Consider the following 72,089-nt stretch of genomic DNA (forward strand, 5'->3'; position numbering starts at 1 on the left):
TCGTTATTTGAAGCGGCAAAGCCAAGTCGCACAGATTTCCCAATCTTTTCTCCATCGGGTTTAACAAAAACGCATCCAATTCCAGACCCAAATTTACTATGGGAGCCATCTGAGTAAACAATCCATAGGTCAATGAGATTAGGAATTGCGTTTTCATGTTGGTCTTCGTCGCCCCCAGTTATTGGCCGCAGAATGTCTTCCATAGATTCTTCCTGGCGCAAGAAATCGTCAATAGGAGAATCATCAATCGGAAAATCAGCTATATCAAAAGCCGGAGCATGTCCTTTTTCGATGTACGACTTTCAAAGACAATGCTATATGCACTAAGATAACTTTCCCATTCGGCTAATCTACTTGATCCATGTGCATTACGAAAGATCTTGCGTAAGGGGTTTTCAGTATAAATTCTGACCAACCACCCCTGGAAGTATGGTTTCAATTGGCGAGCGACATGAACCAATGCAAGTGCAATTTTTTTCCATCTTTGACTAACGAGACTCAGCTCCGGTTAAAGTCTTACTGATAAAAAAGATGGGTCTACCATCATCAATGAAAAGAACAGCACTAACAACTTGAGTTGTAGCTGCCAGGTATATGCCACTAGGTTGACCCGTTGAAGGACTTGTCAATGTAGGAGGAGTGACCAAGTATTTCTTCAGTTGTTGCAATGCCATCTCACAATCAACGTTCCAAGTTGCCGCCCTCTTTAAAGTCTGGAAGAAGGGATGACAACGATCGGAATATTTAGAAATAAATCTATGCAGAGCGACAAGCCGACCCGATGAAATTCGTTGAATTTCCTTCTTATTTTTGGTGATGTCATATCAATAACGGCGTATCTCGATCGGGGATTAGCCTCAATACCTCTACGAGTCATGAGGTATCCCAGAAATTTTCCAGAAGAGAGGCCAAAAGAACATTTAGCGGGATTGAGTCTCATGTTATACTTGTTAAGCCTATCAAAAACAAGTTGAAGATCGAAAAGATGATCACCAGTATGCTTCGATTTAACGACTATATCATCGATATAAGCCTCTATTATTTTTCCCAGCAGATCGGAAAAAATTGTATTGAGAAGCTTTTGGTAGGTTGCACCGGCATTTTTCAAACCAAAAGGCATAACAGTGTAGCAGAAAATGTCTTGGTCGGTGATGAAGGCGGTGAACTCTTAGTCATCCACATTCAAAGATATCTGGTAGTACCCTGAAGAAGCATCCATGAAAGATAGGCGTTGGAAGCCCGAAGTGGCATCCACCAGTTCGGAAATTCGTGGCAACGGATACGGATGAATCGGACAAGTTTTGTTAAGGTTCGTTAAGGTTCAGATGAACTTTATGATGAGTGGGAAGTTACATCAAAGGGACTTCGTGTTAATTGGGGTGAAATCCATTTCATCCAGAAGATTTAAACAGACAGACGCCCCCGGTCGAGCCTATGTGGAAGATGACACTTGCCATTACCTCTTACAAGAGTTAGAGATTTTAGGCGGTACACACGTTCGGGTCCGACTGGAGATTGTCTTTTTCTTTGCGTGTAACCAGCCTATCTAGGTCGGTAGTTTGTCTGGGATTGTGGTCTTTCCTCTAGTTGCTTCTGTGATGCCTTCTTTCCCTGTCTGGTCGGACCTGTCTGGGATGACAATTTTTCTCAAATCTGCGAGGTCGGCCTTCCCTGTCAGGTTGGTCCGGTCTAGGATGAAGGTCTTCTCTATAATTTTTGATATTTTTTTTTTGTTAGGTCGGACCTGCCTGGGATGGCGATTTTCCTCAAATTAGCGAGGTCGGCCTCCCCGTCGAGTACTACTACATGCGGGATGTCGATCTTTCTGTCGAGTCAAACCGGTTCGGGATGATGTTTTTTCATAACTTATCAAGTACCCTTCCTTGACCATCAAATTTTAAATTTTGACATCCCTTGACTCTCTATCGTTAAGTTCTTCTGCAATCAAACTTCCATTGTCCCTTGTTGGAGTTAGAGATTTTTGGTGGCACGCACAATTAGCTTCGACCGGTGACTGTCTTTCTCTCTCCCCACAGACGGCGCCAATTATGTTTCGGCAGTAACATGTTTCAACACAACGAGAGCAATGGTGACGAACGCACTAAGAAACAGAGGATTTTGATGTTGGGGGAGATGAAACTGAACCAAATAATGGCTGCCTACGTACCCAAGATCTATTCTCTAGGGATCAAGTTTCCACGTAGTTCCTTATGAAAAATAGTTTGGTATTTATATAGGTAGAGTAGAGAGTCCTTGTAGCTCAAGTATTCTTGTATCTTAAGTAATTGTGATTGAATATAACTCTCAACTGATAATTATCTCTTTGATAATAAATGAATCTGTACATAAATCAATGTACATTAGTGGCAAGCCATGTGGCTAAGGTTCAGCCTTAGACATATGAGTTAATGGGCCTGTACATTGATCCATGGTATTGCAAATTGGGCTTTAGCCCTGTCGATTAAATGAATAAAATGGAGACCCCTACTAATGGTCGTTTGCCACGTAGGTGGGGGTCGAAACACTCATAAGTGTACTTCTTATGCAAAGAATCCATCTCGTCATGCGTGGCTTTCAACCACTTCTCCTTGTCTGTACCCTCAAGTGCCTCTTGATAGTACATAGGTTCTTCACCATCCGATAGTAGCACGTACGTATGTGGTGGATACCTGGTTGAAGCTAGTCTCTCTCCGTCTGACCTCCTTGCCCCATCTGCTGGTGCCTCAGGAGGATGCACTTCTGCTTGCTCTGATGGTGGTTCATGCATCTATTCTGCATCTTCTATACCAATAGGTTCTATCCCATTATGAGCAATAAGATTCTCATCATGAGCTTCAGGCTCATGGTTCTCTGCATTCTCAATGCCTTCTGCACGTTCCACAGTAGGAATTTCTGGTTCTGAATCAACAAGATCATTGGTGAAAGCCTGTAGCTTCTCACCCTTCTCAAAGTCTGCTATGGTTTGGTCTTCCAAGAACACAACATCTCGACTTCGGATTACCTTCTTGTTAATCGGATCATAAAGTTTGTAACCAAACTTTTCATCTCCATAAGAAAAATGCACTGCTTGGCTTTGTCATCAAGCTTGGATCTCTCATCCTTCGGAATATGCACAAATGCCCTGCACCCAAATACCCTCAAGTATCTATAATCAACATCTCTGCCTGACCATACTTTCTCTGGATAGTCACTATTCAGAGGCTTCGACGGCGATAGGTTGATCACATGCACAGCTGTACGCATTGCTTCTACCCAGTAGGTTCTAGGTAGCTTAGAGTGAGACAACATGCATCTCATCCTCTCTACAATGGTACGGTTCATTCTCTCTGCTATTTCATTATGTTGCGGTGTCTTGGGAACGGTCTGCTCATGACGAATCCCATAACTCTGGCAATACTCTTCAAACAACCCAATGTACTCACCCCCATTATCTGAGCGAATACACTTTAACAACTTTCCAGTCTCTCTTTCCACCATGCTGTGGAATTTCTCAAACACGCCAAGTACTTCATCCTTAGTCTTCAAACTATAGGCCCATATCTTTCTTGACGCATCATCAATGAAGGTCACAAAGTATGAAGCTCCCCCATGGGACTTCACTTTTATAGGACCACATAAGTCTGTGTGCGCTAGTTCAAGGACATTGTCTTTTCTGTGAGACGGGAATCTTTGGAAAGACACCTTGTGTTGCTTTCCTACCAAACAGTGAGTACATGTATTTAAATGTGTACCTTTGATGTCTGGCAAGGCCTTTTTCTTAGCAAGAACTTCCATCCCTTTTATGCCTATATGACACAGTCTCTTGTGCCATAGTTCGGAAGAAGCTTCTTCTTCTGCCGCATTCACTTCTGCTTTACACAAACTAGCCTATGTTTTGTAAAGAGAGCAAGTTTTCTTCCCTCTAGCTACTACAATGGAACCTCTGCTTAGTTTCCATGCCTCGTTACCAAACGAGTTTACAAAGCCATCGTCATTTAATTTTCCAACCGAATGTCAGGGACATGTTTTACATCCTTGAGTGTCAAGGTGTAGCTGACATTGGTTTCTACATGAACATCACCAATGCCTATAATCTTCGAGACGCCACTGTTACCCATCCTCACTTCACCATATTCACCACAGCTGTAGGTAGTGAAGAATCCCCTATGTGGTGTGATGTGATAGGATGCTCCTGTATCTATCACCCACTCTGTATCCTGACATGAGGTACTAAGACAGCACACACCACAATCTAACACAATTCCCACTAGGTCGTCGACTAGTGCGGTAGTATCTCTTCCTGTGTTTCCGTTCCTCTGCACCATGTCTTCATGTACACAATTATTCTTCTCATCCCTCTTCAGTGTTCTGCACTCATATCTGAAGTGGCCCTTGGTGGCACAATAGTAACATTGCCTCTCTACCTTAGGAGTTCTAGCTTCACCCCTAGATTTACTTCATCATCACCTCTAGAGTGAGATGGTTTTTTGCTTTTACCTCTCCCCCGTTTCTCTGTGAAAAGGATCTCTGAGTGAGAGGAGATCCCTTTTGAACTCCTTCTAGTATCCTCATTCAACAAAGATGTGGTAGCCATTTCCATGGTAACAATCCCATCTTTGGCTGCTCCGTGTAGAGAGACTGCTAATGTCTCCCAACTTTCGGGTAGAGAGCCTAATAGAAACAAAACCTCAACTTCGTCTCCCAAATTAATCTTCATCAAATGTATCTGATTGATGGTATTCTGTAATTCGTTAAGATGCTCAGACATTCAAGAACCTTCTTGGTACTTCATGTCGGCAAACTTCTTAACGACCAACACTTTGTTTCCACCTGACTTCCTTTTATAAAGGTCTTCGAGTTTCTTCCACAAACTGAAGGTTGTAGTCTCTTGGGACATGGTGAAAGACACTATCATTAATCCACTGTCGAATGTATCCAATCACTTTTCTGTCAAGCTTTTTCCACTCAGCCTTATCAGTTTTTTCTGGTTTTACTCCCCCATTCTCAATGGGTAGTGCCAAGTCCTTGGAGTATAGCAAGTCTTCCATCTTGGCTTTCCAGATGGTGTACTTCTTCCTATTCAGACTCGTCATGCGAGTGTTCACAGACTTGTCCATCTCTACAAGTTATTTAAACTAAAATCTTCTCTCGGAGTTTTGTCAAACACCTTCCAACCAAGATTTGGATAACACCCTAGGCTAATCTAACCTGGCTTTGATACGACTTGTTGAGGTTTATACCAATGCCAATCGATTCCCCCACTACACAGATAAATTATATTTGAACACAATCCAACTCCAGACAAATTCTAAATATCAACTAAAACCTATACTAACATGCCCAACTCGCTAAACAACTATTAACAACAGATAATAATGTAAAGCAGTAAAAGCAAACCACAACATAGACATTTACCGTGGTTTGGTCAATGATGCCTACTTCCACAAGAGCTAGTTCTTTATAAAGTGGGAAAGAAGATTACAATCTCTCCTTTCAGTCTCTCACCTTACTAGATCACTCTTATCTCTTTACAGGGTTATCTCTCTATAAAGGTTATCTCTCTCAATCTTGATAGCTTTCAAGATTGGGTTTTCTCTCTCTAGTTGCTTGCTTGCATTAGTCCTGGTTTTCCAAAACCTTGATTTTGTTTTTATAGGAAAAAACAAATTTCGCGGTTACTGTAGTGAAGCCCACGAAATTAGACTTGGGCGCGGGTCGCGCTCGGGTCAAGACCAATCTGAGCGCGGGTCGCGCTGAAAGTACTGGAGGTATTCTACGACATGGGTGTGGGTCACGCCTTGGTCAAGGCCAATCTGGGCGCAGGCCGCGCTCTGACATCTCAACGCAGAATGAATTCATTTCCTCCTCATGTGAGGGATAAAGCCAACATCACCTCCCTGTGTGTTACCAGTGCAGGCTTCTTACTCCTTTCCCTCCTGCACCGGCACTGAGAAAAGGTTGGTTGATTGCTATCCAGAGACTTTATAACCTTCTTCATCAGATAGCTTATCTTGTTGGGTTTGTGGAACCGCCGAGCTTTGCTCGTGTCCCCCACCTATTACTTCGGTTTTTCAGTTTGGAAGGAGAAGCCAGCGACCACTCCACGCCAACCATGCTTTACGACCGACACTCTATTTATTGGAAGTTGGCTATGAAGGGGGCGTGACCCGCACTCGACCATGCCTTGGCCAGGTGCACCCCGTGCTCATGCCTCCGAAATTTTCATTGATTTTTCAAAATTTCGGCCCAAAGCCCATTTTCTCACCTTTTTCTATGTGTACCTATATAAAGGAATTAGATTAGGGTTTTTGAGATAACTTTGAGAGATTCATTTCTATGGTATTGTGGGAGCTCTATTGAGCTAGGGTTTAAGTGAGGCCTCTTGTTATTGATTCTTGATATCTCTTGTAAACTCTCCAATCTCTGCTATAAAGGAAACTCAGCTCTTGTGTGGATGTAGGTAACATTTACTGAACCACCTTAAATCTTTGTGTCTCTTTGCATTATTTACTTCCATATTTATTGTTTGCTATGATTGTGATGATAAATTAGTGGCTTTACATGTTGAGTTTGTTGTGATAACTACCATAAGACTTGGGTGGGTGATTTCCTTGGTGTGATCTCCAAGTTGAAATCATTTGGGATAGAAAGTAGCTAGATTGAGGTGTGACTTTATAATGAAATCTCCCAACAAGTGGTATCAGAGCCACGATTTGAATTATTGGAACAAGGTGTGTGAGGAAAGACTCCACCTTTAGCAGAGAGGCTAGCCGTTTGTAGAAATTCCTCTGAGAAGTTCTCCACCGTTATTTTGGTTCAGTGGGAGTCATGACGACTAACAAAGAAAGCTACAAGATAGAGAAGTTTGACGGAACAAACTTCGGCTATTGGAAGATGCAAATCGAGGACGTACCCTATTAAAAGGATTTGATGGAAACATTGATAAGTGAGAATCCCGATGAGATTCCGCAAGGTATATGGGATTTGTAAGATAGAAAGGCCTTGGCCACAATCCGATTGAGTCTTTCGAAGTCGGTAGCCTTCAACATTAAGACTGAGAAGACAGCGAAGTCTCTCATGGAGGCACTTACTACAATGTATGAACAACCCTCGGCTGCGAACAAAGTCTATTTGATCACCAAGCTATTTAGTTTAAGAATGTCAGAGGGGACCTCCTTTAAGGATCACCTAAATGAATTCAACCAAACTAAAGACCAATTGGAGTTGGTTGAGATTACATTTAGTGATGAGGTGCTAGCTTTGGCGATACTTGGACAATTGCCTCCAAGTTGGAAGGCGACCATGGCGGCTATTGGTGGTTCTGCGGGAATGTCCAAGTTGAAGTTTGAGCACGTTGTTACTATGGTACTAATCAAGGAAATCCGGAGACAGGATTGTCCTTTATCTTCGGGGTCAACTTCTGGGTCGGCATTGAGCACTGAAAGTAGGGGAAGGAATTCAAACAGGAGTCGTGGTAAGAAAAATTGGAGGGGGAGATCAAAATCTCAAGCCCATCGATTGCAAAACGTTGAACACAAACCTCAAGATATAAGTGAAGTTGTATGCTACAACTATGGTAAGCCTGGCCACTATAGTCCCAATTGCCCAGCACCAAGAAACAACAACAACATTAATAAGAACAAGAAAAAGAATCAAGAAGCTAATGATGTTGAGATGGTAGATGATGCCTTAATATGTTCGATGGAGCAAAAGAAGGAGTCTTGGGTACTTGATTATGGCGCATCTTTCCATGCTACCTCACATCGAGAGTTCTTTGAGAACTACACCGAAGGTGACCTTGGAACGGTCTTTCTCGGTGATGACCAACCTTGTGACATTGTCGGCAAGGGTGACGTGCATGTCAAGATGAATGGCTCGTCATGGTCATTGAGGGAGGCCAGACACGTTCTGGATTTGAGGAAGAATTTGATTTATGTGGGGCAATTGGCAAGTGAAGGATTTGTTACAGTCTTCACTGGTAACACTTGGAAGGTCTCGAAGGGTTCAATGGTTGTTGCAAATGGCAAGAAAGATGGTATTCTCTACATGACTACACATGGGTGTGAGTCGATTGTCGTGGCTGACCAGCCTCTTTTTGTGTGTGAGATGTGGTATGGTCGTTGAACAAAAGAGAAGCGTATCAAAACCTAATTATCCCTCAATAAGTAAAGGATGAGTAGGGTATCGTTCCACTTTTAAGTGTATGTTTATATGAAGGACAGGACTGGAAAGGGGGTTTGAGGGATTAAAAACTATGATTATAGATATTGTAGATTCTAATGCTAAACTAAACTAAACTAACTAAACTTATACTAAAGCTAAGAATTGGAAATAAGGAGAAAGAATATGAGAGAGATAGATTCAAGAGATTCAAATCCACCAATGCTTTTGATTCAATGACCTTTTGCTTCATGTTGTTCTCCAAGTAGACTACAATCGGGCAATCAGCGAGTGTCGATGCCCTCTTGGATGAAACATCGTTAACAATTAACTCTACTTAAGGTTGTTCCTATGTTCATGTTACTAGTATCTTCTTTCCTTTTATGTGAGCTTGGGCAGCTATTCAATGAATTATCTAAGGCAAACACAAGGAATACTTCCCTTACTCTAAAACACTACACAATTAGAAGAAAAGTAGAGAATAATAGTATAATATTCAATTACAATAAATAAAACTCTATTCTAGCATTATATTCAATTGCAATAAATAAAAGCATGTTACTAGCAAATATTCAATTGCAATAAATAAAACCCTAAACTAGCATGATATTCAATTGTAATAAATAAAAACCTTAATCTATACTTCCATCCCCAAAAGGGCAATGGAACTAATAACTAAAAACATAAAGAACTAACCCGATTGAAGAACATCATGAACCAGAAGAATCATTAAACCTTAAGCACTGGCTTCATCTCCTCCCTTGAAGGAGAAGATTAGCCTTCCATAAAGAATGAAGAACACGAAAAACGAGAAGAAGAAGAGTTGAAGAACATAAGACTAGAAAGACTAATTTATTAAGACTCTGCAAGTTCAAGTTAAGACAAGAATATAAGTGAATTGGCCCCTTACATGAGGCACTTAGGTCCTCTATTTATAGGGGTTACAATGAGCTCTAGAAGCATTCCAAACCGTCATTTGTTTCCTAATACAAATAGGTTTCTTTCAGAGTCCAACTTCATGTCCAAAACTAAGAAGGAATTGGCTACAGTGTCGATTCATGCGTCTGGACGCATTATTCACGCATCCCAGACTTAATCAATGCATCTGGACACTCGATCTATGCATCCCAGATGCAATCAATGCGTCTGGACGCTCGATCCATGCGTCCCAGACGCATAAGCCGATTTTCTCTCTTCTGCTCTATCCTTCTATCCTCTTTTGCGGGCTTTGGTCCAAGCAACGAATCCTTTGGCCTTGGGCTTCCAAATAGACTTTAAAATAGGTCCAAGTTGCATCTTTAATAGCTCCAATTCCTTGGCCTTCTCCATGATTGCCCACGGACCTCCCATGTGATCATTAATGCTCTGAATTGCTTCGTTTTACCTCATTTTCTCTAATATTCTACAAAACTCTCTTTTTTACCTGTAGAATCTTAAAACACAACTTATAAACACTATTAGTCCACTAAGATGGCTAAACAAGAGGCATAATTGAGGGTTAAATAGCACTTTTTGAGCACTTATCACAACTCCCAACTAGCCTTTTGCTAGTCTCTTAGCAAATAAGATAAAAAATAGATAAGTGATCAAAATCATATCCTAGTAAAAAATAAAATCCTAACTCACTTTCGCAGGCATCGCGATTGTATTTACCATATGCAACAAGGCTTTAAACCTTTAAGTTCCCCAAAAAGGACGAGTTATAGTCTCGTGAGGGTTTTCAGGTGATATACCCACAAAATCAATCAATAGCATGTTCAAGAATGATAGTATTTTTTAGAGAGAGAAATTCCTTACCCACTTAGTGCTTACTCCAATAGACAGTCTCCATTGCTAACTACATTGCTTTGAAAGACTCATAGATTATGATGGGAGATAGTAAAAATTGACAAAATTCTCAATCAAGGCTTATGTGTGTACTTAGTCAATCTCCTATACTCTCCTATCCAAGAAACGGAATCCCTAGTTTACCTTTAGACAGATAATCTCGACTTTCAATCCTCACCAGTCATACTCTCAACAAAGAATCTCTTAGAAGATGGTCTACTATTTTACCTCATGTATGTGGGGAAAAGAATAATGCATATGAACATCCCACATACTACCTTGAAAAACAGACTTCTGAATAAAAGTAGTCTCATGGAAAGAATGTCAATCACATATGAAGTGTCGGGTCCTTCACTTTAGCATCCTCTCACCTATTCTAGACTTCGTACCATACGGTATTGATAAGTCATGGGTTGTAACTTGGCTTAGGGCATTGGTTTATGAAGGAAAGGTAAAAAGGATTCTAAGGTTGTTTCTGAAAAACACTAAGGGTTTTGCTCTTTCTTTGGAAGATTTCTTCAAATTCTGTATTGCAGAGAAAATTCTTCCTTTGTCTTAGCTTTTCCATCCATTCTCTTTTTTTTTTTTTTTTTTTTTTTTTAAAGCTCAGTGGTATATCCTTGATTAGTAATGGATATGCTTGTTTTCCACTAGCTTCTTTCACTTTGAACAGAATGATGGTCTTTATTGTATCTCTCTGGTATTTCCTTGTAATCTTCCTTTTGTGCTCTTTCTTCCTCTTTGTGTCCCTCGTATTCTCGAAACATATGGGTATGGCTGATAAAGATTTTGGCTATACTCCTTTGTCCGGAGTTGGGTGGCCGGATGGGTAAAGGGTTTTATGAAAGAAAATGGCTTATTATAAGGCTCAAAAGGGTTTAACATGATGGTCCTACTAGGTGGGATAAAGGTTGAATGGGTTCACTACTTGACTTATCAGTATGATACTCTGTTTCGAATAGACTACAAGACCTAATGGTTATCTCCCCAGTTGATGTCACTTCATGATTAACCAAATCAACGAATAATGAGACTATATTACAACGACATAAAGAACTGAAAGATGTTGAGTCATTAAGACTCGGATTTTTCTCGTAAGAACTCTCCAAAAAATGGGTATAAAGCTCAAGTCTCACAAGCTAAGTCTAAAAACTCTACTTCCAGTTTACTAGGGGTTTAAATCTCTCTTCTAACAAAAGTACACAAAACTGACCAAGTACTATGGTGGTGCCTTGATAAAGAATTCTATCAAGAAGAACTATGTCCGAGCATAATAAATAGTCTAAGCGGTAATGAAATCAATAATATCAACTATCTATCAAACTCAACACTAAGTAGTATAGAATATATATCCCAGACTCATCATTAAAATTCATTTTTCTCATGCTGCTGATATAGAACAAAAAATATTTTTGTTTGTGAAAACTAATTTTCGAAATTCATTTCTCAAGTACACCCTCTCCCAACTTAACATATGCATTGTCCTCAATGTATAGAAATTAAGTAAATGAAATGAATGAGAAAAAGGGAGATGTTACCATTGATGCCGAATTTTTAGGTCTTTTTAAGTCAGATCCCTTGTGGGTCATCAAAAATACTCCTTGATATGCTGGAAAGATTGTTGGTGAAGTTGCTTCTCTACCTTGAACTATTTCAGGTCTGATGATTTTGTGATAGGCCTTGTGGTTCCTCTGTGTAGAAGATTGACGAAAATCTTTCTTTCTAACAGGATAATAATATCTGATGTGCCCTTTACCACCACAGTGATGATAATGGATGTCCGGTCCGGGCTGACTACGCCAAGGTGGGCGGGACCGGTTTACATACTTCTCTCGTTCAGACAATGATGGTGTAGAAGAAGCTTCAGTAGTGCAATGCTTCTTATCAATATGGTCCATTTTCTGTTTCAAAAGACTCATTTCAGTTTCTAGATTCTGTTGTTTTTCCAAAACTTCTTTAAGCTGATTTTCTAGTAACTGATTTTTTAAATCGTAAGTCCGTTTTGTTCATCCTGAAATGTAGAGTTCATCTTATCAAAATATGATACTCTCTCTGTCAATTTTCCATTATGCTCACTTAAATCCTGAATTTTCTGCAGAGATTCCAAGAACATGGCTAGCAACGTCTCTGTGGTGGGGTTCTCAGGTTCATCACAGTTTTCTGTAGATTGAGCACTCTCAATTGTATCTTCGAATGGGAAGGATTCCTGTATCATGCTATCAAGGAAGTACACCTCTCCACCTTCGGTGTTATCACAATCCTTCCGCAATGGTGAAAGATATTTATGTCCATGGACATCTTACCAAAGTTGATCTTCATTTCACCGTTGTGACAATTTATCAAAGCTTTTCGCGGTGGCGAGGAAAGGTCGACCTAGAATAATTGGAATTTTATCAAAGGCCTCCTTGGTGTCTATTACAATGAAATCCATGGATAGTAGAAATCAGCTACTTGAACAAGAACATCCTCAACTATGCCTCCGGGAATCTTGGTAGAGCCCGTCACTAACTTCAATTTGACTTGTGTAGGCTTTAGGTTTTCCAGCCCAACGCTTGGTACACATGATATGGCAAGAGATTAACACTAGCACCAAGGTCTAAGAGAGCATTACGTGAATTTTTCTCCTATCCTGCATGATATTGTAGGACTTCCCGGATCTTTGAGCTTGGACTGGAGCTTGCGATGGATAATAGATGTTGTTTGTCCAAATAGAAATGCTCGCTTTGGAACATGAGTACTTCTCTTTATGTTGCATGCATCCTTCAAGAATTTGGCATATGATGGCAATCTGCTTGATCGCTTTGAAAAAAGGGATATTGATGTTATCTTTCTCAAATGCCTCCTTCATCTCTAAAATTGCTTGTCCTTTTTGGCTGAGCAAAAACATAGGAAAAGGTGCCGGTACAAACACATCAAAGCATGTGTTTGCTCTTCTTTCTCTTTGGCATTCTTGCATATCTTGTCTTGGTCATCTTGACAAATGGGAGTGGAAAGGATTTCCCCCACTTCCTTTTGAACTTCATTTGAAATCTTGACCGATTGCTCTGTAGCAATGTCATCATGAGAAGGTAAGTCAACCTTGTTATCTATCTTCAATCCTGATCTAAGAGTAGTAACTGAGCTAACATGATCATGGAGGTGATCAGTACTAGAAGTTGTCCCAATGTGGCATACATCTTCACTCTTCAATATTGGTTCCAATAAGCTAGGTTGAGTAGGTTGTGTCTTTACAGATAAAGCAGTGGTGAGTTTGTCAACCTTAGCCTCTAGAGACTCCATTCTAGAACATTGACTTGCCTGAGATTGCTGGAGATTGAGCTGAGACTGTGCAAGAAGCTCTAGAACACTTTCAAACTTCTGATTTTTCTGTGATAGCAAAGTAATTGCATTCTCCAAGTTGGCAGGTGCGGCATAATTTCTCCTAGGATCAGGCACTAACTCTCCACTTGTATTGGAATTTTGTTGAGAGTATAATTGTTGTTGAGGGACCAACTGTGAAACTTGACTTGTCTATGGAATATAACTTTGATCTTGAGAACCTAGGGGTCCAGCATTCTGTCTCCAATAATTTGAAAGTTATTACCACCTTGGTTGGGCCTCTGAAATGAGTTTATATTATATTCTCCAACTGAGGTATGTTGATAGTAACCAGGACATTCTAGAGTTGCATGGGAAGTGTCTGAACAAACTTCACAGTATCGGCTAGCTTGCATGATTGGGAGAGATTTAGCTTGAGACTTGTTGATCTTGGAGGGATTCATGGAGAACTGGTTGAATTTCTTACTCAAAGTTTCAATGTTGGTGGCCATGCTGGCCAATGTAGACTTCAGTTCTTGATCTGCTTGTTCATGTGCTTGGTAGCCAAATTGCTTTGGCTCCCCCTCCATCCTAGCGACATCCTCGTTGCTAGTAGTCCATTGTTGTGTTTCTTCAGCTAAATTCCCGAGAAAGTTGTAAGCTTCCTCTCCATCCATTGATGTAAATTTTCCTTTGTGCATTGATCAGTATTATCGCTTGTTCATCATCGAGAGTCCTCGATAGAAAAAATGAGCCAGTTATTATGCTCTTTTCGTATCCATGATGTGGACATGAGACTAGCAGATTATTGAATTTCTCCCAGCTTTGATGATATTCTTCAGTCACTTTTCCTTTGAAATTGCTAATGGCTTGCTGCATGGCATCTGTCTTCTGGGGTGGGTAGAACTTGTTCATAAACTTTATTTACAACTTCTCCCAATTGTCTATTGAATTGATCGGTTGTGCAGTTAACCATTCGGAGGCTTTACCTTCAAGTGAGAGCGGAAAAAGAATCAACTTGATACTCTCATCTTTGATATTCTGGTTCTTGAAAGTTCTCGAGGATCGATAGAAATTTGTTCATGTGAACATAAAATTTGAACATTATCGAACCATTGAACTTTGGAAGCATAGAGATTACTTGATGCTCTAAGTTCAAACCGGTTAGCTTCTATCTCTCGAAAAACAATACTTGCTTGGTGGGTCTCCAATGATTGGTGAATAGAAATCACTTTCGAACTCCTCCTCATTGTGCTTGCATGGGAGGGATAGCTTCAGATTATTGGTGTCCAAAACACCTCCATTATTTCTTCGCGGCCATTGTATCAATCTCGCCTAGTATTCTTGTGAGTCGGTTGCTAAACCTTGTCCATCGTTGTATTCTTCTTTGGGACGATGATATGGACGACGGGCATATACACTAGAAAATTCTATGCGAAAATAACAAAAAACTATCCTACTATGCTTGAATGCAATTAAACTAATATGCAACTATTCTAAATTATACTAGAATGTAAAACTACTTTCCTTCAACTGGGTTGGGCTTTGCAACTAGTATCTCACCCGTTGTCTAAAAGTCGCTCTCTTCTAGGGTTATGGTGAATCACTTGGATTGCTTAAGTACCACTTTGCATTAATTATAGTCCGTTTGTCAAGATTCAGACAAGAAACACTAGAGTTTGATTTTTCGCTGTGTTGGCTTACAACTTCAATTGTTGAAAAGATCATAAATGCAATTATAATAGAAAATAATAAAACTAAACTATGATGCAACTAAACTAAGAAAGCAATAAAAAGAATGAAGATTCGACTAACCTGGATGGTAGATCTTGTCTTCGAGATGTCCTTCAAACTTCTCTCTTTCTCAAAAGGTTGGATGATGCGGCTAAAATTACCTCAATATCCAAAGTTCTAATCTTGAAAGAAAACCTTAAACATAAACAACTTAAACCGGCAGCGGCGCCATTGACACTATCTTCTGGGCTACAATTAATTATATCCCCTGCAGCGGCGCCAATGGTTTTCATTTGACACTTACCTCTTTTTGTGTGTGAGATGTGGTATGGTCGTTGAACAAAAGAGAAGCGTATCAAAACCTAATTATCCCTCAATAAGTAAAGGATGAGTAGGGTATCTTTCCACTTTTAAGTGTATGTTTATATGAAGGACATGACTGGAAAGGGGGTTTGAGGGATTAAAAACTATGATTATAGATATTGTAGATTCTAATGCTAAACTAAACTAAACTAACTAAACTTATACTAAAGCTAAGAATTGGAAATAAGGAGAAAGAATATGAGAGAGATAGATTCAAGAGATTCAAATCCACCAATGCTTTTGATTCAATGACCTTTTTGCTTCATGTTGTTCTCCAAGACTACAATCTCTGATCGAAATCGAAAGTGTCGATGCCTCTTGGATGAAACATCGTTAACAATTAACTCTACTTAAGGTTGTTCCTATGTTCATGTTACTAGTATCTTCTTTCCTTTTATGTGAGCTTGGGCAGCTATTCAATGAATCACCATCTAAGACAAACATAAGGAATACTTCCCTTACTCTAAAACACTACACAATTAGAAGAAAAGTAGAGAATAATAGTATAATATTCAATTACAATAAATAAAACTCTATTCTAGCATTATATTCAATTGCAATAAATAAAAGCATGTTACTAACAAATATTCAATTGCAATAAATAAAACCCTAAACTAGCATGATATTCAATTGTAATAAATAAAAAAAACTTAATCTATACTTCCATCCCCCGTGTGGGCAATGGAACTAATAACTAAAAACATAAAGAACTAACCTGATTGAAGAACATCATGAACCAGAAGAATCATTAAACCTTAAGACTGGCTTCATCTCCTCCCTTGAAGGAGAAGATTAGCCTTCCATAAAGAAGGAAGAACACACGAAGAAGAAGAAGAAGAAGAAGAGTTGAAGAACATAAGACTAGAAAGACTAATTTATTAAGACTCTCACTTTCAAGTTCCGGAGACAAGAATATAAGTGAATTGGCCCCTTACATGAGGCACTTAGGTCCTCTATTTATAGGGGTTACAATGAGCTCTAGAAGCATTCCAAACCGTCATTTGTTTCCTAATACAAATAGGTTTCTTTCATAGAGTCCAACTTCATGTCCAAAACTGAGAAGGAATTGGCTACAGTGTCGATTCATGCGTCTGGACGCATTATTCACGCGTCCCAGACTTAATCAATGCATCTGGACGCTCGATCTATGCGTCCCAGACGCAATCAATGCGTCTGGACGCTCGATCCATCCCCCGCACGATAAGCCGATTTTCTCTCTACGCTTATCCTTCTATCCTCTTTTGCGGGCTTTGGTCCAAGCAACGAATCCTTTGGCCTTGGGCTTCCAAATAGACTTTAAAATAGGTCCAAGTCGTATCTTTAATAGCTCCAATTCCTTGGCCTTCTCCATGATTGCCCACGGACCTCCCATGTGATCATTAATGCTCCGAATTGCTTCGTTTTACCCCATTTTCTCTAATATTCTACAAAACTCTCTTTTTTACCTGTAGAATCTTAAAACACAACTTATAAACACTATTAGTCCACTAACATGGCTAAACAAGAGGCATAATCGAGGGTTAAATAGCACTTTTTGAGCACTTATCAGTGGCACATGGCAAAGATGATCCGAATGTTTGGTATCGCAGACTTGGTCACATGAGTGAGAAAGGAATGAAAATCCTTCATTCTTCTGGTCAACTCCCAAAGTTACAGTCGACTGAAATTGACTTATGTGAGAATTGCATATTTGGAAAGCAGAAGCGGGTGAGTTTTCAGAAGATGGGTCAGACTCCGAAAGCAAGCAAGCTTGAGTTGATTCATACAGATGTCTGGGGGCCAGCTAATGTCTCTTCACTTGGCGGAAAGTTATATTTTGTGACTTTCATTGATGACCATACTAGGAAGGTGTGGGTCTATTTCTTGAGGCACAAGTCAGAAGTATTTGAAGTTTTCAAGACTTGGAAGGCCATGGTTGAGAATGAGACAAGCTTGAAAGTAAAGTAGCTGAGATCCGACAACGGTGGAGGGTATGAGGATTCAGGTTTTAAGAAGTACTGTGCTGACAATGGCATCAAGATGGAAAAGACTTTGCCAGGGACACCTCAGCAGAATGGGGTTGCAGAGCGGAAGAATAGAACACTGACAGAGAGAGCTAGGTGTATGCATACACTAGCAGGCTTGCCCAAGCAGTTCTGGGCAGAAAGTGTTAGCCACGAAAGCCTACTTACGATCAATAGAGGACCATCAGTTACTTTGGATTTTAAGATTCTAGAGGAAGTGTGGAGTGGGAAGGATGTGAACCTTTCCCATTTGAAGGTGTTTGGTTGTGTGTCCTATGTCCACATTAGTGACCAAGCTAGAAGCAAGCTTGATGCTAAGTCACTAAAGTGCACCTTCATCGGCTATGGCGGTGATGATTTTGGGTATCGCTTTTGGGATGATCAAAATCGAAAAATCATTCGTAGTAGAGATGTTGTGTTTAACGAGAAGGTGATGTATGTACAAGGACAGAGATGAAACATAAACCAAGGAATCGGGTACAGAGAGCGGCACAGAGTATGTTGAGTTGGAAGACTTTGATGTAAGTCGTGGTATAGTAGGAGCCCCACAGTCAGAGGATGATAGTAGTAGTGACTCAGAGAATAATGAGGATACTACACCACCGAGTCCATCTCCACCTCGTGCCCCAAGGAAGACATCCAGGCCACATGTATTGAGTACGAGATATTCACCCTCCACCTATGTGAATTACTTACTACTTACTAATGGTGGCGAGCCTCAATGCTATGATGAAGCATTGAAGCAAGTGATGCAAGCAAGTGGGAGCTTGCTATGCAAGATGAGATGAAGTCCCTCATCTCTAATGGCACGTGGGAGTTAGCCAAACTACCCATGGGCAAGAAGGCTCTATAGAACAAATGGATGTTTAGAGTCAAAGAGGAACATGATGGTTCCAAGAGATACAAAGCGAGGCTAGTAGTCAAGGGTTTTCAGGAGAAAGCAGGCATTGACTTCACAGAGATATTCTCCCTAGTGGTGAAACTGAATACTATTCGGTCAGTGTTGAGTATTGTTGCAGCGGAAGATTTGTATCTTGAGCAGTTAGATGTTAAAACTGCCTTCCTCCATGGTGACCTAGTTGAGGAAATTTACATGCTACAACCGGAGGGTTACATCAAGAAGGGTCAAGAGAATATGGTATGCAGGCTCAGAAAGAGCTTGTATGGTTTGAAACAAGCCTCTAGGCAGTGGTACAGTACAGGAAGTTTGATAACTTCATGCAAGGAAATGGCTACTATAAGTGCAACGCTGACCATTGTTGCTACTTCAAGAGGTTCGACTCCAGTTACATCATCCAATTACTATATGTTGATGATATGTTAGTAGCGAGTTCTGATATGTTAGAAATTGGGAGATTGAAAGAGAAGTTGGCAAGTGAGTTCTCTATGAAGGACTTGGGTGCAGCGAAACAGATTCTAGGGATGAGAATCAGAAGAGATAGTCAGAAAGGTATTCTGGAGTTGTCTCAGGCTTTGTATATTGAAAAGGTATTAAAGAGGTTCAACATGGGTGGTGCGAAACCAGTTTGCACACCTTTGGCAGTCCACTTCAAGTTGTCCAAGGAACACTCTCCCAAGACTGTTGAGGAAAGAAACTTCATGGCTAAGGTACCATACGCCATTGGAAGTCTTATGTATGCCATGGTTTGCATGTGTCCGGATATAGCCCAAGCAGTGGGAGTTGTCAGTAGATTTAGGTCTAATCCTGGCAAGAAACATTGGGAAGCCGTGAAGTGGATATTGAGATATTTGAGAGGTACCATAGAGAAATGCCTATGTTATGGAAGGGGTGTTCTGAACCTGCAAGGGTATGTGGATGCCGATTTTGCAGGTGAGATAGATCTCAGAAAAAGCACTACTGGTTATGTCTTTACAATAGGTGCTACTGCAGTGAGTTGGATTTCTCAGTTACAGAAGATCGTTGCTTTGTCTACCACAGAAGCAGAGTATGTGGCCGTTACAGAGGCAAGCAAAGAGATGATTTGGTTATAGGGATTGAAGAAATAGCTTGGGATGAAGCAAGAGAGGAGTGTGTTACACCGTGACAGTCAGAGTGCTATACATCTTGCTAAAAATTTTGTCTTCCATTCTAGGACCAAGCACATTGGTCTCCGGTATCATTTTATCCGATCTCTGTTGGAGGATGAGGTTTTGGCACTTGAGAAGATCCAAGGGAGTGAGAATCCAGCGAATATGTTGACCAAGACCGTGCCTACTGAGAAACGGAAGTTGTGTGCAACTTCGGTGGGTCTTCTTGCTTGAAGACCATGATGGATGAGCTTAGTGTTTCATTAGTAAATTGGATTTGGATTGAGTTGTTACAATTGAGATGTGATGTGCATGTAGAATCTTGAAGGTTCCAAGTGGGAGATTGTTGGGTTTGTGGAACTGTCGAGCTTTAATTTGCTCCAGTGTCCGACCTTGTTACTTTTAGATTTTAGTTTGGAGAAGGGGGCGCGACCCGCGCTCAACCATGCTTTGGACGAGGCGTGACCTGCGCTCTATTCACTAGAAGTTAGCTATGAAGGGGGCGCGACCCGCGCTCAACCATGCTTTGGACGAGGCGTGACCTGCGCTCTATTCACTAGAAGTTAGCTATGAAGGGGGCGCGACCCGCGCTCAACCATGCCTTGGCCTGGGCACACCCCGCGCTCATGCCTCTGAAATTTTCACTGATTTTTTAAAATTTCGGCCCAAAGCCCATTTTCTTACCTTTTTCTATATGTACCTATATAAAGGAAATAGATTAGGATTTTTTAGATAACTTTGAGAGATTCATTTCTTGGGTATTGCGGGAGCTCTATTGAGCTAGGGTTTGAGTGAGGCCTCTTGTTCTTGATTCTTGATATCTCTTGTAAACTCTCCAATCTTTGCTATAAAGGAAACTCGGCTCTTGTGTAGATGTAGGTAACATTTACTGAACCACCTTAAATCTTTGTGTCTCTTTGCATTATTTACTTCCATATTTATTGTTTGCTATGATTATGATGATAAATTAGTGGCTTTGCATGTTAAGTTTGTTGTGATAACTACCAAAAGACTTGGGTGAGTGATTTTCTTGGTGTGATCTCCAAGTTAAAATCATTTGGGATAGAAATTAGCTAGATTGAGGTGTAACTTTCTAGTGAAATCTCCCAACACATCTAACGACATCATATTAACCTGCTAACAGAGGATACCTCCAATTCCGCCAGCCCCTTGACAAACCACGAACCCTCTTGTGATCTGTTAGTGACAAACTCAAGACTGCACCCAAACTACCGGTACTCATTCGCAAACCACTCCAGTAGCGATTTCTTGTCCTGAATTTCCAAGTATGAAGAGTGTGAGGGAGTAATATTCACATCTAATGAATAGTAGACATGTGTCCAGCATAAACAGAAATACCACACCGACCTCATGTCAATGTCCTCAAAGCTCGCTTTATAAGCAGCTCGCCTCATGTAGGTGGTCTACTTCAGCTCGCTCCAGGATAACGCAGGTCAAACAGACGATCTCATGCAGAACGCCTCAACTTATGACATCATCTCTTATCCATATGTAATCATTACCAAAGGTGTACTTTCACAAACCACTGCCGCAAGCTACTAACCACAGCTACTTATCCCCATCATTACAGAATTCCTACCAAAGCTAACCTAACACTCATCCTTAATCTCAACCATACATCCGTACATGTCAGCACACGTGTCTCACAGATCTTCATACTCAACGACTATAAATACCACCTACATGAACTACGTCAGACCTGATTCTTCTCTCCCCCCAGGATCGAGAGAAGATACGTAGGCAGTTCGCTCATCAACGAACTCGGTCTTATCAATATCCAATCTCCTTCTCCTCTTAATCTTGTATGTAAAGGAGAACCAAAATGCTCCTTTACATGGGCACCGTCTGTGGTCTCGATTCCTTGAGAATCACTTTATAAATCCTACCACCAAAAGAAAAATTCTAAAGCCCACGAAGCATGGAAAGCCTCAAAGCTCAAGTCCAGAATTTAGTCGGTCACCTAGGCATAATGAACGGGCACATTACCCTGCTCCAGCGGGAAAAGTTTCCAAATTAACAATTTTTTGTTCTAATTTCTTTTGGATATTAGTTCGATCTAGTGCAGGTCAATCAAGCTCCAATGCACAATGGGGGCTAGCCACAACCATCTCCGGACTGGGGCTTATTGTTTCCATCTCAATAGGCTCAAATCAGTTATTATGCTCTATGCATCTCCAGAATTACTATTGTTAGTTCGAACTAACTCTTTGGTGTTAGCTCGCATTTTGTACAGGTTCTTCAAGCTCTAAACTAGGGGCTAGCCTCAGCCATCTCCGAACTTGGGCTAGTCATTGTCATCTCAATAGGCTCAATTCAGTTATTATGCTCTATGCATCTCCAGAATTACTACTCTCGCATTTTGTACAGCTCGCATTTTGTACAAGTTCTTCAAGCTCCAAACTAGGGGCTAGCCACAGCCATCTCCGAACTGGGGCTAGTCATTGTCATCTCAATAGGCTCAATTCAGTTATTATGATCCATGCATCTCCAAAATTACTACTGTTAGTTCATACTAGCTCTTTGGTGCTAGCTCGCATTTTTACAGGTCAATGAAGCTCCAAAACTGGGGCTAACTATAGTCACACCAATTCAAGGCTAGCTATTGACGACGATATGATCTCCAAAGTAGGATGCCCATGGACTCACCCGAGTCACAACACCCAGCTAAATATAACGCTCACTCGAGCTCAAACGCTACATAGCGTCACCACTTCTCTCCTGTTGACAAGACCCCAGAGTTCGTCTCCACTCCTATTGTCAAGACCCCAGAGGTCGCCTCCGCTCTTGTTATCAAGATCCCAGAGGTCGCCCCAGCTCCTGTTGGCAAGACCCTAGAGGTCACTTCCGCTCTTGTTGTCAAGACCCCAGAGGTCGCACCAACTCCTGTTGCCAAGATCTCCATTCCTCCGGTCGAGAAACAATCACCCGAGACTAGCTCCGCTGAGGTCGCTTCATCTTCTATAGCAGTTCAGCATGAGGAAACCACTCACAACTCGTTCTCCACATAACAAAACACTCTCAGGACTTTAAACGTGCTCAAGCACAAAACGCTCTCTTGAGCTTACAGGGTCCACAACCTCTCCGACTCTTGCTAGTCGAGGACCTATATTTCTAGGATCGACTCAGCGAGAATGCTCTCAGTGAGCAATACGCTTTCTTAAGCTAACACGCTCTCCGTGAGCAAAACGCTCTCTTGAGCTAACAGGCTCCACAGCCTCTCCGAGTCTCGCTAGTCGAGGACCTATATTTCTAGGATCGACTCAGCGAGAACGCTCTCCGTGAGCCATATGCTTTCTTAAGCTAACACGCTCTCAGTGAGCACTACGCCCTCAGGGGCTACATACGCTCTTAGTTAGCAGCACGCCTTCAGAGGCTAACTACGCTCTTCGCAAGTAGAACGCTCTCAGGAGCTTACAGGCTCATAGCCTCTCAAAATCTCGCTAAGTTGAGGACCTATACTCCTAGGATCAACTCCGTGAGAATGCTCTCAGTGAGCAGTACGCCCTCAGGGGCAACATACACTTTAGTGAGCACGCCTTCAGAGGCTAACTGCGCTTTTCGCAAGCAGAATGCTCTCAGGAGCTTACAGGCTCATAGCCTCTCCAAATCTCGCTAAGTTGAGGACCTATACTCCTCGGATCAACTCCATGAGAACGCCGATTGAAGCGATGCATACCTCGGGGGCTACATACACTCTCAGTGAGCAACACGCCTTCAGAGGCTAACTACGCTCTTCGCAAGCAGAATGCTCTCAAGAGCTTACATGCTCATAGCCTCTCCAAATCTCACTAAGTTGAGGACCTATACTCCTAGGATCAACTCCGTGAGAACGCTCTCAGTGAGCAGTACGCCTTCAGAGGCTAAATACGCTCTCCGTGAGTAGAACACTCTCAGGAGCTTACAGGCTCATAGCCTCTCCAAATCTCGCTAAGTTGAGGACCTATACTTCTAGGATCAACTCCATGAGAACGCTCTCAGTGAGCAGTACGCCTTCAGAGGCTAAATATGCTCTCCACGAGCAGAACGTTCTCAGGAGCTTACAGGCTCATAGCCTCTCCAAATCTTGCTAAGTTGAAGACCTATACTTCTAGAATCAACTCAGTGAGAATGCTCTTCGTGAGCAATACGCTTTCATAAGCTAACACGTTCTCCATGAACAGCACGCTCTCTTGAGCTTACAGGCTCCATAGCCTCTCCAATTCTCGCTAGTTGAGGACCTACATCTCTAGGATCAACTCAGTGAGAACGCTCTCCGATTAGAACGCTTCCACAAGCGCTACAAGGTCCCTCGACCTACGCTCTTTGTGAGCAGAATGCTTCCATAAGCGCTACAAGGTCCCTTGACCTACTGGAGCAACACACTTACATACGCTAGAACGAACACTCGAGCTCTCTAAGGATCCCTCGACCTATGCTCAACTTAGTGCAGAACGCTCTCTACGAGCCAACCATTTATTTGAACTAAAAAACTCTCAGGAGTTCCAACGTTCTCCAGCACCATACGCTTTTTGTAGCTCCAAGGCTACTTAACTCTCGCACGCACTCTCAAAAGTTATGCTAAACACGTGCCAATCACGTGTCTGCTTCAATCCACCACCAGTTTGCTATATAATACGGAACGATCTCTCCAGCACGGTGAATATTTCTATTCACATTCGTTCGCCTCCTCACATATGCTAAACACGTGGCACCATTCTTTCTCAGCAAATCGCTTCTCCGTATAAAGTGACCTACTGAGAAGGGGCAGTGTGAGGGAGTAATATTCACATCTAATGAATATTAGACACGTGTCCAGCATAAACATAAATACCACACCGACCTCATGTCAAACAGATGATCTCACGTAGAACACCTCGACTTATGACATCATCTCTTATCCATATGCAATCATTACCAAAAGTGTAATTTCACAAACCACTGCCGCAAGCTACTAACCACAGCTACTTATCCCCATCATTACAGAATTCCTACCAAAACCAACCTAACACTCATCCTTGATCTCAACCATACATCTGTACATGTCAGCACACGTGTCTCATAGATCTTCATACTCAATGACTATAAATGCCACCTACATGAACTACGTCAGACCTGATTCTTCTCTCCCCCCAGGATCGAGAGAAGATACGTAGGCAGTTCGCTCATCAACGAACTCGGTCTTATCAATATCCAATCTCCTTCTCTTAATCTTGTATGTAAAGGAGAACCAAAACGCTCCTTTACAAAGAGGTGGCAGAATCACAAAAGTTGCTCTGAATGGCCCTTGTTCTTTGTTAAAGAGTTTTATGAAAGTCTCACCTGTCATGTTGTTCTTCAGCTAGTACCGGTTTATATCAAGATTTTCCCACACAGTAGGTGTCTCCACAGCTTCCATTTCGAGCGCTTTCAGAGTATCATCAATGCCAAAAACACACTTCCTTGTGTTAAGCCTAATTTCCTCAAAGAACTTCCCAATCAAAAGCTTCTCCTGAACTAACTTCAGATTGGACAAAATCTCAGCGGATAGCTCAATGGCCTGATTGAAACCATCCTCACCTCCATAAGAAACGTCAACAACATTCAGTATTTTAGCTTGGAGACGAGGATGTAACATATCAGATTGGATTAACTGAGTCTTAAAGTCTCCCGATCCAGCAAGAATCAATCCCGAAACATTGGGCTGGCTGGTGTAAACATTGACTAAAAACTGTATTGCCAGCTCAGCTGTCTTCCTCACATAGTTGTGACAGCTCTCCATCCGAAGCCTAGCAAACCTCAAACTGTTGGGAGTCACATTGTTGGGGAGATCAACAGTAAACCTGTGGAGAACTTCACAAGTATTGGCACTTAACATCCCGGAAAGAGCTCCATTCCCATCCATTACTATGAAGCCAAACTTATCGTCATACTCCAATAATTCATTCAGGGCCTCTGTATGGAACTTGTTATCGCAGACGTATAGTGATGCATTAATAGGCCTGAAAGGCTCAAAGTCAATTGTAACCGTTTTCTCCTTTCCATCATCCGTCACAGTGGTTCCAGGTTATAGAACCAAACCATTTGGAGGAACCTTGCTATAAAGCTCCAGCCTCTGCTGAGCTGATGTAATGGCATCCAACACGGACTGACGATTAACTTTACTTTTCATATTTGAAGCAGTAGCAAATTCATCACCCAGCATCTTAGTTACTCGTGCTATCTGGTCACGTGGAGGCACAATGAGAGAAATCATGCTAGTATCCTTGCCTCTGGCAGCTTCCAAGGAATTGATCAGTTTCTTCATCTTCCATATCTCAATGTTCTTATCAGTTTCGTGACGGCCTGACATTGTGAGACGCAGAACCAGAACAAAATTGAGGCTTACTGGTTTGAGGAGAAATCCTTGATGGGGAAGGTGCATGCTATGGCAGTGATGAGATGTTCAAACTAGGTATGGTCTAAGGGTGTTCGAGTTTTTATATGGTCTGATTGAAGACGTGTATAACGTACAAATTGCTAATGAATTCCTAAGCAGAGTCTATTTAGGAAATAAATTCCTATATAAAACTTGATTCCGATTCCGATTCCGATTCCGATTCCTTAGAATAGAATTAGAATTGTGATGCTGATGAGTACTGGGCTATTCTAATTACCCCGTACTGGGTGGACGCATAATGGGCCTTAAGCTTGAAGGCCCAATTGACAAGTATATGGGCCTCCATATTCGCTAAAACTACGCGGCAATGCCAGGGAAAAAAAGACAGAAAAAGTGCAAGGTACTCCTGTTCAGCACCTTGATTTTGTGCATGTTGCTCGTTGATTTTGAACAAAGAAAAAGTGGGTCTTCTATTTTATAGCTGGTTTTGTGTTTTGATCATTTGATGATAATCAATTTGGTTGTGGCGCCTCTTTAAAAGAACTAGTGCAGCCGAATGACTGAAACCACCTTCAGGCCTTGACAACGAAAATCTGTTGAAAACTAACAATTTCAATGGACCCTTACTATCTAGTGAACAAAGAATCTAAATGCATATTTTGTAAGGTTTTAATATAAACGAAGAGAACAAAGAGACTTTGGCATTTGTCCATGTATTAGCTTATACGAAGTTGAGATGCATTATTTTTATGGATTGAATACTTATGATATAATGGTGGAACACTCACACATTGAGAGAAGCTAACTTTGGGGCAGATGCTGCTAAAAAGGGTGCTCTCTTGAACTTAGGAGACTGTCTTTGGAGAATTGAACTACTAGGCCACTGTTTGTCCCAGCTATAGAAAGTCCATTCCGGACATACTATAAATTTGATTAGACATTAGCTATAGTAGTTTTTGTTCTAAGAATCATGTAACAACGCTATTAATTGGTCCATATCGTATAAAAATAAGAAGAGAAAGTTTAACAGTTTGATGCCCATGCTTGATCACTTGTGGAAGTTCGAGAAATATGGGATATTTCAAGGTTTAGTTGAATATCATAGCAGAAAGCCGTCTCAGCACAAAGTATTAGAAAGAGCGAGAGCGGATTGTCATACTTGTCACTAATGCTATAATCCATCCTAGAGTAGCAGCTGTTGGTTGGAAAGTGGAACAAATGCAGAGTGAGAAACCTGTGGGCACCCAGATAGATACTAATGACAAGCTTATGAGAGAAGGGTTGAAGTTAGAATCCAGTTGCTGCGTGCCAATGCAAACAGGACTGTGAAGCCTATGTGCACATCTTCTTTAAGTGCATCACAGCAAGTCAGTCATATGATTATTGCATTACAGCAATAATCATAGAAACTTCCGAGATTCAATGAAAAATGCTGAGTTGTGCCCAGGATCGGAGAAGCTCTCTTTGTTGGAGTGGTTGGCAAATAAGTACAAGATTTTTTTTTTTTTTGAATTGGTTACGGGGTTGAGGCAGACCCTACCTGTTGATTAAACTTCAAAGAGTACAAGAAATTTGGTTGCAGTCTTGAGTTTGTTACCAAAAAGTCCCAAGAAGAGTCTCAGTTTTGCAGAAGTTTGGGTGGCATAGGTGGTATCCTTCGCTACCAGCTTGAAATGTTTTTTTTTGTTTTGATCGCTACCAGCTTGATATGTGGTCATTGGATATGTTGTCTGATGATGGAGAAGTTTTTGAAGATCCTGATTAGCAACCTTATACTGTCAGCAAGATGTTTATTTTTTTTCGCTTGATATCAGTGTGAGGGAGTGATATTCTCATTCAGGAATATCAAGCATGTAGAGAAAAAAGAGTTTTTTTTTGTTTTTCACGCCAGAGCTACCAAGGCCAGAGTGGACGACCAGCTCATGCTCCAAATGTTTTGGCCGACCCGCACTCAATGGGCGCCAGCCAGCCAGTCCTTTTTGTGGGCTTGGCTATTTCTGAAGAATCGCGATTTTGGTTTTTGGTATAAAACAAAATCAGTTTTTGGAAAACCTAACTTTTCCAAAACCAAGAAAAGAGAGAGATTATAAGAGAGCAATTCTTTGTGAGTTGAAAGCGCTCATTCTTTGTGAGTGAATTGAGAGACTTGTAATATGTTACCGTGGACATACAAGAAAGCTTGAACTCGCGATGTGGAAGTAGGTAAATTCGCCGAACCACGATATATATCTCGCCTTGTGGTTTGTTCTTCCTTTACATTAATTGTTTTACTTTATATGCTTGTTAGTTGATATTGAAGTGTTGGGATATTGCTCGAGGGTGTTGAAGTCTTGTCTAGTGTGAAGGATCGATCTTTGTGTAGGATTGATCCGTTTTGTGTAATTAATAACGTTGTTTTACGCGACTTATATATTCACAACAATTGGTATCGAGGCGTAGGTATACGACCTAGGATTTTGAGTTTAGTGCTCAAAATTTGTGTAGAAGAAGGTGTTCGATTAAATTCGAGGTGAAACCGCTTTTTTGGGTTATTGTGTGTGTAACTTGAAAGATGGCTCTAAAGATGTCAAACGCAAGGTTTGAAGTAGAAGTTTAATGGGAAGAATAACTTTGGGATTTGGCAAGTCCAAGTAAAGGACATCCTCATCCAACAAGGTTTGCACAAGGCTTTAAAGGGGATTAAATCTAAAGCGCGAAGTATGAAAGTAATGATGATTGGGAAGAGTTCGATCTTCGGGCTTATTCATCAATCCGGTTATGTCTTGCTAATGAGGTTATATATAGTGTGATGGGAGAAAATACCGTTGCCGGTATTTGGCTCAAACTAGAGTCTATGTATATGACCAAGAGCATGATTTAACAAGATGTACCTTAAGAAGCGTCTTTATCGGTACATGATGGTCGATGGTTCAACGATGCAAGAGCACGTTAGTGAGTTCCGTCGACGCCTAGCGATTATTTGAATGTTGGTATGAAGATGGATGATGAGGATCAAGCGGCATGTTTAATATTCTCCTTGCCGTAAAGCTATGAGCATCTAATGACTACATTCATGAACAGAGAAGTCAGCCGATCTTGACGAAGTTCAAAGTGCACTTCTTTCTTATGAGTTGATGAAGAAGACACGCGTAGAGAATAGCATTGATGCAGTCGTAATAGTGGCAAAGAGGAAATTCAGATGAACGTAATTATTCAAGTAATGAGAATTCTAGGTCCAAGTCAAAGAAGCCTTTAAAATATGTACAAAGGCTTCTCAATTGCAATGAAAAGGACATTATGCAAGTAATTGTCCTCACCCAAGAAAGAGAACAAGAGAGATGGTCAAGAAAGGTAAGGCAAAAATTGAGGCAAATTATGCTTCGTGCTCAAGAGGATGAGTTCACCTGTGTGTCCACACAAGGCTATATGACCGAAAGGTGGATTCTTGATTCGGATGTTCCTATCATATGTGCCCAATAGAAAGTGGTTTACTTCTTATGAGAGCATTGATGGTGGTTCCGCTTTTAATGGGTAATGACGTTGCTTGTAAGACGGTAGGAATTGGAACTATACGGGTCAAGATGTATGATGGTGTAGTGAGGACTTTAACCGATGTGAGACATGTTCCCCGAGCTAAAGAAAAGTCTTATTTCTCTTGGTACCTTTGATTCCAAAGGCCACAAGTTTGTGGGCTGGGTGGAGTCCTAAATATTGTTAATGGCTCTTTAGTTGTTATGAAGGGTCAAAAATATGGAACCTTGTATACTCGATAGGTAGTACGGTGATAAGCGATGTAGCAAAATGTGCATGTAGTAATGATTCCGAGTGCACTAAGATATGGCATATCGCTTTAGGGCATATGAAGTTTAAAAGGGTTTGTCCGAGTTGTGCAAGCGGGGTTCTTGAAGAACTTGAAGAAGCCAAGTATGGGGTTCCGTGGAGCATTGTGGTCTATGGGAAGCAAAGACAGAGTCAAGTTCAAGTCAAGCAAGCACACGACAACAGGCATCCTTGATTATGTGCATACGGATGTTTGGGGACCCTCTAGGGTGGCTTCCAAGGGAGGTAACCGCTATTATGTCTCATTCATTGATGATCATACTCGCTATGTGTGGGTGTATATGATGAAATCGAAAGATGAAATGTTTGAGACATTTAAGAAGTGGAAGGCAAGGGTTGAGAATCGCACAGATAGGAAGGTAAAGACATTACGGTCTGACAATGGTACTGAGTATACCTATGGACCTTTCCAAGAGTTCTGTGCGCAACAGGGAATTGCCAGACACTAGACAGTCAGGGGCACGCCACAGCAGAATGGAATGGCAGAGAGGATGAATAGAACTTTGCTTGAAAGAGCAAGATGTTTATTGTCTAATGCCAGTCTAGGCAAAGAGTATTGGGCAGATGCAGTGTCCATGGCGTGTTACCTGTACAATAGGTCACCATTACCAAATTATAGATTGCGGGACACCTTATGAGGTGTGGTCGTAACCCAAATGATTATAGTATTTTATGAAAGTGTTTGGATCGACAAATACTACTATGTAAAGAGACAAACAAAGCTAGATCCTAGAGCTAAGAAGGCCATATTCTTAGGCTTCGCAAATGGGGTAAAGGGATATAGATTGTGGTGTCTAGAAGACCACAAGTTCCTGGTCAGCAGAGATGTTACCTTTGATGAGACTTCCGTGTTATCTTCAAGAAGTTTTGAAGTAGTCGGGCGTAATGGGCGAGTCTATAGAAGTTCAAGCTAATGAGCTTGAGTTGTCCGATCTGCAGATGACCGGTTAGATCATGATGAGGTACCAAATCATGGAACCGCATAAAGAAACAGAAGAAGAGCAAGAGCATCCGCAACTTGTAGTGGCTGACCCTAGGCCACAGAGACAAGTTAAAGAAGTGCACAAGTATGGGCACAAGAAGCCGGTGAAACACTATGGTAAGGTGGATTTAGTGGCATATGCACTGAATATCGAAGATGATGAGCCAGATAGCTTCAAGGAAGCTGTTAGAGATGCTCATTACAGAGATTGGTTGGGAGCTATGCAAGCAGAGATGGAATCTCTTGATAAAAATCACACATGGGACCTAGTTTTATTGCCAAAGGGCAAAAGGACTATCGGCAGTAAATGGGTGTTCAGAAAGAAAGAGGTCCTTCCCGAACCGGACAAAGATCGGGTACAAGGCAAGAGTGGTAGCAAAGGGTTTTTCACAGAAGGAAGGAGTTGACTACAATGAGGTATTTTCCCCGGTGGTCAAACATACGTCCATTCGTGTGTTATTGAGTCTAGTTGCTCACTTCAACTTGGAGTTAGAGCAACTTGATGTGAAAACCGCTTTGCATGGGGACTTGGAAGAAGAGATCTATATGAGACAACCCGGCGGTTTGTCGCTTCTTGAAAGAAGATTATGTATGCAAATTGAATCGGTCACTATACGGGTTAAAATGTCGCTCGCCTGCAATGGTACAAGCGCTTTGACACATTCATGATGCAACATGAGTACACCCGAAGTAAGTATGACTGATGTGTCAACTTTAGAAGGCTTCGTGGTAATGACTTCATCTATCTCCTGCTTTATGTGGATGACATGCTTATTGCTTCCAAAAGCATGGTGGAGATAGACAAGTTGAAATCTCAACTTAGCTCTGAGTTTGAGATGAAAGACTTAGGTGGAGCCAAGAAGATACTAGGCATGGAGATTGACAGAAATAGGAAGAAGCGACGGATAGTTGTATCTCAGAAGAAATACCTTCAGAAAGTAATTTCTCGATTTGGTATGGAGAATGCAAAGTCGGTTTCTACACCTTTAGCTGGGCATTTTAGGCTTTCAGCTAAGTTCTCTCCTCGTTTGGTGGAGGAACAAAAGCATATGGCTAATGTTCCTTATGCAAGTGTCGTGGGTAGTTTGATGTATGCTATGGTGGTGCACACACGCATTACATTTCACAGTGCGCTTAGTGTTGTAAGCGGTATATGGCAAATCCCGGAAGCAAAGATTGGGAGGCAGTGAAATGGGTACTAAGGTACTTGAAGGGTACCTTGGATGTGGGATTGGCTTATGGTGGAGGCACTTGTTATGTCAGTGGGTTTGTGGATTCTGATTATGCAGGTGATCTAGATAGACAACGATCGACTACTGGTTATGTGTTTATGATGCATGGTGCACCGGTTAGTTGGAGGTCTATGCTACATGCTACAATTGCTCTATCTACTATTGAGGCAGAGTATATGGCAGTGGCAGAGGCAGTGAAAGAGGCACTATGGCTTCGAGGTCTTCTAGATGATTCGGGTATTGAGCAGAACAGTGTTGCTTTGTATTGTGATAGTCAGAGTGCTATTCATTTGGTGAAGAACCAAGTTCATCATGCTCGGACCAAGCATATTGATGTCCGTTATCACTTTATACGGGATGTCGTTGAGGATGGTGATGTAGCACTTGAGAAAGTAGACACCCATGACAATCCTAGTGATATGCTGACGAAAGTTGTCACCGGAGTTAAGTTCCAACACTGTTTGGACTTGCTCCAAATCCTACATGTTTGAAAGAGCCCTGTGTGGGCATAGCCCTTCGGGGCAGTTGACTGCGAGTCTTCCTTGCTGGAGGTGTTCCTACTGGATGTGATCTTGCTGGATGTGTTCGGCTTGGTTTTATATGTTAAAACCTCACAGAGGTGGAGAATGTAGAGAAAAAAGAGTTTTTTTTTGTTTTTCACGCCGATCGCTACCAAGGCCAGAGTGAAGCGCGACTTCCGCTCGTCCTTTTTTGGGCTTGGCTACAAGAATCGCGATTTTGGTTTTTGGTATAAAAAATAAAATCAGGTTTTTGGAAAACCTAACTTTTTCCAAAACCAAGAAAGAGAGATTATAAAGAGAGCAATTCTTTCCGAAGTTGAGCCGCTCATTCTTTGTGAGTGAATTGAGAGACTTGTAATCTGTTACTCGGACATCCAAAAAGCTTGGAACTCGCAGCTGTGGAAGTAGGCAAATTGTCGAACCACGATATATCTCGTCTTATGGTTTGTTCTTCCTTTACATTAATTGTTTTACTTTATATGCTTGTTAGTTGATATTGAGAAGTGTTGGGATATTGCTTGGAGGGTGTTGAAGTCTTGTCTAGTGTGAAGGATCGATCTTTGTATAGGATTGATCCGTTTGTTGTGGGTAACGTTGTTTCCGCACTTATATATTCACAACAAAGCACATATCCATCATAGCGGAAATACCATACCGACCTCTGACCTCGTTCCCCGAGCACCTTCAGAGTGACCTACATCATTAGCTCACACACTCGAGCTACCAGATCGCTCAAGAACAGATCAACTCGCACATCCTCACGCATAGCGTTCTATCTCGTGACACAGCCCATCTTCTAGAAGCAATCATTGCCAAAGTCATACTTACACATTATATTACCGCAAATTACGAACCACTGTAACCACTCCCCGTCATTATAGAATTCCTACCAACACCATTCCAAGTTTCCAACACTCTTTCTCAATCTCAACCCTACATTTGTGTCTGTCAGTACACATGTTGGGTAGATCTCCACGTTCATCAGCTATAAATACCCTCTGCATGAACTATGTCAGACCTGATTCTATTCTCCCCCGAGAAGTGAGAGATAGATACGTAGGCAGTTCACTCAGAATGAACTCGGTCTTTCCCATTTCCAAACCCGTTCTCCCCACTAAGTACATTCGTTAGGTGAAACTAAATCACACCTTTACAATCAACAAGATAGGTTCGGGCTCAAATGTTCAATCCTAAATAATATTTGTGATTGTGGCTTCACTCATTTCGCCTGCTCTGTTCCTTTGATAAGAGGTTCCACAAAGAATAAAGGTTTTGCTTGCTACTTCATCTATATAGTTTTGGTGTATGCCGCCCAAGGCAAAGTGGGGCAGGCAAAAACAAATTTGTGGCCTTAAATGGAGAAAATAAAGGATAAATAAACCGCCTTCCCTAATTAATTGGGAACTTTAGAGTGCATTGAGTGACACGGTGAAAGGAAGTTATCAGGAAATGACATTTATATCTTTAGTTTCTTATTATATATATACTAGTAAACGGGCACGTGCTAGGTGAGAAAATTGGGGTGGAGAAAATCAATATGTAACATGTTTTAGATTAATAAGGGAAAAAAAGTTCAATACGCTATGTCATGTTGCAAATCGATCTTGTCGAGCATTTATATGCGATTGAGGAATATTGTTGGATTCATATGAGAGTACTAACTGTAAGATATAAGAATATTATATCATGGTGTGCAACATAATTGCTATTCTACATTAGAGAATAAAATTTCTCAAAAAAAATGCAAGAAGAATAACATTTTTTTATTATTGTCTTCAAAAAATATCTAGAGAATCCATAAGTTCTTTTTTTAATGTGATTAAATAAGCAGGTAGTTTGGACTGAGAAAGGAATTGTTGGTAGCTAACAAATGCATTTTTTTTTTAATATTTAGATAGATCACATTGAGAAACAATTAGAAAAATACATTGGACACTATTATATTTGTGCTATAATATGTGGATTGAATTAAATGTGTAAATTAAAGTTTTCTGGAAGATATCTATGTGGGAAGACTAACATTTAAAAAGTTTCAATAGAATGTGGATCTTATTTCATGTGTATGGAGATTCAATGATTCAAATAATGGTGTGATGAATTTTTTCAAACTATCTGTTTGGAGGTGGCGTCAAAAGGAAGAAATTATGGATGCCAGTTGCATTGCTGAATTTTATCTGTTTAACCCTGTTGTTAGTTGCACAATCTTTTGATCAATTCTTGCATTGGTTATTGGTCCCCATTCTGAAAATGTTATTAGCACTTAATTCCAAATGCATTTTTTTTTTTTTTTGCAGGTTTCAGGCTTAAACAAAGAAGTAAACGATAGATATTTTCTATTGTTTATGTTCCATATTATGATTTCCTACATAACTATCTCAAAAGCAAAAAATAAATAATCAAACAATATTCAACCAATATGTGGCTTTTATATGCAACTTGAAGATGTTGAAAACAAAACAACCATCACACAGAACAAATAAAGAAAAACAGTCTAGCTGGTAAACCAATTTATACGAACTTTAACTCGTAATAGTAAACCAAGTTTTTGATGGGAGTTACAGAGATTCGAACGATAGTGAGAGAGATGACGCTTTCTTTACGGCTCGAAAGGTTTAATTGTGTTGAAGGAACTCTTAGTAAATGGGCACTTGTGTTGCATGTGTAAGTCATATAGTTGATTTATTGATATAGAATTTAATATGAGCAAATAATATGATAATTGTAAGTACAATAATTCGCATCATTATTATTTTGGATATGAATTTGGAGACGCTAATTGTTTTCTCAACTGCAGCTTCATCTTTAGGCACCTGCATTTTTGCCTTTTCATGTGCTAAAAAAAAATATTTGGAGAGGAATCTAGCTGCATATATAAAATTAGGGGAGAGAGAATAAATAACTCGAATTTACCTTGATGTTGCTGCTATTATAACTTGGTTCTTGAAGTTGTGCATTGAACTCAGGAAATTCATTAGATTCTAGTGAATCAAAGTCCTGAAAAAATGTTCATGGTTGTTAGTTTGTAATAAATTCATATTTTTTGGATGTACATTGTAAAAGATGTATATGATGAATCAGAATAACCACTTTTACCTTATTGTATTTGAAACGATCAATCGAATCTATTGGTTTCACGATTAAGAATGTCAATTGAATCTCACCTAACCAGCAGAAGCATTGCAAGATATTTGAGAGTTTGGGAGGAAAAAAATTGTGATTAATTAAAGATGGTTAAGATGAAAAAAGAAAATATATTGGCTAGGAAAAATTATATATTAATAGTTTGTTTCTTGTGGGATATAGGCTTTTTAAATGTTTTTTTTGGCGGAGATGCAAAAGTGGGCATAATTTATCGGGTCAATTTTTTTAGTATCAGCAAAGGGAGTAGCATATTCTAACCGATTGAGGAAAGAGCATGGGAAGGCAGGAGTAGTTGCACATAAATACACCTCTCTTCTTAAATGGTTGGAAATCTTTGTTGACATTTTTTAAACCAAAAAAGAAATTGTTCAAGCCTTTAAACTTGACAGATTTGACATATCTAGGGAATTAAGCCAAGTAACAGAAACTCATGGGAAGATTTTCCAAGTGTGTTAGACTTAGCAATTCATCAACAAAGGTGGTTCCAATTTCTTATCCATAAATATGTGCATCATCCACACAGTAAATTAGTAACTCTTGGAGTAATGGTAAGGTGACTTGTTGTAAATGAGATCACAACGTCAAATAAAGACACCAACAAAGGGCTTCATACACACTACCTTTAGGAGAAACATTTGCAACTGAATATTCTTTGGGAGGGATTCTGGTGGTGGAACCACTTACCAAGTCCTTGAATCAGATTGTTCTAGCTCAAACTGTAACCAGGAAAACTTTGCAAAGTAGCAAGGATTCAAGCACAGTCTTCGATCTTCATTAATCTCTTTGTCGCCGGAAAATTTTCTTCTCACTCTTTCTTGGTTATCTTCCTGCTTGGTTTTCCATCAGCCTTTGGAGGATATAGAGGAGGTACCTGATTTTGGGCTTCCCCATCATCAAGATGTCTCTCTAGAATCCTGTGATGCTCAATGAATAAGTTGATTCTCTTAAGTTGCGAAATGCTTTAATTGGTGTAGTTGACAAACTTTTGTACGAGGTCGTAGATAGGGCTCTCCAATTGTTCTCCTATTTTTTTTTTGCAAGAAATTATTATTTAATACAAAATTGTTTGTAAGATAAGAATGTAAGGGTCCTAGGTCTTGATAAAAATTATTTGGAACAATTGCATGCATTTGATTTTCCTGAAACCAAAACATACGAAATTAGTTGGTAATTGTTTGCAATAAAAATAATAGAAAGGGAATTTGTTCAATTCAAATAAAATTGGCTAACTTTATCGTCTATCAAGACCATGTCAAATTTTATAGTTTTTCCTTGCAATTCTTTTACAATGTCAGATAAAGGAAGATATGTCGGCGTTGCCATTTCGAAGGAAACCTATAAAATTTTAAAGTAAGAGGAATATAGAGCAGGGAAGGAATAACAAAAAAATAATAAATCACTCTGGAAAGTGTAGTTGTCAAATTGCTATTTCATTATAAAAAATTACAGTACTATGAAAAACAAATGAGACGATGAAACAATGTAGTAAGGATAAAATTGTGACCATTTTAATTTGATATATGCAAAGTATTGCAGAAGAGACTAAGATAGTAATGAGCAAACCTTTTTTGCAGGGTGATGCTATTCCCAGATGCCAAAGATGCCACATGAGAAATTGGGAAGCAAGATAAGAAGTTAGGCATTGGCAAAGTAACAATTTCTGTATGAGTCCTTTTCGAAACATCAACTCTGAAGCACCATAAAGCGCGCCAAACGAATCTGCCACAAAATATTTATGAAATAGTTATTTCTAATGGAATTTGCTGAAGTAATTGAAATAGTTATATTGTTGCAATTGATTACCTTTTAGATTCGTATTTGCTTTCGAAAGCAGCCTAACATTGTCAAACTCAACGAAATCAAATTTGTATAGCGGAATTTCCGGATGAGCTTCGGAAGATCCCCTGACAATAGTGTCCCATATGATAACTATAATAAATTCATGTTGAATCGGGCGATATGAATCTCTTCTAGTTTGCACACTGAAGTTTTCAATATGATATACATGTCCTTCATGAAGAACATTTGAGAATGTGTTTGAATGGTTTTTAGGAACAATTGCTTGAATCTAATCTCCATGGGAAAAAATCAGAGCATTAAGACAGTTTCATATCATGGAAAACTTAATGTGCAGAAATGCAAATGACTTAGACGACTTACTCTTTCATTAATTAGGACAACATCAAATCTCTTCTTCTTATCTTGCGAGTCTTTACTACCTACAGTCCATCTTCTCTTGACACGAACTTTAACTTGACACTTTAGAGTTTTGTCAGTTAATTCAGAGACTCGAACATATTCTTCTATGGCCATATCTAATTGCACCTACAGTACAATGAAGCGAATTAGCATAGAGGAATAATAATGAATTAGCAGGTGAAAAACTTGTAATATAAAATAGAAAAGATTTAGGAGGAAACCTTTTTTCAATGATATGGTTCTTTGTTCTTCGCAAGGATGCAATTGGAAATGGAAAGACAGCAGAAGAAGAGAGGGATTTGAAAGTGCAAGACTCTCAGTATTTATAGTGATCATCATACCTCTTACAGGGATAGTTAGGACGGTTAACGTATAAAGTAACTGAATTTGTGTTCTGAACAGTTCCAAGGATGTATATTTCTTCAAATGTAGAAAACTGAAACCTCGATTCTTGGCTTTAAGGGGATGTAGTTAAGCAACCGCCTTATAAAATTAGGATAACTTAGATACTCTAGCAGCAAAGAAATTTGGTCAGCCCTGTATCCAGCCCAGCCCAATTTTTGCAGATAAAAACGAAAAAGTATCCACCATTTGCTTCCGAAAAGATTTTTTTGTTGTTAGGAAAATATTACTAAATAATTGAAGTGAATAACCTCTTTAAATTTGATTTCAAAATGTATTATTACTGATTAAATACAAATAAATGTGAAAAAATATAATTCGAGTAATAAAATGGTTCACAAAAGTAAAAATAGCTTCTAATCATAGGTTTCGCCAATTTCAGTAAAAGTTGCAACATCAAAATAAATCTAATACTGTGTTGAACGCCTTAGTGAGTGAGCATCCTCGCCCAGCTAGTGCGAGGAACCTACATCAGTAGCTCTTGATGAAAACTTGGTACCCCTGGCGGTGAAGTGAACATCAAATTAGCCAGCAGTCTAGAAGCATTTTCTTGCAGTGCCGCCGGGATATGGCGGTTATGTTGGCCTTCATATGTGGTTATCACAATTGATGGATTCTGAAATGATCTCTCTACACGTTTCTTCATAGTGCTCTTCGGGCTAGTGCATCTGTAATAGCTATTGAAAATGCCAAACAAATTAGACAGTTAAATGAACAACAAAAAAGAAATAAGCAAGAGAGAAATTGTAGGGGTACATTCTTAGTGAATCAAGTCATCTAACTGAAGTTTCATTAACTTGTTGAAGAATCTATGATATAATGTAATGCAATTCTAGCTAGCATCAGACTATCAATCATAGTGTTTGCATTCACATTAAAGCATATACAGAAGTATATATATTCAAATTAGATAAGGATTGAAGTTTATTGATGGATGATGTTACATCCATTTTAGAAACTGCAAACACTACATATATATCAAGCTGAAATATTTTATTAATAACTATAACAGTTTTAAACGGGCACGTGGTTTCACTATATGGATCAAATCCATCCTTCTTTCGAAGAAAAAAAAGTAACTGTTCGCCAGAGATGGAAATCATACCTTTGATCATGTTAACTTTATCAGAATTGCTTAATGCTTTTGACATCTTGGCGGCATCTTCATCAGATGGTATATTGGTAGTCACCGTCTTGGAAACCGAAGAGCTTCAAATGGCTGTTCAGAAACAGAAATCTTGAAGATGTGGATCTAAGTTCTCTGTGCCATCCAGCTTGACATCAAAAGTGCTGAAGACAAATTAATGGCCTTCCCTCCAGGTTGATCCTCATTTCCATTAGTCCTCACTTTAGTGTTAGGTTGCAAAAAGCATGGTGACGTGCTATTATCTGAATCTTGAAGAAAACGACTCTGTTGTACTTCAGTGGCATCACCACTTAAATCTACAACAGGAGGCTTTAACTTAAGTGACTCTGACGCAGTATTGAAAGAATGCTTATATGAGTCTCCCGGATCACATTTGTAATTGAGATGATTGAAACCATCAACAGGTGTGTTAAGATCCTAATTTTGAGCACATACCATAAATGGATTCAGAACTAAAATTTCCAACTTAACAACAATAGAAAAAAGAGACAGCAGGAGAAAGAAAACAACAAAATAAATATAAAATGTGTAAACCAATAACAAATGATAGTAGATGTAAAATGCATCAACGTAGGGTGTAGATGGCCTCTTTCAACAACACCCTATTCATGTTGAAAGGCTTCTTAATTCTATTTATATATATTTTAAAACTTCTTATGGCTGGATGTGATGTTGATAGATAGTGTAATCTAAAGTCATTATACGAACGGGTTTGAGGATTTCTAGAGCTAGGAAAGAAAGGTTCTGGTTGCTATCTGATTTTTATTGTTATCTTAGGTTTCTTCAAGCCATAGAAAATGGTCCCTTTCAATGCGATGGACAACCTATTGGGGAAGGATGTCCCTACCTAGGTTCAGTGACACGAAAACACTGTCCAATTTCACACTGGAAGGATGTCCCTGACCAAATCAAGGTATGGAAGCTTGCTATATGGAAGCTTGTTATGGTTTGTTTCAGGCTTCTTTCAGTGTGACCTCTTACCATTCCAATTACCATATATTTTTTTGATCCAGTGTTTTGAAAACAGGATGATTATACTGTCTCTTCGACCTACAAAACTCAAATCCTTCAAAGAATTAATAAACAGTGGAGAGAGTTCAAGAGCAAGCTTCGGTCTAAACATTATGATAAATATGATATAGTCTTGGAAAGAAACTGTCCAGGAGGTGTTTGGCACAAAGACAGGGTTATATTTGTCGGCAACCAGTCAACACCAAATGCACAGGCTTGTCGCAGTAAGGGCAAGTCTGTAAGAGAGGCTTTAAAGACTCCACACACATATGGTAGGCGAGGAGCAACAAGAACAAATAAGGCCATGTCAATTCTCTAGTTTTATATTGATTTGTTTAAATGTCTATAGATATTGTCCTGATTATATTTGTGGGGGGAACATTCTAGGCTGAAAGAAGTGCGAACTTAAGCCATCAGAATCAAAGTGCCTCACCAAAGGTCTCAAGGCCCAGTGCAGCCATATCTGAAGATCTTGGTACAAAACATATTTTGGTATCTGTTTTTCCTAGCAATTATGTATGGATAATGTTTGTATTTTCAAAATGAAATGTGAAAATTCAGACCCACTTGTTTCATTAATTGTGTTTGGGTAGGCAAATAGGAAAATTACCCAAATAATCATGTTGTATGTTGAGATAACCCAAATCCACCATCTAGAAGTTTTCGGACTGTTTTTTCTTGTTCACCTCTGCTATCGCACAACCTTAATTCTCTCAACTTCTCTCATAGCGGACCTTGATTCTCTCAACATCTTCCCTATTCAGCTTTACCTCTGCCACATTTGTGCTAACCAAAACAGTAGATAATAAAGCCTGATAAAATTTATCTACAAAAGAATCTGAAAATAATGTAGGACTATAAATAAAAAGATAACTAATCAAACACGACCTAAGAAGTAAAAAGGACCGCGAATGTAATAAATAAGTAAGACAATCAATTTAAAAGAAATACAAAAGGAGAAAATGGAGACATCCAAGAATGAGTAAACCAAGATGTCTCCAAACTAAAGGCAAGCCCAAAACTAATTTTTTTTGTTTGATCCTAATAAAAAAAAGATTGGGAGACATTCACAAGTCCAAAAGGCAAGTGAAATAGGTAAAAACAAATGAGAAGATACTTAAAGAATGAGTTCCAAGTCTTAGAAGAATTATGCAGCCATGGATAAATGACTCAAAGGATGGCAGCTGCGGCTCTGTCGAAAATTGGGTTCTACCTCCTACAGCGACTGTGGCATATTTTGCAGCCATGGATAAATGACTCAAGGATGGCAGCTTGTGACTCTCAGCAGAAAACGGGTTTTACCTGTTACCATACCTTTGGTACAGTGTCTGCAGCATTTATACTAAGTTCAAATGAGTCAACGTGCGAGAAGGCTTTGTTATATGTATGTCAGAATGATATTCTAGTAGCATACAACAAAAATGGCAACAACAATATAGTCTTGTATAGACTTTAAGTACGTCCTGATCTTATAAACTGACAGCAAAGACACGGAGCAGCATACTATGAGGTACTTCAGTTTCGAATAAGAATGGGTGTCCATCTTATATAGTAGACTCCTGATCTTATAAACTGACAGCAAAGACACGGAGCAGCATACTATGAATTAGTAGTTTGGTAAGACCTTGTGTTTGGTGTACAGTAAGGGCAAAGCTTAGTTCGTTGGGAAATCGCTTGATTGTAAAATAGAATGTAAGCGTGATCGGACTAAAAAAAAAAGGTAATCAGCACTTTTAATACAAAGAAAAAAAAGAAACGGCCATTGGAACTTGCAACTGTGCGAGTATCCAAATTCTGCTTCCAACACGTAAATCTAGTCTAATAGTTGGTATTTGATCACAATATTTGGGTATATAACTTTCTTGCAATTATTTGCTCATACATCACAACTCTTACACAACACATTTATCAAACAAATCATGAACCAAAGCAACAAACCTAGGAAAATACAGTATCAAAGATTTAAAAAGAAGCATAAATCCCAAGTTTACCTCTGTCGTTCCCTTGCCCTCATCTCAGCAGGTTTCTTTCTTGTCTCCTCTGCAAACACAACTGTCTGCTCCCGGCCATGAAGAACTTGTCCATCCATTTGATAGTTCGCTTTTGCGGCATCATCAGGATCCACATATGGAACAAAACCAAAGCCACGTGGCTCCCTCCCACAAAGTATAATTTAGCAACAATAGACACGATTGAATCAACAATACATATGATCACCAAGTAACTTCTCACGCTAAGTTAAACAGAATAAGCCTGGAATATGGGAGAGTCCAGAGATGCACAATGAAGCTATTGGTATTTTATTATAAGTTCAAAAGTAAAAGCAATCATCTACCGCTGTCCTTGCAAATGTAGTGTTTTAAGATAACTACAAGTTCTTCATGACATGAACATCTAAAGATTTTTAAAAATGCATCCTTGTAACAACACAAAAGCGATAATTTATTTCTCGCACTCTAATTTTCTTTCGTAGCAATTGACAGATAAACGGGCATAATAACATGCAAGAATGTGCACCAATTTTCTGCAAAAAATGGTCATCGAAATAAGAGAGTTAAAGTGAGCCAGAGACATCGTGTGACTGTGCGTGTATGCTGAAGTGTGACAGGGTTACACTGAACTACTCTTCACAAATAGGTAAGCTAGGGTCAGATAATCACCTAGCTAATCATCTGAGAAGAAGAGATGTCGATCCGAAACCAGAAGAAGAGTAATCAGAGGGGCCACCACATCCAGCCTTTGCTAGGAATAGGGATGAATTATGATCCAAACAGTCGAATAGTTTCCCAAAATCTATTGAGGGATATTTTTTTTATCTGTTTATCTTTTTGTGTCCTTCAGTTGAATCGAGTTCGCCGGAACATTCAACCATTTCATGGATAATTCCAGGGGAAAACCTCTAATGCTAAACATTTGCTGAAATCAGTTGACATCTCCAATGAGAAGCTCCCCCTGGAGCTAAAATGGGATGTTCTGAGCCGAACCATGTGTCACCTCTGACCAATATGGATCAAAATGCTGTGGGGACGTGGAGATCATTTTCAGTGACATCCATAGCAGTTTAAGACACGCAACAATAAATACACGTCATACGTGACATTAGAAAAATATTAAGAAATACACATTAAAAATAATATTGGAGTGGATGGAGTTAAGAGGGAGAAGATCCTTTTGATTGGACTCGTCCTCATAAACCTTGAACATACACCAAGACGCCAACAAAGAGAAGAAAATCACAGTACATTGGGAATTGAACTGAACTACAATTGTTTACCATGAAATACAGTTTGAACGATCTGAACAAACTACAAAATGCATGGCAGATGGTTGAAAATAGACAAAATATGAATTCCGTTTGAAATTATTGATGAGACGTTAAAAATGTTCCCATTGACTGCCATTTTTCAAAAAAAAAATTACAACCTTGTGTAGGGAAACTAAGCACGACATAATACTATATACATTAACTTAGACAACAATTTAGTCTAAATAACAGCATCGCTAAACATAAATGTAAAAGTGAATGGCCATAAACAAAGGAAAAAGTTAAATAGGCTACAGACTATAAAAGGTAAAGAAGGGGAGAACTTTTTGGCTACGCTGCATTTAAGATTGGTAAACTGAAATGATGTCAAAAGTAATGCATCCACCAAAGAGATGTCTTATTACATTGTGAGTCAACACTTAAGAGATATACAAAGACCCACAAAAGAATGGTATGTAGCAGACACCCTAGTGAAGATTAATCTTATATTAAACAAATAATCCAGAGTCTATAATTTTATATATAGAGCACACTAAAATCATTCGGGAAACAAAATAGCAACATGTAACATAATGAATGATACCAACTATAAAACGAAGAACAGAAGCAACAACATTATGACAATCCATTCTGGTTCACACAGAATCAGTCCTAATAATAAATTAGTAGCTCTTATTTATTAAGAATGCACTAAACTCTCGAGATAATCACTAAGGACGAAAATTGAATGGAATACACCTGAAAAATGGGAGTCGCAGAACACACACTCCTGGATTAATTGTAGATAGCCTGATAGTGCTATTGCAATCTGAAAGTACAACAAAATCACTCTAAATACAAATCTGATCTAAACAAAATAATAAATGATAATGGAAAAAAAATAAATGAATGAAAATGTGAAATAAAAAACTATGGGGCAGTCACGTACTAATAAAAAATTTGGAATACATATATTGAATAAAAACCATATATGCAGATAGTTAGAAAGAAGTGCCATTTAGATATATCTTATCAGTCAGGCACACACAAAAAAATCGTGTGGAACATGAAAGTGATGAAGACGACAACGAAAACGGGAGAAAAAAAAAGAGCGAACCTGCTTTTAAAAAAGAAGAACCTGTTTTCTGTGATTGCCTGCAAGATAATTGAAAGTGGTTTCCTACAAAGTGGAAACAGAGAAAGTTTAACTTACCTTACATTCTTCCACAAAGTTTTATTTGGATAGTTTTGGAGGAGGAGAGACGATGAGAACGATGGTTTTGTAGGAAATCGGCAGAATTCAGTGGAGAGAAGAGCATGTAATTGGGAAAGTAGGGCAATCGAAAATTTCAATCTTCAATGACTGCTTCGTACGTTTTATTGGGGAGAATTGAATACACTGGACGGAAACTATTATTTTGGTATTTGGTGGAGGAGATGCACTGTTTTGTTTTTTTGGTAACTGGAGATGCACGTACTGTTTGGATTATAATCGGTTGCAAAAAACAAACTGTTGTACCTCTAATGACCAACATACCCTTTCACTTAAAACTTTCCAAAAATTTAGGGGGTGAAACTTTCGGGTACCTTTTGATTTAAAAGTTTGGACAACTATAAGGCTAATTTAGAGACTTGGAGGTAAGGGAGGAATTTGAGCCGAGTGGCGTGGGCTCAGCTCGTTTAAGCTCGGCTCGAGCACGTTCAATTAGTTAAATGAGCCAAACTTGAGCCTATATTATAGCTCGTGTAACAAATGTGTTTGATGAAGCTCGGTTCGATAAGCTCAAATAGCAACTTCGCAGTGTAAAATAACATAGCTACTTGTGCTTGGCCCAGGCTCGTTCATATAATATATGTGTCAAGCTTGATGAACTTATTTCAAAGCCCGCCTAATAAACGAGCCGAGCTTGAGCATAGTGAAGCTTGACTTGATTAGTTCGAATTCCACTCTTACTAGAGGCCTTCCCAAATATGTGGCCTTAGGCGGCAGCCCTAACTCGCCAAATGACAAGCCGGCGCCGTAAGGAGTAGAAATGGCGCCAAGTGCATAATTGCATAAAGTCTATGCTGCTTAATGTTTAGAAATTATGCTTCTCGTTTGGTATATGCTTAGTGTGGCTTGTTTTTTCGTATAATGTATGGATTTTGAACACTTGTTAATTGGGACTTTGTCAAGAGGCAAGAGTCCACAAGGTAATTAGTGATGACATGATACGTAACCTTCTCCATTTTGGCTCCAACAATTCGGGCATGTTTGACTACTTGGAAAGGAGCCGACTAAAAGTACCTATCAATATTAGATTATTATAGTAAAATCGGTTATAGCGTTTGTATAACAAAATTACCATTTGTGAAGACATAAGAAGAGCTCATGCTGATTCGAATATCTATCATATATTTAAATTTTCTAGCTAGGCTCGCCGGCCGTCTGAAACCTTTAATCCAATGTAAATCATACTGGCATTATCACTAATTGCCTAATAATACCATTTAAACAAGTAAATGAATGTGTACAATCATATTAAGTAGGAAGTGTGGGGAAAGGTGACCAGAGAAAGAAAGTAAAAAACAAAGAAGAAGAATTGAAGAAGAAGAAGGGGTAAAAAGTTGGCTACTACTACGCTTTGTCTTCTTCTAGCACGACTAACTGGTTTTTGTCTCATTCTTGGTCTTCTTCAGCAGCTGGAGAACCTCTACGCACAGGGACGGAGCCAGGATTCTAAGTCAGGGGGTGCGAGATTATGTGCACACCCCACCCAAAAAAAATATATATGCAATTTTTTTTTGTCAGAAGGTCTAAACAATAAAGATCAACAAAATTATGCATTTATTTTAATTTACAAAACTAGAGTGCGTTGACTACTAAGAATTTAATATGGACAGATGAAATTAACTACTTAAATACTTAAGCCATTAATTGATACTACTATGTCTATATATATACACATAATCTAGTCTACATGTCTACAACAATTCAACAAATTGTTAACATCCTATAATGCCATAAGTCTATATAATCCTACTATCATGTGGAGAAACTATAAAAGATTAATATTGAAAGTAAAAAATTACTGTTTTGTTTTGTTTTTTGTTTTTTTTAAGTGGAAATTTTATTGATAATGATAACGAGTTTTACAAATAGTTAGGACAAGCGTGCAACAAGCTGCACCGCAAATCCTTTTTGAATTTGTTTTTTGTTTTTTTTTGTTTTTGGGTTGAGGTATGACATTCGAGAGTGAAAGAAATGAGGGAGAGCTTACGGGTTTGTTATAGGTGATTCTAATTATACAAACTGACCGGTTAGGCTTTGAGCCTTGGCTATTTGTTTTAGTCTCATTAACCCATCAAACATTCAACGACACATTTGTCTCTCTTTAATGGTTTTGGACTCCAAATAAATGATAAATGATAATTTTGTAAGGGCAAAAAGAGAAGTAAAAAAAAACGTTGGTTTATTGGAATATTTTTTATTAGTCTTGTTTTCATACTATTTTTTTTGTTGATTATATTCTCACTATAGTTGTGAAAATGTTGGGGGTGCGGTAGTGGAAGTTTGCTAAAATAATTGGGGGTGCGAGTCCTTATAGTTTGAAGATGTTTCTATAATTCACCTCTTGAATTTAGTCAACGATAAAGGTTTTCCTTCTTTCTCCATTAAAATAGGTAAGGAGGATGGCATCTCTGCCAAGGGTGCATCTCAGTGACATGCTACACAAACTCCATCATTGTTTAAACATGTCTAAATTACTCCGACAAATGATTAGAAGAATCTTATCCTTTTTTGGCTATAAATCATTAAGCTCAGTAATGGAGATTGTGTATACAATCTAATCATTGAGTTAGAGAGTGTGTGTTCAAGGTTTCCATGTGTCGATCAAATCATTCATATCAAAAGCCAACAATCAAAATAAAAGATTTAAGCACAACTAATCCAAAACAATAAAATAAAAAACAAACCTTGATGATTGCTATCTGAGTACCAAAGGTCAAAACCAAACCAAACCTATTATTTATGAGAGTGTACTAGGGGGTGGAGAGGCGAGAAGAAGATCGATTGAGTGACTGGAAAGAGAAATTTTAGATTTTGGTTTTGGGATAAGTTTTGATAAAGAGTTTTTTCTTTTTCTTTTTTTCTTTTGGTTATAACTTATAAGGTTTCCAACGTAGGTAGGTTTCTTATTTGGACTTTGGGCTTTTCTTAAATCTAATTGAAGTTTAAGAAATCAACTAGTCTGGAAAATAAAATTAGAGAGAATACCATATTGAGATTCACTCCTTTCTGATGGTGTTGTTCCTCCATATAAAAGATCATAGAGGAAGAATCTGATTTAGCCAGTCACTTTAATTGTCGGTAGCTACATTCATATCTATCCTGTTGATTATTCCAACTAGATCAAGATCCATATAAAATTCATTGAAATTAACGTTGTTATTAATTTTTCAGTTAGATAAAATCTAAAAAACTAACGTGGATACTTGAGAGAGCTCAAAATAGGGTGCTTATAAAGATTAGGAATCCTTTGAGGTTTTTCTAATTGAGATATTGAACCCATATGATCCATATCCTTCTTGTGTGTCCAATAAAAGACTGAATTAGCGATATCTACAATAAGAACAAAATATATTGTTCTCCATTAAGCCTACAATTCCATGCATCAATTCACATTTAAAATTATTTGTGACTTTTACTTTTCACAGTAGCAACACCCTACGCCAGTTAGAAGACACACCTCGTATTGAAGAATACACATTCAATTTATAATTCTCCGAAGAACACCCTTCTTCCATCTTCAATATCAAGTGTGATTCTAAGATTAAAAGAAGTATGGGTGATAGGTTACTACTTTGAGCTTACTTAGCTTGTCAACTATGTCTTGATTAATTGTACTTAGTTATATCTTCACTTCAAGAACCCATATCACATTATTCAAAGTGACATGCATACTTAAACACAAACTTCTAATCCACATTCAGCATAAATTATCCATAGTATCAACCCCATTAAGACCATGGACTCCTTAAACCCATTGAGGTCGTTCGGCTCTCAATAATGGTGGTATTGTGTTTGCATTGAAAGTGAAAACAGTAATGGCACTTAAAATTTGCTGACGTGGACACCCTCAAAGATGAGGAAAAGGGACTGCTATTATATATATATATATATATGGTATTAGGGAAGTTAAAGATCCAAAGAGAGTTGACTATGGCTTCCTTTGAACTAACAGGAAAAATATACCCCCCTCACCAAAGATAGCCTCAAATGTGCACCACTTCTTAAGGAAAACCTATATCGATTGCTATTCAAAATAAATAAACCTTTCGAAATCAAAGAACTCTTAGATACTGAGCCATCCTGATAATGTCTAGATGCAAACGTCACAATATATATCATGATAAGGAACAGTTCGTATCAACTAAATACAATGGATTAAAGTAATATATACCAGCTGATAAATCTTGCTTCTCTCTATGATATTTATGCCCACCACGTCTCCCTCCTCTCTGGTCGACAACATCCTCGGCTAAAACATGTTCAGCAACGCTATTATTGAGGAAACCCGGAGGTCCTGACACCTACATAAGACATTAAAAAAAACAAAAGAAACTTTAGCAAGCAATTAAATAGAAGGTTACTAAATTTTGTTATTTAGATAGGTACCTCAGAGAATGCATCGAAAGTAGAAGGAAGAATGGAATTATTTGGCGGATTTGAATCCTCGAATCTTGAAATGTTTCTATCTGATTCTTCTTCTTCTTCGGTGTCGTCGTGGTCATCATCATGATCTTCTTCACTTAGAAATTTTTGAAGTTTATGTAATTGTTCTTCTTCTTCGTCGGAAGAGTAACTTTGTATGAGTGATAAGCTCATTATTATTACTAGCAAAAGGGCACGTGCGATGCACGTGATATGCAAAATGAAAATTGAATTATACTATTAATTTGCTAAAAGATCCCACTATTGGATTTCAATTTTTTTTGTTAGATGTTCTACTTGCAAAAAAACTTAAAGTACAAAGCTTTGTTATATGCTTAATATGGTGAAGAATTTCTTAAGAATGCATCGAGTAACATTTTTGTAAGAGAAGAAGAAAAAATAGATATAAGATTCACGGCATGTGAAAGTAATAATATATTATCAACATAGATATAATGGGGACAATGTGTAACAAATTACCGGTAACTAATCTTCAATTTTCAAGCCTTGCTAGGTGTTTTCTCTATCATAAGAAGGTAACTCAATTTTGTAAAACTCCAAAACTACTGTGCTAGTTTCATATAGTAAATGGCTCAATCCTCCAAGAAGCATTTTCCTCAGGAGCTCTCGAGCAACAATTTCAGCATTGACATGAGCTCTATCAAAATCTTATACATGATCTGGCATACCCTTGCTTGCTTGCTACGGATGACAAACATATATTTTCTTCAGTCTATGCATAACTCCTAAATAGCAAACAATTAAACTATTATAGATACGAGTGAAGATTGTCGTTGTGTAGATCTGTTAGCATGTTAACGGTCGTTGTAATTTTCTGATCCATCCCCACCCTCCATGTTATCAAGGTTTCATCCATTTAGCCCACTTCATCTGAAACGATGTTGAGTTATGGCATTCGGTTCGCAGATGACATCGTAGTCCCCTTTCTTGAATACCTTGGAGGCTTTATCCATAAGTCCATGCTTGCAAAACACAGCTTTCAAAGCAGAAACCAAAGAGTCGAACCAGATTGAAGTGATGGGTTCTTCCAATGGTACCCACTTCTTCCATAAAGTGATCTTCAATTCTCTTGTCGAACTCCCATTCAGAATCTTCACTGCTCATCGAGCTTCATTATCTAAAATTGTGCACCAAACCCACCTTAAGCCCAAACGTTAGCAAAATTGTTGGTAGCAATCGTTAGTTCCCGAGAGGAAAATCTGATGCGCTTCTCTCTTTTAATCTCGGCAGAAACTTATCCACAACAATATTTCTTCTTCGAGCCATCATCTAGTAAAAGTTTTAAAAGACCGTTGTAGGTGAAACAAAGATGCAAACCACAATTATGAATATTTACGAAGCGCCTGCAGAAATTATCGACTCTGAATAAGAAACCACCGAGAGACAATTTTACGGCTTGGTTAATAAGCTATTTATCTTATTAGGAATCACATATATTCTAGTAACCAATTGCTTATTAGAAATCACAAACCGTTAAGGTTTTCAGTAATAAGTCCACTAACTATTCTCAACATTTATCGCTAGGAAGTTTGCTAGGAAGTTTCTAAGGGAAACACATTGTTAGGATGACTTTGGGAATTCCGTAATCTATCATTTTCTACATAAAGCACGTTCTGTGCTACTAAATTGTACTACTTAATGTGCTATCTCACCTTCTTGTGAAAATTTGAAAAGGCTCTTGCAGGTGAAAAAGTGTGCATGCCACCGTCATTAATATTTACAGAAGCGCGTATAAATTATCAAACTCCTAAATAAGAAACCAAATTGAAATTGTGAGAGACGTAACTTCATCATCACGAAGAAAATTATGACAATCCATAACGTTAGTAGCGGAGGATCCATTACTCCTAAGGCAAAAAGATATCACCGAGATGGATTGGTTATTAGGCGATTTTTTATCCGAAAAGAATGAAAAGATCATGTTCATTCTACTAAACAAACCGCCTAATAGAAATTCCAATGTTTGTCTATTCATGAAATTTAACCGCTAGGAAATTTCCGAGGGCAAATGATATGGGGATGACTTTGGGAACTCATAAAACAAATATTTTCAGCTAAATGCAAGTTCTCGCAACACTAAACTGTACTATCTAATGAGCCAATCCACATCCAAAGGAAAATGGTGATAACAACAAAGCGCTAAACTTCAGACTCAAGCTCTGCCATCAATTTGTATCATATTATAGATAGACAATATCAAATGGAGAATGCCAATGTGCAGCTAGATTATGTGGAGATATGTTCGAAAATATAAAGTACCTGCATGTCTCCCCAAAGTTTAGTGCATTCTGAATGTCTTGGTACAACTTGGACCTAATAATCTACTGATTATCCCGATAAAATCTCAGCTTCATTGTCTCAAATATGACACACATGTTAACCACAAACTGTTGTAGAAGGCAACATCCCAAAAGAAACAATGAGACTTCAGAGGGCTGAATCTGAATATCAATTAATGAACATAAGCAATATGGAAAACCAGTATATGGTTCTATGGAAAAACCATTTTTAGCATAACATATCACTTTAATCAGCTCTAATATCATGCAATGTATCGACAAGATATCACCTTATTCTACCTTTTCCACAACATATCTCAGATGTCTCGTGAATGAATTGTTTGGCTCCACAGTATTGACAAAGTGTAGGTTCGGGCAACATGTAAGGATCAAAGCTTGGATCAAAAACAAAACCTCTTGCACACCTGTAAAACCCATGACTGATCCTAGACGGTCTCGAAGATGGTAGAGGTATTGGCATTACATGCGAGCTTGTTCTGTTACTCCCTGGAAAGTGTTGATTGAGTAAAAATATAAGCACAGAAGGTAATAAAAAATTCGTCTGAGTTTCATAAACGACGTAGAAGAACAAAAAGCATCAAACAGGAACAACAATAAATGTCACCTAAATTCGTGTTTATGTTTCTTGCAATTTGCAATGAGGTTGTTAGTCGCAGCGTAATGTCGCAGGAACAGTTTGTTGATGGGAGTCCGAAATAAATCGTTTAAAAAGAATAAGTTATCTGAGTCAAAAATAAAGTTTTAAGACGGAAATAAGGAATAAGGAAATGGGCAACCTTCATTAACGGTAGAAGATAAGTGTTGTTTAATTAATACCGTAGCGATTTCTATGAGCAATAGAACATCTCTGTCTTTGTTGTTCATTTTGAATTCTTTTTCGATGTCCGGTTAGGCCACCGATGGGAAACACTTTGGGTCTGTAAAAAAATCAAAAATGAAAATGTCAAAGGAAATGCTCGTAGAGAGTAATAACAAAATACCTCTAGCATCGGAACTCTGTAGAAGAGAGACTTTAAAAATAAAAAAAATAATAATAATAATAAAAAGCAAAACAACAATGAAAAGCGTCGGGGAGAGAGTTTGGAATGATGAAGAGAGGAGAGTTGGGTATAATTGAAAGGAGAACACTTGAGAGTTTGGAATGACGAAGAGAGGAGAGTTGGTTCGCGATGAGAGGAAGGAAAGAAAAGAGAATGTAACTGGCGGTTTTTTCGCGGTTGTTATTTAAAGGGTTTAAAGGCTAAGCATGTTGACCAATTTACCCTTTCAATGAAGAACAAAAAATAAATGGCTGTCTAACTTTCCGGTACCCTTTTCATCAAAAACTTTGTGTTAAAAACGGGAATACGGGAACTAATTGGGAAATCTGGTATCCGCAGTTCAGTCCATTGTACTAAGTCAAAAAATATAGAAAGTAGTAAAAAAAAAAAAGATACATCACGTGATGTATTGTTTTATTTGTTAAAGGGATGCTAAGAAAATGTTCCCCGATTTAAAAATCCTTACAAATTGTGTCATAATGTAGCCATAATAGATTGCAGCGAAGTGTGCATTCATTTACAAATTGTGTCATCTAAGCAAAATGCGACGACAATCCACGGCGCAGATTGAATGCCTCTCTCTTGACAGAGCATTTAGCTTCATTTATCTCTTGACACGCGATTTGACAGAGCATATCATTTGAGTTGGTTTATCCTAACAATTACTAAACACTGTAAAAAGGGCATATTTGCCCCGAGTTGGTAGACCTCGTCAAGCTGCGTGGAAAAGTAATATTCTACCTTATACAACATCACAAGATAACACTTTCCATCCGCTTTTATCCGGGCTTTGGACCAAGAACGCTTAAGAATGCATTATTATATAACTTAATAACTTATTAGTAATCATCTAATCATGAGTCAATAGTTTACGCCAAGAATTAAACGAATAACAATAAGCAATAAAATGCTAGGATTCTCTGAAAGTGGGTCATACCTAGGGTCAACAATTGTGATATTCAACCATCAAGCTTCTTCACAATTAATCGGGATGCAAAAATATTGATGAGCGTAATAAAACAACACTCTAAGTGGAAGCAAATAAACGGAATGTGTTTAAGTTATAAATAAGTGAACCCTATAGCAAGAGGACTTTGATTTCAAAATTGAGTAAATAATAATTAAGCACATCTTCTTGTGATCAAATTCGCAATACCATAATAAGGAAAAAGAAAAAATAATAGAGACGAGAGATGTGTACCCATTGATGATCCCCTTTCGGTGAAGCGGCAGTGCGCAATTCGTAAATCCAGACACGTCGATCTTGAGAACAAATGGCAACTGTTTCGTGACCCTATCTTTAAATAATTAAATGGTTAAGTGGTTAAGTTCATGTAACAAAGCAGGACTTTCAATATTGAAGAAAACAAAGTGTAATAAACATCGGAATCTAAAGTATGAGTAAAGGACAGCGCAACTTAGGAATCTAAAGTATGAGAAGAAGTTCACCTACCTTTTTCCACGAATAAACTCTTCGAGAAGGAGGGAGCATGCATGTTCTCAAATTTGAATAGAGAATTTGTTTCTTGACTGGTGGCATTTTTGGAGGAAGAGAGACGAAGAGAACATGGCTTATTGTTTATTCATGAAAATTGTAGCGAAACGGTGCGTCTGTTACTCGAGCAGTTTCTAACTTTTGTACGTGGTTTAGCGTAGAAAATAGGTAATTACATGTATACCCTCGAAATTAGTCTTATCCGAAAATTTAGGGGGTGAAACTTTCTGGTACCCTTTTGATTGAAAAGTTTGGTTTAAAATGGAGAATACGGAACTAATAAACGGCGGCAAGTTTTCCCATTATATATAAGATTATTATTATTATTCTGTTTTATCTGTTGTTTGAAAAGGGGTTTTTGGTGAGAAGAGCACAATTTTCAGATTTGATATTTGTTTAGAAAACGAAATGAAGGTTTAGTGGGTTTTGCTAATACCCTTTCCATTTTAAGTTGGACTATGACCAATTGCTACTAAAAAAATTATAAATTATCTAACCAATTGGAGACGCGATCAAAAATTAAGTTTAAGATATGTATTTAAAAATTCAATAACAACATTGCAAGAAATAAGCATGGTAAAGCAGTCAAAGGTAACGTGAATAAATTAGAGAACTTATCGTTATCCATTTGTTCTTCCACTTAAGCAAGCAATCGATCAAACATCTATACTGGATATCCGTTGGTTTCATTGGAGAAGAAAGATGAAAACATAGCATCTATTGGGCATAAAAACCAATTCAAATAATTTCAGTAAAAAAACAATTTTAGTAAAGAAAAGCTAATAAGGAAATTACCAATTTTATAATGAATCAAAAAAGAAAATGGGACAAAGAGCATACCTTGAGGACCGCAAAAATCGAGCCCCATTGATGACATGTTAGTGATTTGGAGGCCACCCCTCTTCATCTTTTAGTGTTGTATGATGATGCTTAATCACTTATCACTGAAATGAATCATAAAGAATTCAATAAGTACAAACCAAGTAGCATATGAGAAGCCAATAATATGAAACTTTTATATTGACTGAGTTTATGAGCACAATTCTCTCTCTCTCTCTCTCTCTCACACACACACAATGTACTATGAGATGAATGTAGCCTAAGTTGGCCAGTTAATTATTAAGTGACCTTCTTGCTGGGTTTGGTTTTTTGTTCCTGGCTATCAGAATATTGTAGCACTCATTAAGTGTTTGCAGAAGTTTATATAATGCATTGAATGCTCTCATATAATACCAACTTAAACATCGTTGTTTTAAGTAAGGAGTTAAGAATAGTCTTGAAGAGTTGATACTTTTAGCCCATATCATGTTCTTTTGCTGCATTCCTTTCATAGTTGGTCCCTTTATCACATTTTACTTTTGTAAATGAGTATGGGTAACCAAATTAACCTGAAATTTGTTTTTGAGATAGTGAGATGTATCAGGCTACCATGAAAGAAATCTCTCCATTAGTCATCCTTCAAATGGAAAATTTGATCCTTGATGGACTTTTGCAACTCTTTAAAGAGTACATTTACAGTCTTGAAAGGGCCATCTCTTCTAAAGCTGATGTTCCGGATAGAATTGGTTCTAGAATTGTTTTGGTAGAGACTCACGTACTCTCAGCAGCTTTCAGTTTTGGCCAATTCATTAGCGCGCGCTAGTACAAATAGTTTCTAACATCGACAGAAACATATTCAAGGGCTTCAAAGTTTCTGATGGTCAGCTGTTAGGTTAACAGACGTTGAAATGGTTTTGCTTTATAAAGAACTTGACAATTGGATTTTCTCAATTCAAGATGCTGTCGATCAGCTCATAAATGTTTTCTATCAGCAAACTATATATAAAGTTACTTTTCCAAAAGGAGAATCAGTATTTGGTGCAGAAACTTATTGTGGTGACCATGGTGACTCTGTCGCTTCCTATGATTTGAGAGCTTGGAAATTGGGAAGGCGGAGAGAGGCGAGTAGAGGAGGCCGAGTGCCATTTCGTGGAGAAACCAAAAGGGACTGCTTTTTCCAAAATTTATCCTCCTCTAAGCAAGTGCCTCCAGTCTTAGAGACGACGAATTTCAATTCTTAGCAGGAATAAACGGTTCTTGGATTTTATTCTACTGGGCATGAGATGGAAGGTGACCTGAAAGCCAGAATTGCCAAATAAAAAACGACAACAACAAAAACGATTTCAGTTCAAATCAATAAACAAATAACAACGAAGATTAACAAATGAGAAAGAAGAATCGAGTTGATTACTTTAAGTCGATCATGTTTAGGGATGTTTTTGAGTTTTGGGTTTTGAGATGGGTTTTAGATAGTGTATGTGAATTCTTTTGGTATTCTACATGAAGAAGAAAGTCCGATTTTGTGGAGTGGAGTTAAACTTCATTTTTTTTCTCCAATTTTCTCGTAATCTCCCTGTCGACGTAGACACCCTCAGAGGTCTCTAAAAGGGACTGCTATTATATATATATAAAAATTACCATTTACAATTGGAATCCAAAAAAACCATGGCTAACTATCGATCTAGAGAGGCGGGTGGGACTTAAGAAAACCGATGCATAGCACGGTTTGCATACTTGTTCAATATAGTTACACGAGGTCGAACCCTCCCATCCCCAAACCAAACATTTTTATTTTATAAATTAGTTTCTTTACTATTTGTAAGTTTTTAGCTGTGTAAGGAACGCATCTTTCTCAAATCTGAAGTGATTACATAAGCTGTAGGGTATACAGACATTTAACAACTTTGAATCAAAATAGTTTCAGAAAAGACCTTGTAAAAGGTAGTAGTGTGTCAATATAGAGTTAAAAATCGGAGGCATTGAAAAAACAATGCGAGGACATGGATTACCAAGAGAAGAACAAAGTGCATTTACTTTGGTTTGTATCATAGGAGTGGCGGATTTCGGATCTTAAATTAGTTAATGGTTAGCACAATGCACAAAGACAGACTCATGACCGCACTTTTAACTCTTCTTTTTCTGTCATTGTTAGTTATACACTTGCACCTTCACACTCTTCAGAATAATATTCAACAGAATCAGCAAAATATTAGACACAATCAACCAAAATTGAAATTTATACCTTAGACTTCTGACTTCATATAACGCATATCATCTCCCTAGGTATGCTCACTGTGTGTCGGAACTTGAAACTTCTAAGAACCCAATCTCGGGTGCATGGTAAAAGCAGATTTGATATCCCCATGACCCGCTTCTTTAGATTTTTCAAATCAATCTTGTATAGTTTACCCTTGGATTCGTAACACTCAAGAACTGGAAAACAGATTCAAAACACTCAAATCTCTTCACAATGGTCTTAATGTTATCATCATCTCTTCCTTCGTTCCTATTAGAAAGACGTTTCTATCGCAACCTCCTTTGAACACACCAAGTGTAGTACAAACTCTGTTTCAATAGCGGTTGAATTTAGTGCATTGAGATTGTCCATGCTCTGAGGGAAACCATCAATCACAAATTTATTCTTTCCACTTTTCTCGGATATCGCGTAGCAAAAGCCTAGTCATAAAATCTGAAGAAGGTACAAGCTCTCCATTAGTTATCTTGGCTTTAATCATGATACTATCTTCGGATCTTTGAATCAACTTCTGCCTTAGAATGTCCCCTGCAGACCGATATGAAATAATCCAAATTGTTCAGCGATGAGTCGACTTTGGGTTCTCTTTCCACTTGCCGGGAGGACCCAAAACAAAGATAGCACTTGACCTTGTTCATAGTTGACACGCCTACATTCATCTCCTTGTCGTCAGTAGAAGCAACATGCTTGCCTTTTTCCATGGTTCAACAATAGCTTTATGATGAGAACCAACAACTTCAAAACTTTACAGAAGAAGAGATTTCACAACTTCAAAACTTTACAGAAGAAGAGATTTCTGAGATCCAATATATGTATATATAGAAACTAGTACTCAAATCCAAAATCCAAGCATATCTTATATTCCAAAACCAAACATACTCAAGTCGTAATAGAAGTCGAAAACAATGAATCCTATTTGAACTTGGTTACCTTGGGACAGAGGAATTCCATTGCTTATCAGCACTTCTTATTAAAATATGTTTACAAGTTGTTACGGTCTAGTTTGAGCCTAATGGGCTTCATAGGTCCCGAGGAATGAATATAGGTTCGGAGGAATGAATGGGTTGTTAGGACGGTCTAGTTTGAATGGGCTTCATAGGTCCGGAGGAATGAATGGGCTGTTAGGACGAAGTCTAAAGAGGAGGAGTACACATAAACCATAGAGCGGAGGATATCGAAGAATTAGCTAGGCGGTGGACAGATATGTCAGGTAGTATAAGACACGTGGGAGGAGCATAAGAGGTGGATTTAAGCAAGATCAATGGTTAGGCGTAGAGAGCGGAGGACCGAGTATAAGAGAGAAGAGAAAACCTAATAGAAAGGGGGTGAATGAGGAGGGGGGAACGAAGAACAGAGAGGAGGAAAAATTAGGTCATAACATTGGCGCCGTCCGAGTGGACTGAACCCACGACTACGCCGGTTAAAACCCACGGTGCTAAGAGAAGAGATGGCACCACCGAAAAGATAAAAAAGAGAAGATACAGAAATGGAAGTGGTGGAAGCAAACAGTAGAGAAGTGGTCAATCAAACAGATGTGGTAGGAAGAGAAGCAGATCTGGCGGCGGTGGAGAGAATGAGAGAAATGGAGATAGAGATGGATAGGCTGAGGGAAGAGAATGGAAAGTTTAGGAGAGAGAGAGAGAAACGGTGGAGGCGAGAATAAAAGAAAATGAAAAGGAAGGAGAATCAGATGAAGAAGATTCAGTGGGAGAACATTTGCTGCCGTTAGACGGAGAGCCAGATCCACAAAGGAAAGGCTGTGGAATAACAGATAGTGTTACTTTGCAGCAAGTTCAATACATGTTAGAAAAGGAGAGAGGGACCATCCGACCAACACAGCAGGAGAACAGAGGAGTGGTGAACCAGATAATAGCAGGACTGAGTCATAATCCACTAGCACCAGTGGTAAGAGCAACGGGGGTCCCAAGGCGATTTACACCACCTCGGTTTGATCGATTTGATGGAAAAAGGGATCTAGTGCATCATGTCCAACACTTTCGCCAACAGTTGGCGTTATGGCAAGAAGATAAGTTCGATGGCTTATGGTGTATGTTTTTTTCGGCGAGTTTGAAAGAAAGAGCTTCCGATTGGTTTTACTGACTACCGGCGGGAAGTATAAACAGATTCAGTAGTATGGAGAAGGCATTCGTCACTCACTATATCCACCAAAGAAAAGGGCAGTGGATGTATCCACGCTATTCTATGTGAAGCAAGGAGAGCTCGGAGACATTACGAGAATTTGTCTCTAGATTCAATGCAGAGGCTATGAAGGTTGAGAATCTGGATGAGAAGACCGCGGTGATAGCGTTTAGAAACGGAGTCTGCCAAGGGAGCGAGGTGCACATGTCTATCGTTAGAAATGAGGAAAAATATCAAGTCTGGCGGGGTTGTATCTGAAACTGGAAAAATACATTAGATGTGAAGATTATATACCGCGGACCAGTAAAAGAGGTGGAAAAGGAGTTAGTGCAGTGGAAAAAGAAAGCAAAAGGAAAGGTAAAAGTGGAAAAAATGGTAGATTAAGGGAATTTAAGAGACTTTATAACCTTTTGTTGTGTCTCTTGTTATATCAAAGACAATAGAGAAGAGGTAAAGATACCAAAGGATAGTCCCATTCTGGGAACCATAAATGTCATATTCAGTGGTGAAATTCCAATGCGAAACAAATAGAGAGATAAGATGAGGCGGACTATGCAGTTGTAGCAAGTGTGCGAAGTGAGTCTTTTACCCAGGGTAATACCATAGAGTGTCACATGATACAATAATATCACTTTCACGGAAGGGGACAGAGAAAGGGTAAGTCTTCCACATGATGACGTACTAGTAGTAATGCTACTAGTAGCTAGGTAACTATCTCACCAAAAGAATTTTAATTGATTCTGGTAGTTCTGTTGATTTAAAATTTTGCATTGCTTTAAATGAATTGCATATAGACTCTATGGTATTGAGACAAGCAGCGAAGGTAAAAATAATTTGTTTGGCTTCAATAGAAGCATAACTAAACCAGTTAGGGAGATAGATTTGCCAGTATCTGCAGGTCTGATTACCGTTATGACTACATTCGTGGTGGTAGATTCCACGTCGCAGTACAATATAATTTTGGGACGTAAATGGATATATGCAATGAAGGATGTCCCATCTGTAAGGGGTGTCACGAAACAAATGGATAGATTTGCCGAATGATTTACTACAAACCACGAAACACCCACGCGTAGCGGAATAAGGGGTGTCACGGTTTGGTTAGAAATTTACCTTTAGATCGGCTAAGATAACTCTGAGAATCCAATAGCTATGAAATCAACAACTTCTTAATCTTCTGTTGTATTTCTATCAAAATATTGGACGTTGTGTTGGCAACGATCTACCAACCCCCTTTTTTCTCTCTTGGCCTATCTCACTCACAAAGCTAGAAATGAATTCAGATCTACTTTTCTTGCCTCTCTTTTTCAACCAATGAATAGTGAATTCGGCCAGAAGAGAAGGGTTTGTTTTTATAGGCTACAACAAGGATCATGAGGAGAAATTAGGGTTGGGCCTCCTGACGGGCTTGGGCTTCCCATGTTCGCCCAAAACACACGGCCCAAGTCCGTCAACAAATGGCTTATTCCACTAAAGGCCATTGTTGCACTACCGCCCTAATCCCAAATTACGTGTCAGCGTTTATGGGCTCCATATTATATGCTCGTTGATCTCCCCGTGTTTAAGATATCGAATGCCCATTGATTAAGTCAAGTTACTGACAATTACATTAATCAACTTCTTATGTCCTTGAGTAGTACCACTCAACCTCATTGCCATGTTAGATCAAATCCACCTGCAGGGTTTACATGACAATCTTTATGAGCTCCTCAAGGGGACATCATCAGCCCGACTTCTTGCGGGACACGGATTCCTTCTATAATCAACAACACACCTTACATACAATGTCATTACCCAATCCATCGAGTTTGTTGATTCACAAATGAATCTCACTCATTGATGATTTAAAGCAATGTACAATGTATGTAAGTGCCCGTTATTATATCCGGATTAAGAGGACAATCATTGATAAAAGATAAAATTGAATAGTTTACCTACGAAATGAACGATGAACTCACTTCGTAAGAAAAACTAAAACTATCTTATGTGCCTATATTTTATCAAAGATTCTACTCTCAATCCTATAAGATATAGTGGAGTAGGAAGTTCGTTCCACTCCTAGTCCTTCCGCATGTTAATGTTCTCTACGTATAAGTACTTTTGACACTAAAGTCTAATGAGAGATTTACGAAGTGGTAACTAGACTACGATGCAACTACCCACAAGATGCAACTAGTCGATTATCAAAATAACTATGGTTATGCTACGTTGATTCGATGATAAAGAGTTAGAGGGGGATTGATTCCACCTTAACTTAACTTAATCCTATTAACGACGAATCGTCGAAATCCGACTTGAACTGCTTCGCAGAACAATTGGTTCTTCCTAATCCCTAATTACACATGGCATTTCTACCAATTCATAACTAGCATGTGAACGATTAAACCCATTCTCATAGTGAACTAATCGCTTCTAGAGTGGAAAGGAAATTACGATGACTCTACGATAATCGGAATCAAGCTTTCATCAAGGCTTCTCAACCCCCTCTAATGAAGGTCTAGTCGAGAATCATTACGCAATCATTTCCGATTAAATTTAAACTAAACATAATATAAAGAATTGAATTTACTAATCTAAATTAAACAATAATTAAAATCTAATTAATAACTAAGAATTGAATAACAAGTAATAAATGAAATCAGATCTAACACAAATGTAAATGACAAGAATCGAAATTAACAAACTAGCTATTTTATTAATCAAACTAATTAAGAGTAATGATTCTAAGAGTTTAATCTAAGACAAGAATTGGATTTAAAACTAAACTTAATTAAAACCAATTAAATCTAGATCTAGAAGCTATTCTAATGGCTACTTTCTATCTACTATTCTTTACCATTAACAAAGAGTTAAGCTTTGGTTTTTATACTTTTAGATCCAAAAATCATGCATGGGCTTGGAGCCATGTTTTGGGCCAGAGAATCAGGCCCAAAACCCAATTCTTTCAGTCCAAAAAGTCCTCTTCAGCTGCAGTTGGCTTCAACAGACTTTTCGTCCGCTTTTGCTCCTCTGATTGGATCAAGGCTTAGACCATTAGAAATCTCTTTCCGAACCAGTCGTTTTGACATAAGATAGGCCCCATTCCGAGGTCTGAGTCCAAAGATACGGCCTTCGGAAGTTCTGCTGACTTGTGTGCTATTTCTACCGGCGTCGACTTTTCAGCTTTTGACCGGGCTTTAGAAAGGCTTTGTCTTCTTGAAACTTGGCCTTTAATCACGGAACTCCTTAGTAACCGACCTTTGCTCCTTTATCTCGCTAAAGTGGCACATTTCTACACATAATGGACTTTGAAGCCTGAAATGCATAAACACACGTGATCAGTGTTAACTCTTAATTATTACTCACATAATTGGTCTAATAGTATGATCATTACGGGGTTAAAACTACAGTTTTTGGGCTCTTATCAAACCACCCCAAACAGCATTTTGCTTGTCCTCAAGCAAAGATGAGAAATTAGAATAAGTGACCAAAAATGGAGTTCTAACTACTCGTTTACTGAAAGTCGCGATTGCATTGACCATATGCAACAAGGCCTTAAACCACTAGGAATTCCCTAGTGGACGAGTTATAGCCTCGTGAGAGTTTTCCAGTGAAGGTACTCACAAACTTCATCTATACTACAACGACTAAGAAATAAAACTATTGTTTCCTTATTCATGCCCTAAATTAACTATACCTCTCACTAGCAATGCATATAGAGTAATCAAGTCGAAACCTAAACTAATATATACATAATAATCAATCATCTACAATAAACATATATACAATGAGTAATACTATGAAATGCCTAGCAGGTCCGTTTCTGAAACTCGGAATAGCGTCCTTAAGTAGGTTCTCACAATAATAGTCAAGATACAACACTCTGATTTTTCCACTCAAGTTTATTTACTCCGATTAATGCGGTGGGAATACTTTACCTTACAATCTCTATGACAACAAGGAAGCCGGAGTCGATCAAACACATCTGCCACTTACTATCACACTAACCTATTCCTAATTGAGCTAGAGGTCTTTATTAGGTGTTGCGGGGATTAGGAGATGGTTTAAGAAGGAAAGAAATGGATATTCAAAAAGGACAAGTCTGAGATAATAGAGTTTTCATATTATGTAACTTAGATAAAACCTTGTTATTTTCTTTTGCTTCTATACTTTGTTTCCATCCTTAGCCATATTTTTCTTTTTCTTTTCTTTGGCTTTTGACTCCCTTTTAATTCTATTTTTGGAGTTTTTTATTTATTTCTATTTATTTCTTTTTTTTTTTTTCTTTTCCTTGGATGGAAGTTTCTTTTTTCTTTTTCAAACTAACTAATTTTTTGTTTACCACGTGGTTTTCTCTTCTTCTTTCTTCACTCATTCTATTCTCGGACTTATTCTAGATTGGGTAAGTTGAATTTTTATTTTGTTTTGTTTTGTAACAGGTAAAGGATTTGTGGTTTATGAAAGGCTAAAGAAAGGCTCGAGGGGCTTACTAGCGGACAATAATTCATAGGTTTGAATTTCTCGGCTATCGATCCAAAGAGGGCCTAAATTCTCGCTTAGGATATGACATAGTGATCAAGCAAGTGGACGTGTGATTTCTCTATCCGGATTTTACTTCTCCCTTGTGTCATTTTTCTCAATTGTTTTAAGCTCATATAAGGCTTTTAGCTATATTCTCCACGGATTTGTAGAATAAGTACTCTAGCCTAGATTTGAGAAACTTCATCGCTAACAATCATAGATACTCATGTAATATATTTATAGATAGATGCAAAGATTATTACCTACATATTAACCTAAGTTTCTAACACAATTATTCTAATGCAAAAGCTCATTGAGACTTCTAGATTGTTAAGAGCATAGAGAAAGAAAACAATACCACTATTCCTAAGTGTATAGCATAACTTATTTATTTATATTTTTGAATTTTTGAAATTTTAACTAGAAAACAAATGCATATTATACATATCTATATCCTAACAGATGCCTTAATTACACGTGTTTCTATGCCCCCCCAAACAAGAAGCATGCTTTGTCCTCAAAGCATTGTAAATAAAAAGGGTAGGAAAAATACCATTGAAACGTGTGAAATTCAAGAACATCTGCAAAACAAAGTTAGAATGTACTAATATAGGAAATAAAAACTGATGCAGCTCTATACGAGTTCTACCCATTATGGGGTTAACAAGAATGAAATTGCTTGGGACATAAGCAGACACTAACTAGAATGAAAACTTCCCTTATCTCCCGCATTACTCATCATCTTCTTCATCCTCTTCTTCCATAAAGAAGTGAGGTTCCTTTGCGTCCTGCCATGCCATGATAATTTGCCAGGCTTCCCGCCATTTATCATCTATTATTGCTAACCTATTAAGAGCCACTTGGTCCGACGGGTGTAGGGTGCAACCCGATGAGGTTGTATCCTCCACCCTTGCCAAATCATTACCTGCGGAAGGATCGAATAATACTATTGGTGGGTCGTGCGATTAATCGGCCGTAATCCAATCCGTGAAAACGTGTACAAAAAACAGGAAAGAAACATAGCATAATAATCGGAAACTAGAACGGCATAAGAAGGAACTTATGCCTTATGCTATGGGATCGAGCTAAACTAGACATCAAGGTTCGGGAAGGTCATGACACATACACGCCCCGTGGCTAAAGCAAGGAAAACGCTGCAAGTGGCATCATTCACGAAGAAAAAACGCCATTCCCCTAAAATGTTTAGCATGATCCAAAACATAACAGTTCCTATGTTCATGGACAAAGCTACCAAAAGCGGCGTTATAGTCCCCTTGGTCCTCGATACGGAAGATGCCCCCATACGACTCATGTAAAACTCATAAGTGTAGATATACATATTATCTACCCAATAACACCATGGGTCTTGTATTTCAAATGGGCATAGCAACTCCAAGAACAAATGCTAGCAAGAACCTAGTAATTTCCATTGGTTCATTATCAATGTTGATGGAGAACACTTGTTCTCCATCCGGGTCTTCCAAAGAAAATGCAGTTATCGTAAAAATAAGATGCTAGTGTTGGAGAATAAAGTGCATCAGTCTTACCATAAACGGCTCCCAACCAACGTATGTGATAAACGCCACGAAACCAAGCACCATAAGTAGTGCTTTGGAACAAATCTTGAAGAAGACTGTTCCGGTATCAATGTTGGAGATGTCATCTCAAAATTACGCTCTGGAATAGCTACGAATGATCCGGAAACTACTCGCAAAAAAACTGGAATTTTTCAGGTCCACGGAAGTCAGGGCGCGAGTGCGCTCTGAAGATTTGGAAATCCAGTGTTTGAGCGCTGGTCAGCACCTCACCTTGAAGCTTGAAGTGCGCTCGACAAAAACTGAAAAAAATTGTAGAAAAGAGTCGCCGGAGTTCTTGAAACTTCGAAAAATGAGATGAAACGTTGGATTCGTGGGAGTGAATGGTGAGTGATGGAGGTTAGGTGTATTGTGAGTTGTGAGTGTAGAATGTATGAAGTTTATATAGGTTTTAAGTTGCTAAAAAACGGATCGGAAGAAAGTTGCCAAAAAGTTTTTTCGGCGGTTTCGAAAATACCAAAATTTCCAAACCCGAAAATGGAAACAACTCATTTTCTTGATTCTAAAACAAACCTAGTATCTTTTAGGTTGAATTTATGATAGAATCTACCTATTTAATCGATATTTCATCCTACCATGATACTTATTCATAGATATGCCTAAACGCCCATATTTTCACCTTGACTCATAATAAATTCTAAGGCGAGGGTCATATAAAAATCATCTTTGGAATAGATAAAACCACCCCAAACAATTTGGGAAGGTGGGATCAATATTAAACAACCACGATAAACGAAAAAATAACCACATTATATTAAAATTTTCATTCGAAGTACATTTCACTACAAAATTCAAATTACGGAAATAAAACTTACATGAAAATAAATGACAATAATGAAACTACAAATAAAAATAGAGCATCGAACGATACTATCCCTAATCACTCATGTACTGGTAGCGGAGGGCACACGGTCCGGAGATGGCTCCTGAGCTCCCGATGGGCCAGCACCATCCGTCTTTCGGCGATGATGCTCGTACCTCGATGGTGTGTCCTCAGATGGAGAATCCCCGTGAGGTGGGAATCGTGCAAGCATGTCAGACTGAACTGGGGCGGCCGAAGCTTCTAGCTCGGCCTCATCTGTTCCCACCTCTCATCCTCTCTCGGAGTACGGGATCTCGGTTATGATGGATAGTTGCACTGTCGAGTCCGGAGGTCTTCGCAGATAGTGTTGGCGAGCTTAACGATGCCCACGATGAATCCACAGCCCATGCATTCTCGGCCCGACCAACACCTCTCCAAGGCATCCGCATCAAAACAAGTCAAATCCTCCTCATCCTCCGAGGCATTCTCGTTTCCCCCATCCTCCTCGGCATTCTCATCTCCACCATCCTCCTCGTCTTCTTCTCTATCCTCAGGCAGCCTCCAAACTCGTTGGACACACTCCTTATAGATGCGAAGGTTTCGGTGTAGGGTGATGTAAGACCTATCAGATGCCTAAGCTGCTCTCAACTTCAGCATGATCTTGGTTATCAACACAGGGAGAGGTGCAACAGACTTCCCTACTCCCCTAATCATGCTAAGTAAAAACTCCAAGATACAGAACTCGTACTTCTGCTCCTGGAGTTTCCATAAGATGTGGAGGCAGTTCAGGCCGATGTCGCTGACCTTCTCCTTCCCCAGGACGTTCCGACCAATCCACTGAGCTGCAGCCAGCTGGTTGGTCCTTAGGGATGCCTGGCGAACACAATGCGATCTCGCATTGTAGTTCCTTCTGTAACCGTCACGTTCATCAATGGCTCTACCCCATTATTGGGACTCCTGCAACGTGACATCGAGATGGATTCTAGGCGGAATGCCTAGAATCTCAGCTAACAACCCAGTAGTCACTTCCTTCCTCCTCTTCGCCACCACAACAAAAATCCTAGTCCCTTCCAACTCCCTCGTGTTGTATTGGCGAACACAATGCGGTGCGGTTGGAGTCGATTTGGGTTGGGTCTTGGATTGTGTGGGTAATTTGGTTTTGTTTTTATTTATTTATTTTTTTAGGTTTTTGGAAGCTTTGTTAACAGCGTTAATGGCGGTTTGGAGAAGATGAACGCGACTGTTGAAGGTAAGGGCGCGGGTTGGGCCCAAGCCCAATTAGAAATTTGTGAATTTTTCGATTTTTTTGCGAAACTTCAAATCAAAATTGCCGCTTCGTTACCGGTTCGATTTTTGCGAATGAGATATGAAAATGATCAGGAGAGAATTTCCAATCCAATGATCTATAAAACACTCTATTCCGACTGTGGATGACATATAAGATAGTGGAAAACGCCTCGAAGTGCGTGCATGACGTATGTTATGCGAACGACTGAACTCTAAATTCATAGATTATGTCAACCCGAATCGGAATACAATTAAACGGTCTAAGCAATTCTAATGGGACATAAAACATTTTAGGATGGAAATACGAACACCCCACCCCCAAACAAATTTTTTACCACGAAGCTTAGAAAATTTGTTTTTAGCAGTGGGTCTTTTAAAGTCAGATTCCCGAGACTTCCTAGAAACTATGTTTATTATTTAATATTTTTTTTCTTTTATAAGGAAAAACAATGAGCAAGAAAGACATAATTCACCGCGTAGAGAAATATGACTCAAAAATCCGAGAAAAACATGCAAGAGTGGAAAACGTGAATTATGTTAATCGTGGACTTAGGATCCGTACTTACAGCCACACACTCCGTAGGGAAGGCCCGGTTACCTTAATGGTGCACTCACCAATATATGGAAATGAAAGAAAATGTACCAAACACAAAAGTTAAGTCGTTTATAGTCAGATACTCGAGACTTTATCTAAACATATGTATGAACATGCAGTTTATCATATATCAACAACTGAAATAGTTGTGGATCATTCCATAAATAAATATCACAGAAAACATATCCAAACACAATCAAGCACCAAGATTTCCTATGACGCAACCTAGTAAAATGAAAGCGAAGTCGGATAACCCTATTACTTAACCTAGCATGCACCTTCTTTTTCATTTTTGAACGAGAGGGTGTCCTAGTGAATAAGTGTGGAAGAGTGAATGGTTGTGGAGAATATGGTGGATATGGGTAAGTTGTAGAAGGAAAGCATGTAAAAAATGAGGATATGGGTTTAGCACAAAACTCATTCATGGTGTGTGTAGGGACTGTCTCAAGTCTGAAAATGAAGGTGTCAAACGCTTTTGTCTTCTGAAGTATTTGTTTACTAGGTGGATTTAAAACTTATGAAGCCTGAAGAAACAAAAGGATCGAGTGCAAACTTCGAGATTCCTTTGAAGGGTGGAAGGAGGGAAGTCGAGGTGGATGTTGTGGAAAGTAGTTCTTGATAGGGTGAATTATCACCTGCTCTAAGAAACTCATCGAATTGCTCATCTAGATTGGTCATATCCTCGTTACTATGATAGTCCTCTACATCTTTAAGAAAGTCATCTATCTCATTTTCATCCGTAATATGTGTATCGACTAGTGTAGGGATGGAAATGTTGGAGTCTGAACTTCCAAAGGAAAGAAATTTGGGCATATGATTATCAGGGAATGTGTTATTGAAATAATCTCGAGCAAAGCTCTCGATCATGCTAACCTCTCCATCCATAGATGAATCGGGTAACTGTGTCTTTGTTTTAAAAACATTGACTTCAACAGCAAGATGGCCAAAAGACATGGACATTGAACCATCGCGGCAATTAATGAGCGCATTGGCAGTTGCCAGGAAAGGACGCCCTAAGATGATCGGGACAGAGTCGTTAACGACTTCTGTATCGAGGATGACAAAATCAGCCGGATAGTAGAAATCCTGAATTTTTACCAAAACGTTTTCGACCACACCCTTAGGATACTTAATAGACCGATCAGCTAATTGCAACGTCATTTTAGTGGGTTGCATCTCGTCCAGACCTATTTGTCTATACAAATAAAACGGGAGTAAGTTAACACTAGCCCCCAAGTTTAATAACGCGGTCGTCGTATAAGAATCTCCTAAAGTGCATTTATGCGATGGGGCGACCGGGGTCCTTGTACTTAACAATTCCATTATGTTCAGATAGAGTTGGGAATTGTTCTGCGTAAAAAGCGTCTTTTGGTATATTGGTCTTCGCCTAGTAGTATACAATTCCTTAAGAAACTTAGCATGGTGTGGTAGCTTTTTAATAGCTTCGAGGAAGGGAAGGTTTATAGTTAGATTCTTGAAAACATCCCTAATCTCTTCATAATTTGTATCCCTAGTTAACACGGATAATTTTTGTGGAAACGGTGGTTTCTGTCTATATTTAGCAATGGTATCACCTAGATGTTTAACCGTGGCTTTCTGTTTCTTAGGTTGTGTTGTAACTGGTACCTCTACGGTGGTAGGCTCTTCAGTTTCTATTTCAAGATCTAGTAAAATAGCGGGTGTAAAGGGAGACTCTTGGTGGGGTAACTATAGGCACGATTACTTTGTTATCAACCACTCTGCCAGAACGGAGAGTGGTGATGGCCTTTAGCTCACCTACATTTTCATATTCATTACTAGTATTATCGGTTACCTCAAAGGCTGTATTTGTTTTAGGATTAGGTATTTCGTGACTTGGAAACACACCTTTGGGTTGGGCTTTATCGTGAGCCAACTGTTGGGTTAAATTATTAACGGATTGTAGAAGTTGTTGGTTAGATTGAGCCATGGTTTGGAAAAGTTTTTGGCTTACTTGTATGAAAGTGTCAAGACGATCCGGTTGTGTGGGTGTAGTAGTCACGGGTGGTGTGACTGGAACTATTTCACGTGAATTATTTATGGGTGGATTTTGATAGTTATTATTTACCGAAACGATACCTCTATTAGCATTATAATTATTATAACTACCTTGACTTTGTGCTTGACCTTGTCGAGGTTGCGCTTGGTTGTTATAATTATTAAAATTACCCCACCATGTCCTTGTCGTGGGTGGAGCTTGGTTAAAAACTTTGTGTTGGCCTAACATATTGATTATTGTACCGGAGGTGTGGCGTGTTGGTTATTTCTCCAACCGGTTGGGATTTTGTCTCCAAAGGCGTTAGGTTCACTATTAATGGAACAAGCCCGTTCATAGGCAATAGGACCCGATGGGAGTCGGGATGCTTTCGGGCTCCAACAGAAACTACATGGATTTGAATTTACATTCATGACGGGGATAGGCTTTTGTTGAACAGAAATGGCCTCTACCTTTTAGTGAGTGATTCGATTAGAGTTTTAAGCTCGAATCGTTTTTAATTTCAAACATACCGGCGGCTTTAACTGTATTAGAAGAACTAGCGGAGCCGGTGGATATCATCACTACCCCCAGTTGTTATTTAAACTTAGTTTTATCCTCTAAAAAATTTATAAGCCTCAGAGGCTCCTTTGCTTAAGAAACTACCCCCATTCATTATGTCTAGGACTTCTTTATGGTGGTGTAGAAGTCCTTTGAAAAAAGCCTGAACTAATGTGTCTTTTCGCTAAGTTATGATGTGGACACTCTATAAGGAGATCGGTGAAACGATTCCAAGCCTTTGAAAATGATTCATGAGGATTTTGTCGAAAAGAAATGAATCTTGGAAAGCATCTCATCCGTCTTTAGGGGGTGGGTAAAAATGTTCCATAAACAAATGAACAAGTTTAGCCCACGAGTCCACGAATTAGGCGTTTGGGCAGTTAACCAAGACGCCCTTATCGGCTAAGGTGAAAGGGAATACCCTGAGTTTCATTTGTTCCGCACCAACCGTGTAGGATGGTGGAATGTTGTTAGGACTTGTTCAATCCTACGCGATGTAGCGATAAGGTTTTTCATGGTCTAATCCATGAAAAGCGGGTAACAAATTAAAATATTTGGGGATTCGAAATCCCCACCGGGTTTGCTAGAACGATGCAAGATTTGGGGTTATCGCTCAAGGCTTTGTAGAAGTCAGAGAGAGGAGTCTCTTCTTCGTCGGGCATTGTGTCAGGTGATGTGTGTGAAATAGTAGCTAGAGGTGTAGTGGGTGGTATACTAGATAGACTTGTTTGTTGACGTTGTTGTGTAATTACGTTCGGTGTTTTTGTTCGGCCAGACCTTAATCTCATACAAGGCTAAACCCAAACTTAGCTAAACACATCAACACTCCAAACAATTCTGCTATACTAGTATAAACCTCTAACGAGAGATGCGAGGTGTGGAAGAAAGGAATACCTGATTAAGGTCCTTGCTTCGCTTTATGAATAGCGTCTTGTTTACGCTTTGTTCGAGTGTATATAACAAGTTAGAACACTGAAAAACTTGAAAAATCAAAGTTCGAGTCAAAACTGTTGAATTCCAGAAAAATTAGCAAAGGGCGCGGGTGCGCTCTCATAGGGCGCGGTCACACTCCGTGTAATTTTCAAATTACAGTGTTTTTAGGGCGGTCGCTTCGTGTTCCAGTTATAGAGGGCTTGGTGCTCTTTATAGGCGCTGATCGCTTCGAAGGTATATTTGTCCGGAACTTTTCAACGCTGAATCGGAAAACCACAGTAGGAATCAAACAAGGGTGGGTGGGTGAAATGGGACTTTAAGAAAAGTACCTACTCTACGAAAAGAATGCGAAAGTGAAACTAAGATGGCAGCGGCGCCATTTGATAAAAGATAAAATTGAATAGTTTACCTACGAAATGAACGATGAACTCACTTCGTAAGAAAAACTAAAACTATCTTATGTGCCTATATTTTATCAAAGATTCTACTCTCAATCCTATGAGATATAGTGGAGTAGGAAGTTCGTTCCACTTCTAGTCCTTCCGCATGTTAATGTTCTCTACGTATAAGTACTTTTGACACTAAAGTCTAATGAGAGATTTACGTAGTGGCAACT

At 39.0% G+C, this 72,089-nt stretch overlaps 1 long non-coding RNA gene and 1 pseudogene across 1 annotated transcript; both read right to left on the reverse strand.

The window, feature by feature from the left end:
- Positions 1 to 20,528: 20,528 nt before the first annotated feature.
- LOC147477135 (eukaryotic peptide chain release factor subunit 1-3 pseudogene) lies at positions 20,529 to 25,719 on the reverse strand (annotated as a pseudogene).
- Positions 25,720 to 51,765: 26,046 nt separating this feature from the next.
- Positions 51,766 to 52,116, reverse strand: LOC147477136 (uncharacterized). The gene is made up of 2 exons (XR_015207864.1): positions 52,065 to 52,116; positions 51,766 to 51,946 (listed from the first exon to the last, which is right to left on the reverse strand). It is a non-coding gene; the product is annotated as an uncharacterized LOC147477136 (long non-coding RNA).
- Between the last annotated feature and the right edge of the window lie 19,973 nt (positions 52,117 to 72,089).

The sequence above is a fragment of the Coptis chinensis genome, chromosome 9 (genome assembly GCF_015680905.1).
Source record: "Coptis chinensis isolate HL-2020 chromosome 9, ASM1568090v1, whole genome shotgun sequence".
Taxonomy (NCBI): Eukaryota; Viridiplantae; Streptophyta; class Magnoliopsida; order Ranunculales; family Ranunculaceae; genus Coptis; species Coptis chinensis.